Raw genomic sequence first — 71,430 nt, forward strand, 5'->3', positions numbered from 1 at the left:
GCCCCGCCCCAGACACGGCCCCGCCCTCCAACCCGCCCCAGGCACGGCCCCGCCCTCCGCCCCGCCCCAGGCACGGCCCCCGCCCTGCCCAGCCCCGCCCTGCTCGGGCATGGCCCCGCCCCCGCCCCCGCCCCCCGCCCGGCTCAGGCAAGGCCCCGCTCCGTGCGCCCTCCACTACGCGACCTCCTCCCAGTGAGCCGCGCTCCGCCCCGTGTCTCGCCCCGCCCCTCTCGGACACTGCCCCCGTCTCTCAGGCACTGGCCCGCCTCTCGCCCCGCCCCCTCCACCCCGGGCGCCCTCCCCTACGCTACTTCAGTCCCGAGGGCCGCGTTCCGTCTCGCTCGGCCCCTGTCAGGCTCCGCCCCGTGCCTCGCCCCGCCCCTCAGCCCTGCCCCGCCCCGTGCGTCCTTCCCCGCGGGTTCAGCCCGGAGTGCGGCGCTCGCCGGGTCCCTTCCCCCCCCTCCCGCGCCCTCCCGCCCCGGTGCGCTGTGGCCCCGCATCGGGCTGGAGCGGACCCCGGGCTCTCGGACGCAGGTCCTGATGGCCGCGCCCGTTACTCAGCAGGTCAGCGGCGGCGCCGCCCCGTCCCCGAGCCCGGCGCTGGCCGGCCCTGAGAGCGGGCAGCCCCTGGCGCCCTCCGTGGCCGAGTTGCCGGTGCTGGACGCCACGGGGAAGAGGCTGCCCTTCGGCGCACTGTTCCGGGAGCGACGCGCCGTGGTGGTCTTCGTGCGGGTGAGCGCGGCGCCCAAGAGGGGGTGGCTTCCGCAGGTCCTGGCGCCGGCGAACGGGCCGGCCGGGCCTGGCCTTCCGGTGTCCGCCGCTCCGCAGCGAGGCCGCTTCCCAGCCAGCGGCGGCGTAGCGAGGACATCCTGCCCCCCTCGGGCGCTGCATTTCCTACGGGCCCTCCCGGCCGCGGCGCCGCCTGGCTAACTCGCCCTGTTGCTGTGTTGGGTTTCAGCATTTCCTGTGTTACATCTGCAAAGAATACGTGGAGGACCTGGCTAAAGTCCCCGAGCGACTCCTACAAGTAAGTTTTCCCACAGTGGGTGGCAGAGTGTCCTGCCTCAGGACAGAGTGAGTGGCGCCTGTCGTTTGTAACCGCCGGCGTGAAGTGTGGAGGGTGCATGACCTGCATCCCCAAATCTTCCATTTCCTCCCATTTCTCCAACCCCTCAAAAAGGGAGGAAAGAAGTTAGAGATGTTTTGTCCTAATTTATTGCCACTTGCTTGTAAACAGTGCTACCTAGTAATTACCTAGTAATGTGCCTAGTAAATGTTGAGTGATAATGCTCCAAATCAAGTGCTGGAAATTGGTTGTTTGTTTGTTTTTTGTTTTTTGTTTTTGGTACTGAGGATTGAACCCAGGGGTGCTTAACCATTGAGCCTCATCCTCAGCCTTTTTTTTTTTTTTTTTGTATTTTATTTAGAGGCAGGGTTTCGCGGAGTTGTTAAGTGCCTCGCTAAATTGCTGAGGCTGGCTTTGAACTCATTATCCTCCTGCCTCTGCCTCCTAAACCACTGAGATTACAGGCATGTGCCACTGCGACCAGCTGGAAATTGATATTGTTGTCCCTTTATTTGTGTTACGCCGCCAAATAGTTGTTACTTGTAGGAAAATTGTAATGTATCTTTTTTTTTAAGAGGGAGAGAGAATTTTTTAATATTTATTTTTTAGTTTTTGGTGGGCACAACATCTTTATTTTATTTTTATGTGGTGCTGAGGATCAAACCCAGCGCCCTGCGCATGCCAGGCGAACCACATCCCCAGTACCTGTAATGTATCTTACAGATGCCAATTTGTATTTGTTAATAGACTGCAAGTTTCACTACTCTGTTTTTCTTCAGGTATTACATAGGTTTGGTCCCAGGTAAGCTTTTTAAGTGAAGATATTAGATAGGCTTTGTAAAACTAAGGTCCTGTTTTCAGTAGACCTTATCTATTGGAATGAAAAAATAAAATAAAATTGCCTCATTAAATAAGCCTGCTTGTGTGTTGTGGTTTTTAATTTTTTAATTATCTTTGTTTTTGCAGTACTTGGGATTAATCTACATCCCCATTGTATCTAGTGGCTTGGGAGGCAGGAGGATCACAAGTTCAAAGCCAGCCTCTGCAATTTAGTGAGGCCCTGAGCAACTCAGCAAATTTTTAGACTAGTATTCTTAAGTTTCCCAGGCTGTCCTCAAAATTACAGTCCTTCTGCTTCCGCTACCTGAGTAGCTGGGATTATAGGCATGTGTCACCCATGCCTGAGGAATACATCATTTTGAAATTTTTTTTTAATTTTTCCTCTGCATGCCCTTTTATTCTTTCTCTCCCTCTCCCTCTCCCTCTCCCTCTCTCTCTCTCTCTCTCTCTCTCTCTCTCTCTCTCTCTCTCTCTCTCTCTGTGTGTGTGTGTGTGTGTGTTTCCCAAGAGCTGGGGATCCAACCCAGGCCTCACCCATGCTAGTCAGTACTCTGCCACTGAGCCACATCCCCAACTCACCTTTGTCCTTTTTTTAATTGGATACTTTGTTTTCTTGCTATTTAATTGTTTGAGCTTCTTATATTTTTTGGATTTGGGTTCCCTATCAGATACAGAGTTTATTGTTTCTCCCAAACTGTGGGCTTTCTCTTCACTCTAATTATTTCCTTTGCTGTGCAGAAGCTTTATAATACAACCATGCCTATGTTTGCTTTGTTGCTTGTGTTTTGGGGTCATATCCAAGAAATCATTGCCCAATCTAATGTCATTGAGCTTTTCCCTGTTTTCTTCTAATACTTTTACAACTTTAGTCTTCCATTTAAGTCTTGGAATTTTTACTTAGCAAAAGAATCATCTAAGTTCATCAGACATTTTAGAACAAGTTTCTTTATGTTGCACACAATCTTGCTGTTCCATTCTTCTAGAAGCCTATAGGTGGCATTAGAATGAAACAAAAGAGTGGGATTAGGGGAAGACTAGGAAACAATTCTGTTAACATGCACATTTTTTTTTTCTCCTAAAGGAAGCAAATGTCACCCTTATAGTGATTGGACAGTCATCCTACCATCATATTGAGGTAAATATCTACCAAATTGGGGAACTCAGAGATTAAATTTGTTTCAGGATTAAGTGCTATACATCTGTACCTAGTGGCTTAGGAGGCAGGAGGATCATAAGTTCAAAGCCAGCCTCTGCAATTTAATGAGGCTCTGAGCAACTCAGCAAAACCCTGTCTCTAAATAAAATATTTAAAAGGGCTGAGGCTATGACTCAGTTAAGCACTCCTGGGTTTAGTCCCCAGTACCAAATAAAATAAAGTTTCAGGTGTAAAAATTATGTTAATAGAACAGTGAGTATAGGCTAAATTGGCTGAAGTTAGATTATCATTACTTTTTTCTCATTTGTTCTTATAAAAACTCCAACTATTCTCTCTTCAGCCTTTCTGCAAACTGACTGGGTATTCCCATGAAATCTATGTTGATCCTGAGAGAGAAATTTATAAAAGACTGGGAATGAAAAGAGGTGAAGAAATTGCCTCCTCAGGTAAGACAGCATGTTTCAAATAGAATAAGGCAGTGGTGTGTTTTCACATCTGTGTATATGTGCATAGGGAAGCAAATGGTAAATTCCTAAGTCAGGCGACTGCTTATGATTCTGGTAAATGATCCAGCTATCCCACACTGAAAGACTTGTTCTCTGAACGTAATGATGTTTTAGTATTCTGTTGCTATGACAAAATTCCTGAGATAATCAACTTATCAGGAAGAATGGTCTGCATTGGCTCGTGGTTTCAGAGGTTTTAGTCCGTGCTTGGTTGGCTACATTGCTTTTGGACCTGTGTTGAGGTGGCACATCATGGCAGGGAGCATGCACTGGAGGAAACCTCTTCATCTCATGGCAGCCAGGAAGCAAAAAGAGAGGAAAGGGCCAGGATCCCCATGTCCCTTCAAGGGCACCGCCCTTCCCCTTGCTGATGATCTAACTTCCTTCCATGAAGACCCACCTTCTACTTTCTACCACCTCCCAACACCACAGGCTGGCAACCAAGCCTTCAGTACATAGGCCTTGGGGATCCCTTACAAACCCTGGCAAATGGCATGGAAGGATGTTGGCAATGTACTTTTGAAAGAAAAGGCAATTGCAGAACAGTATTTTCAATATGACTGCATTTTTGTAAAAGCAAAAATAATTTTCACAAACAAAGATTTGGGTATGAAAGCATGCGTGTGTATGTGTATGTGATGAAAAAGGTTATAAGAAAGATTACAGCATTTTTGCCCCAAAAATGGAAGTGAAAAAATTGACTTTTTAAAAAATATTTTTTAGTTGTAGATAGACATAATACCTTTATTTATTTTTATGTGGTGCTGAGGATTGAATCCAGTGCCTCACAAGTGCTAGGCGAGCGCTCTACCCCTGAGCCCCAGCCCAGAGAAAATTGACTTTTGTAATTTTTACAAGTGTGTTTTACTTTTGCAATTAAAAGAAAAACAGCATGAAGCTTACATATTTTCATATCTCAGCACCACGCCTGGGACACTGCATGTCTTTGAACTGAAGAGAACCTGCGGATCCTTTGAGACCCAGCACAGAGAGGTTCTTCATAGCTCTCCAGGTGGAGGAATTGCTTTCTTGGGTGCGATAGCCCCTGTCTCCACAGCTGCTCTTACTGCGCTGAGGAGCCAGGTGGCACTGTGCAGCTAGTTGAAGATTGTCATAGCTCCACATTCCCCACCTGACCACGATTCCTGGTGATTAATGGAGCTTAGTAATTGCAGTCAAACCCAGTGTGTGTGCTTTGGATAGGAATAACTCAGTTTCTGAAATGCAGAATAAGGCAACTCAGACTCATGTGCCACAAATACTATTTTGAGCTCTTGTCTCTGACACCCACTGTGGTAGATGCTCCCTAGAGAACAGAAATGAATGAGCCCTGCCTTCCAGAGATTTCCATACTGCATAAGGGCTTGTGGTAGAGAAGTGTGTGCTGGGTGCCCGCCTCAGCATCACGAGAGGAAAGGGATCTGGACGGCTTCTCCCAGGAGGGACGTCTCAGTGCCCCCTGAAGGAGCTGGCTGGTAGAGGGAGGGCGAGCAGGGTGCTCAGGACACAGATACATGTGCAGGTACACAGAGGCAGGACTGGAGAAGTGCAGGTCCCTGCCTCTGGCTGGACTCTCAGAGCCAGCTGGGGAATTGGTGTGAGCCAAGAGGTGGGTCGGGCTGATGCACAGTGATGTGGAATGACATTCCAAGGATTGTGGATCTGTTCTGAAAGTACTGGGGGAGTTGATCAAGTGTCGAAACAGCAAAGTGAGACAGACACATCCCAGTGTGGAGGAGGAACTGGAACCAGCCCAACCAGATCCAGTGATGTCAGTGAGAAGGTTCTAGTAATTAACTAGAGAGAAATGGGAGGCCTCCAGAGGAGATGGAGAGGCGTGATGGACCTGGGAGCCATTCATGAGATAGAATTGCCCTGATCCCTTTGCTGATATTTTAATTTCATTTTTTATTTTTTCTTAATTTTATTTATGTATTTGTTTGTTTGTTTGTTTGTTTATTTATTTAGTAAGTACTGGGGATTGAACCCAGAGGCCCTAAACTACTGAGCCACATCCCCATACCTTATTTATATTTTATTACAGACAGGGTCTCACTGAGTTGCTTAGGACCTCACTAAGTTGCTGAGGCTCACAATCCTCCTGTCTTAAGCCTCCCGAGCCACTATTTTGTATTTTTATTTCTACTTGTGGTACTGGGGACTAGCCCAGGGGCACTCTATCACTGAGCTATGTCCCTAGCCCTTTTCTGTATTTTATTTTGAGACAGGGTCTCCTAAGCCCAGGCTGGCCTTGAATTTTTGATCCTTCTGCCTCAGCCTCCCCAGTAGCTGGAATTACAGGTGTGCACCACCATACCCAGCTCACTAGTGATTTTAAAGAAAGCAGCCTAAGCTGGGCGTGGCGGTGCACACCTGTGGTCCCAGTCGCTGAGGAAGCTGAGGCAGGAGAGTCAAAGTTTGAGACTGGGGCTGGGGATGTGGCTCAAGCGGTAGCGTGCTCACCTGGCATGCGTGCGGCCCAGGTTCGATCCTCAGCACCACATACAAACAAAGATGTTGTGTCCGACGAAAATTAGAAAATAAATATTAAAAAAATTCTCTCTAAAAAAAAAAGTTTGAGACTAGTCTCAGCAACTTGAGGAGATCCTATCTCAAAATAAAAAATTTAAAAGGTCTGGGGATAGAGAACCCCTGGGTTCAACCCCCAGTGCTGTAAAAACAAGAGGAGGACAGAAGTAAGAAGGGAAAAAACACAGACTTTATTAAAACTGATGATGAGCTAGCTTAAGCTTGAGCGCTTGATCTGACCTTCCCCCTGCCTCTACCTCCCTCCCTCTGTCCTGCCCCCACCCCCAGCCCTGCAGTGGAGGAGATGGCAGCAGATCTGCCGGAAAGGGCAGACTGTGGACCTTTCCTCCTGGCACACTATTTTCATGTGCTGTGACGGAGTCTCAGCATGTGTAAGGTCTGCTTATCATTTAGCACTTTAGATATAAACTGTGAGTTTCACTTTAGTAGCACCTCATCCATTGCCACAATAAAGGTATGGAGTTGCAAAGAAAATAGGTGAATTCTAAACCAAATGCATGCTTCTAATTATGAGAAGGTATGTTCAAATCTTTTAATGTGCTTTAACTTAAATATACTTCATATAATATGTATAGGTATAAAGCTTACACTGTAAATATTATATAAACCACTATATTATAGATTTTATGAAATTATATAATATGCATTTGGGGGGTACTAGGGTTCAAATCTAAGGGTTCCCTACCACTGATCTACAGCCTTTTTGGGGGGAGCTGGGTCTTGCTAAATTAGTTGCCCACACTGGCCTTGAATTTGGCCATTCTCCTGCCTCAGCCTGGGGAGCTACTGGGATTGCAGGGGTGCACCACTGTGCCTGGCACATATTTTGATTTATAGTTTTAAAGTACTATCTTGACAAACAGAAAATATTAGATTTTCACAAAATACTTTTTTAAAAGCTTGAACCTGTATAAAGTATAAAGCATAAATATCAGAATTGTCCTCAGAGTAGTCTTATTTGAAAATTAAGGCACTTAAAATACATTATACAGTTATAATTTAGAGTTAACAGTACCCACTTTATAAAGACAAAGAATAAGAAAATAAGACCATTAAATTGTTTTAAATGTCAAAAAAAACAAGAGTTTTACACATAAGAACTAAATTCAAACTAGCAAAATTAGATCATGCCTAATGGGAACGATGGCTCAGCTCTAGGCTTTGGCATCTCCTTTAATTGAATTTCTATCGATATGAGATCATCTGGACTTCTGAACATTTATTTTAGACATAGAATCCTGTAAAACAAATTTGATGTTTGCCTCACGTCTCTGAGTCAGCGCGCCTGTTCTTGTTTCGTGGTAAGATGATGTCACAGTCACAGTGTAAACATGGAAGAAATCAAAGAGCTGGAAGAAGCCGGGAAATAATATGAATCTGGAACTATCAGGAAGCAGTGGGTCCAGAGCTGCATGATCAGTGTGATATCATTCTCATATATTCTGGTTTTCATCCACAGTTCCTGGCTCATAACTTATGACCTTAAGGCAGGTCATAAGACCCAAAACTGTACTCTAACCTCCCCAACCGTGCTGTGTTGGAGCTGGCCGTAAAGAAGTTCTCTTTTCCACCTGACCTGATAGTGATCATGAGGCCCCATTTGGGAAGGGGTCCTGCCCGGAAGGGAGGCTGCACAGAGCCTGGGAAGAATCTGGACACTCGTGCTGCCCCCCGCGCCCCCCCCCCCAGCACCGTACCCAGCCCTCTACAGAGTTGCCCGTACTTCAGGCACGTCTATGCAGTGAAGTCTCCATTAAAAACTCAGGGGAGCTTCACGTGGCCACACACGTGCAGGTTTCTAGAGGGTAGTGCAGAGGCCCAGGAGGCTCTGTGCACCCTCCCCTGTCTGTGTCCCCTGTGGCATCTTTTATGGTAAACTGGCAAGAGTCAGGACGCATCCCGAGTTCCGTGAGCCGCGCAAGCTCACTGAAGGAACCTGCGGAGGGCCCAGGGGAACCTTGGTTTGTAGCCAGGCAGTCACAGCGCAGGGCAAACGGTCGGGGACTGACTGGCATCTGAATTGGCGCCTGTCTCGGGAACTGCACCCTCGGCCTGGGGACCTGATGCTGTCTCCTTCGGACAGTGTCAGGGTTGCATTGCATTGGAGGACACCCCCGTCGTTGGTGCAGGATGGCTCCCCTGGCGTGTGGGAGAAGCTCTGCCAGCGTGCAGCAGAAGTGGTCTGAGCTGTGAGAGGCCAGAGCAGAGCTGAGGTCAAGTCTGAGTTCGTTTTCCTACTCAGTTGTCAGTGAAGAGCTAAAGGCCAGACGTAAAAGAGACACCAGGAAAATCAGTTATGGGAGTAGTACAGGGGCTCTGTGGGGAGAGGGACGTCAGTGGGAGCAGAAGCAGACCCCCGACGGGGGAGGAAGAGCGGAGGGCAGCTGCCTCTCTCGGCCTGACGCTGCAGGCTGTCCCCTGTTTGAACTCTGAGGCGGGGCATTCCCATCCAGGCCTACTCTGAGGAGAGCAGCCCTGGGGCCAGCCCTTCCCAGCTCCTGCTCTGTCCTTGCCCCCTAGCCTCACCCCAGGGAGGGGACATGGAAGCCGCCTTTGGGCTTCTCAGGAGCTCGGGCCCCAGGCGAGCTTCTCACTCACGGGTTAGAACAGAGTCCCACACCGCCTGCACCCAGCTGTGAGGACGCTGGGCAGTGTAGGGCTACGGCCCAGTGAGAGGAACGGCTCTTTGACCGACATTTAACCACCAGGCCACAGTGTGCCCAGAACAGGGCCGGAGCAGCCACTTGTGGGTGAGACTGAAGAGCAGAGTGGGAGTCCGGGGGCAGTCTGCCCGCTGAAAACTCCTCCCTGTTGCCTGCTGGGGTCAGACACTGCTCCAGGCTCTCCCCTGAGTGCAGTCCAGCCTGAAGCTGACAGGCTTCTGTGGCAGAAAGTGACCTGGGTCTGTCTGTCATCACTTTTTGAGAGCAGACGTTCTCACCAAGGACATTATCCCCCTGCTAAGGGGGCATTTGGCGTTTTCTGGAGACACAGTCGGTTGTTGCAGCTTGGCAAACAGTGCCAAGAGTGCGCTGGGTGTTGAAAGCCAAGGTGCTGCTGAGCACCCGACCCCACGCGGACAAAGGATCATCTGGGCCAGAATGTCAATACTGAAACCGTTCTTTGAAGAAAAGGAAAAAGGACAAATGAGATACGAAGTGAAATGTGACATAAGAAAGCGAATGTCTTGTAGAAATGCCAGCATCGTCTCCTTAACATTTAATGGCGTGTGTAATGACCGCATCTAAAGACACTCTTAATGTTCCAGGACAGAGCCCCCACGTCAAGTCAAATCTGCTCTCAGGAAGCCTTCAGAGCCTGTGGCGGGCAGTGACTGGCCCTCTTTTTGACTTCCAAGGAGACCCAGCCCAGCAAGGCGGGACCCTCATTTTAGGTCCAGGTGAGCATGAAAGCCCAGATCCAGCTGTGTGCACTTCCTGTGCCTCTTATATGTCCCAAGGCCACCTGTTTTCTCTGTAAAGCAGACAGCATATAAAAGTGGGCACCTGGACCTCACTCAGGATGCCGTACTCTCACAGGGCATCTTTTGTTTTCAGAGGCTTCTGTTCTTTGGCATCTGTGTGTTTGATGAGTGTGCCTGTCATTCCACACCCCAGGGACTGCAGGGCTCGGGACAGGGGAAGCCAGCTGTGAGATGCTGATTTGTTTATGGCTATTTCACGCTTTAAAAAGCTCAGCAGAGGCCAGGAGTGTAGCTCAGTGAGAGCATGTGCTTAGCTTGTGTTCAGCACCCACCACAAAAGAAAAGAAATAGCTCATTGGAAGTGAATGTTTCTGAACAGGAGGAAATCCTTAACACTTTCTGTCGGTGAAAAACTCTGTCTAGTCATTTATAGCTAACGAAACTGCAGAATTTGCAGTGTTCGAAAGCAAATCTGTGCAGGGCGCTCATTTAGTAAGAGCTACCGTAAGCCGGGCACGGTGGCACCTGGTGTGCACGCCTAATAATCCCAGCGGCCTGGGAGGCTGAGCAGGAGAATCACAAGTTCAAAGTCAGCCTTAGCAACTTAGGAAGGCCCTAAGCAACTTAGTGAGGCCCTAAGCAACTTAGTGAGACCCTGTCTCAAAATAAACGGGGCTGGGGATGTGGCTCAGTGGTTAATTGCCCCTGGGTTCAATCCCTAGTACCATAAATAGATAAATAACATAGCCTTCATAAGTCACAGACTTTTAATGACTTTATTTTTTAAAATACTTTTTAGTTGTCAATGGACCTTTATTTTATTTATTTATATGCGGTGCTGAGTTTTGAGTCCAAGAATCAAAGTGAACAGAACCTAGACTATAACTCGCAGCTTACTTGAGCAGATAATAAGGATTGTGGACCTCTGAGTGTATTGTAACACAAAGTTTTTTTTTTTTTGGTACCAGGGATTGAATCCAGGAGCACTTTACCACTGAGCCACATCCTTAGCCCCTTTATTTTTTATTCTGTAGCCCCTTTATTTTTTATTCTAAGACAGGGTCTTGTTAAGTTGCTTAGGACCTCCTTAAGTTGCTGAGCTGGCTTTGAACTTAAGATCCTCCTGCCTTAGCCTCCCGAGTTGATGGGATGTCAGGCGAGTACCAATGCACCCAGCTTGTAACAGATGGCCTTATGCCTTATTTTAAAACCTGTTTTGGGCTTTGTTTATAAAACAGATAGCCTATTAATCATTATTTGGGCATGGATTTTTAGAAGTGATTTGTTTCATTATTACATATATTTAAGAAACAGATGTGATTTCCAGCTTGGTATCTATGTTCATTATTCTGCCTGTGTGACAGGACATTTTATTTAATTATATTCAATAAAACCTAATAGGTTATAATTAAAGAATCTTTCTCCTTGGATCTCATAAAACCACTCTTATTTAACCATAATTCTTGTACTGCTTTATTGCTATAATTAAAAAGTATTATGGCATTGTACAGAGAATATAATGTACTCTAGGTGATTAATTTTCCCCTTTGGACTAATTAAAAGTTGAAGCCCTTTCTTGATTCTAGTAAGAAATAAAATAAATAATAGTTAACATTCAAACCTCAGCTTTTGTTCTTATTTTCTTCTAGGTAACAACATCCATTTTATGCACCGTGATAGGAATAGGTTGGATCACAAACCCATAAACTCTGTCTTACAGCTTGTAGGAGTTCCGCATGTGAACTTCACAAGCAGACCTTCCGTCATCCACGTGTGACTTGCCAGTGGTCCTTGGGAACCTGACCTTCATGCCAGCATGCAGCACCTTGTGCTTTCTGGGGCTGGCCCCTCCCAGCCTCTGAGGGAGGATGAGAGCAGATTCCTTCCAGTTGGATCCAGGTTGAGGCTTCAGTTGTCAAAAATGTGATACATATTTTAAATTTTGTAGCTTTTTATAGCTTTTTAAAAAATAACAGAGTTAGTCTACTTTGGGCTGTGGAGAGCAGCTCAGCAGCAGAGCACTTGCTTCCCAGGAAAAAGGCCCAGGGTTTACCCAGCACTGCAAAAATAAAAATAAAAATACACACATACATACTTGTAGGTATACAGGAGAAAACTTTAAAAGTTATAGAACTCTCTGCACAAGGCCCTGGGTTTAATCCCCGGCACCACACACACACACACACACACACACACACACCCAAAAATCATAAATTTAGGAACACATTTGCTAAAATTAAATAACGTAGTCAGCTGTTCAATAAAAGATGGTTTCAGCAATTTAAACATATAAAGGAAATGGAAAACAACTCGACCATTTTATTCAATGAAAAAAGCAGGATATCAAATTCTGTAAGAGATATAACCACTTTTTTATATGTATATGTTTATATTTTGGTATGCTTAGGGGAAAAAAAAAACAGAGGAGAATTGCCAGTATTGTAAGATTACAGTTATTTTTGTTTTCTTTTTCAAACTTTATTTTCCAACTGTTCTCTAAAGAGCATGATTGACCTTTTTCTTTTCCTTCTCTTTTTTCCTTTTTTTTTTTTTTTTCTTATTTTTTTGACTAGGCAAAGATCTTTAAACACCAGAGGACAAATACCTCCTCAGAGGTGCAGATTACCTAGGCTGAGGCCTGCTAGCTTCCATCCTGTTAGAGCTCTGCCCGGGCACAGACCTCGCCCCTGACACCCAGCCACACCAGCTGCCTGTTGCACTAGGGTTTCTTGGTAGGAAGAAAGAAGTGAAGGAGAAAAATATTTTAGGGTCTTTGGGTTTTTTGTTTGTTCGTTTTTAACATGGAGCTGGGGATCAAGCGCAGGGCCTCGCACATGAGAGGCAAGTGCTCTGCCACTGAGCTATATGCCCGCAGCCCATTTAAGATATTTAATTCATGTATTTAAAATATGGTCAGGGCTAGTGACATAGCTCTGTGGTAGGGCACTGGCCTTGCAGGCATGAGGCTCTGGGTTCAATCCCTGGGACTACACTAAAACACATACATAGAGAGATATATATACACACACATATATTATATGTATTATATACATGTGTTTATATATATGTAAAAGTATGCTTTTTGAAATTTTAAGAATGTGTGAATTTTTAAAACTTTATAACAAATGTACACCATGGTTTGGTTGTACATTCCTAGACAACTACTATTTCTCACCCCCAGATTGCTCTTATTTAGAGAACTATGTCATCTTTTATTTTTCTAGAATCTTAATATTTTTTGGGGGAAGCAACCGAGAAATACTGATGAAAAATAGTTACATAAAAATATTGGTAATTAGCAAGTATAATACTGCTTTGAACTTATAATACTTTTATATCTCATGAAATTACAAAAAAATTTATATTTAATGAACCCAAACATTTGTATTTTCACATCTGTATACTTGAGCGGTCATGTTTTAATCAATTAAAATGAAGTTTCTCATAAAATTTAAAATTAGACTTTTTCATGCTATCTTTAATACTAAAGAGTGGTAATTCGGAGCCCTTTGTCAATATCAAACATAAAAATGCTTGGTCAAAAGCTTACAGGAAAATCTATGTAGTCATACATGTACACCACATCTTTCTAAGGTAAATAAGTATCCTTTATGTGGCTTCAGGCAGGTAGTTACATTAATAGAGTTCAGGGGTAAATTGCCCACCCAAATAAATGTGTTTTATGTAAAATCACCACTGGGTGTGGTGCCATGTTCACATATACTTGGGAGTTTGAGGCATGAGGACCACTTGAGCCCAGGAGGTGGAGACCAGCCTAAGCAACAGAGCAACTCTCCACCTCTTAAAAATGTGTGTGTGTGTGTGTGCACGCACACACATACATATGTTTATGTTAACAAAACTACATATAACACATGCTGTGAACTATATAAGCATCCCCCACATCTAGTCATAATACTGGACTCAAAATTCTGAACAACGTCCCTGTGATATGTGCATAGATATACTGGATAAGAGGATAATACCATAACATTTTGTGGTGTTGATTCTTTGCCAGGTCAAATCCAGGTGTTTTGTGTACATTGGGTAGGATTGGTATGATTTTATTATCATCACTATTCCCATTTTACAAAGAAACATCTTTTTTTAAGTTGAGCTTACAATAAAGTGAGGAAGCTTCCATCGAGACCAAAAACATTCTCAGAAATGAGACTGATGACCACATTTGACACCGTGGACTGCCCTGAGGAGCTGGGATTCGTCCAAGAAACTGAGCAGGCTGTTCCTTGGCCTTCTCCAATGCCTGGTACAGCAGAGTTAAAACTATGACTCCTGATTCAAGGACAGCCTACAACTGTGCCTGAGACCTGAGACAAGGGCTGCAGCCTTGTAAGAATACCATCAAATCCATCCCTAGGCCAAGGAACCCAGTGAGGAAATTTGTTGTAAAGAATCTATGATGAACTTCTAGGGAAATAAGACTCAGTCAAATGAGAGTGTAAGTTTAATTTTTAAAAATCGTGATGCCTGTAATTCCAGCTAACTTTGGAGGCTGAAGCTGAGAGTCGATAAGCCCACAAATTTGAGAGCAGCCCTGGGCAACAACCATTGAGACCTCCATCTCAGAAAGCAAAACAAAACAAAAGAATTGGTCTGGGGTGTAGCTCAGTGTCAGAGCAGATGCAGGTCTGAGGCCCTAGTTCTGTCCCCAGAGCTGAAAAAAACAGTGTTCCAGAAGATAATTTAAGACACAGCTGCGAACAGTACTCATCATCCTCTAAAGGATGACTTTCATTTAAAGTGTTAAGATAATTGCATTCACTTTTCAACTTTCACTTCCTCATGCACGTATATAAAATGAAGTAGTGCTGTTCATGTGGTGGCCCTGTTAGCAGAAACACTGGGAACAGTTCAGGGATGCCAGGCTTAGATTGTATTATCAGATGCTTTAAATAGATAATCAGATAAATTAATTCCTAACAGACGACCACAGTGGCTTGTTTTTCCATCTAGTTTTCAGAGTCTAAACAAAACCCTTGCAAATTCATACTTTCAAAGGCAAAATATCTGACAGAGGAATGCTGCTCTAAATTCTTAACAATTCAACACGGAAAAATACAGGATTTGCTTTTGTGGTGATGAATACAAATTTGAATTAATGCATTTTTTAAAAAAATATATAATGGCGGCTGAGGATGTGGCTCAAGCGGTAGTGCACCGCACTGCGTGCAGCCTGGGTTCAATCCTCAGCACCACATACAAACAAAGATGTTGTGTCCGTCGATAACTAAAAATAAATATTTAAAATATATATAATGTTAATACTTAAACCTGTGGAACAGAAATGTACTTGGATTTTCTTTAATTTATTTAGTGGTACTGGGAATTGAACCACTGAGCTATATCCCAGTCCTTTTTTCTTAAATATTTTATTTTTTAGTTATAGATAGACACAATGTCTTTATTTTACTTTATGTGGTACTAAGAATCGAACCCAGTGTCTCACGAATGCTAGGCATTGCTCTACCTCTGAGCCACGGTGCTAGCCCCTATATCCCAGTCCTTTTTGTTTGTTTTTTTATTTTAAGACAGGGTCTCAATAAATTGCCGAGGCTGGCCTTATACTTGCCATCCTCCTGCATCAGTTTCCCAGATTGCTGGGATTATAGGTGTGACCACTACACCAGATGTACTTGGAGTTTGTTGTGGTACACACATAATTCATAATTATGTCTCAATAAGGTATCAATCAACAGAGATCATAGTTGTTAAAGTTTACCAATTAGAATATAATGGACAGGGCTGGGGATGTGGCTCAAGCAGTAGCGCGCTCGCCTGGCATGCCTGCGGCCCGGGTTCGATCCTCAGCACCACATACCAACAAAGATGTTGTGTCCGCCGAGAACTAAAAAATAAATATTAAAAATTCTCTCTCTCTCTCTCTCTCTCTCTCTCTCTTTCTCTCTCTCCTCTCTCACTCTCTCTTTAAAAAAAATAAAAATAAAAAAAATAAAATATAATGGACAGCAGCTCGGGAGGATGAGGCAGGATGATCATGAGTTCAAACCAGCCTCAACAAAAGTGAGGCGCTAAGCAACTCAGTGAGACCCTGTTTCTAAATAGAATACAAAAATAAGGCTGCGATGTGACTCGGTTGGTTGAGTGCCCCTGAGTTCAATCCCCAGTACCTAAAAAAATAAGTAAATAAAAATTTTAAAAAATAAATATAAATATATAAAATGGACCTGAGTGCTGTGTCGCACAACTGTAATCTCAGCAGCTTGAGAGGCTGAGACAGAAGGATCACGAGTTCAAAGCCAGCCTCAGCAAAAAGTGAGGCACTAAGCAAGTCAGTGAGACCCTGTCTCTAAATAAAATACAAAATAGGGCTGGGCACATGACCCAGGTTGAGTGTCCCTGGGTTCAATCTCAGTACCCCCGCAAAAAAAAAGGTATATAATGGAGATAAAAATAAATATAAAATTTGCCTTTCACCATGATTCTGTGGTGCAGTTGTGTGGTATAAAGCACACACACCTGGTGAGCATCCCACCAGCCATCTCCAGGTCTTGGTCCCCATCCTGTGCCGAGACTGTCCTCATGAAGCAATAGCTGCTCATTGAAAGCTAAAATAGAACATAAGATTGTTTTTAAAATTCTGTAGCTCAACATGTTCTCTGATTTTAATTGGGTAAATGTAAATTCTGCACCCGCAAGGAATGAAATGGAAAAATAAGAGTAAACCAGCCTGTGATTTCGCAGCATCTAAATTGGGTGGAACGTTCAGGAGAATTACATAAATGGAGAATGTATTTGACAAGTATCATTTTGTAAAAATCAGGGCTAAAGAAAGGTACTCTGAATAGAGGCAAATGACAGTGTTTGGAAATGTCAGAGCTGAGTCACGCTTTTAGTGCGAAGAGAATGGATCTGAAGGTGTCCTCAATTTAACATAATCTGTGGGAGTTTTCCAGGTACTTCCTTCAGTACTTGTAGAGAGAGAATATTCTCAATTTGAAACATGGTCCAGAGAAAAGCCAAATGAAAAGGTCAGCTGTTTCAAGTCATTTGACTGTAAAATGCAACTTTGGAGGTTGCAGGCAATTTAATTTATTTAAGAATTAAAAATGAAGGGTGGGGGCCTGGGTTTTGTAGCTCAGTGGTAGAGAGCGCTTGCCTAGCATGTGTGAGGCCCTGGGCTTGATTCTCAGCACCACATAAAAATAATAAAATAAAGGTCCATCAACATCTAAACAAATAACTTAAGAAAAAAAAAAAAGAAGTGTGGGGATGTGGCGCAGTGGTGACAGCTTGCCTAGCACACATGAGGTCCTGGGTTCGATCCCCAGCACTGCAAAAATAATAAAACCATATGAAAATAGTTTTCAGAAGAGTACCAATAACAGTGGCATTAGTGAGCTAAGTAGACTAGAGAATATAGATATGTGCTTGGCATAATTATTCTGTTGGTTGTATTTACAGTTCAGATACTCAATATAAAGATTATTTATAGGCTGGAGCTGGGGCTCAGTGGTAGAGTGCTCGCCTGCAATATACTAGGTCCTGGGTTCGATCCTCAGCATCACATAAAAATAAATAAATAAAGGTATTGTGTCCAACTACAACTAAAAAAAAAATAAAGTTTGTAGATAGAATGATTTTGTTACTCCCAACATGAAAACAATTGTCAGTCAATAAATATTTCAAGAAATTATATAATCTTATTTTTGTGGTGTCAGTTTTAACTCTTGAATGTTCTGGTTTGCCTCACAGATTACATGGTCACTTCATTGCTCATCCTCATTGATGGATGAAGCAAAGGAAAGTCATGAAGCATAAATGATAGAACCACACACAGTGAGCTTGATTAATGAACAAGCGTAATTTGAAAACTCTCGTTTCTTCTCCAGCACAGGTGAAACATTAACAAAAATTAACCATGTATTGTCCCCTACAGGAAATCTCAACAAACTTTAGAGATTTGAGTTCATACAGACCATGATATGTTGTCACAATATAACTATATTAAAATCCATAAAACATCACACTTGAGGGCTGGGGATGTGGCTCAAGCGGTAGCGCGCTCGCCTGGTATGCGTGCGGCCCTGGTTCGATCCTCAGCACCACATACCAACAAAGATGTTGTGTCTTCCGAGAACTAGAAATAAATATTGAAAATTCTCTCTCTCTCTCTCTCTCCTCTCTCACTCTCTCTTTAAAAAAAAAAAAAAAAAACATCACACTTGAAACCCTTCATAGCCACCTATTTAATTTCAACTTTATTTTGAGGTGCTGAGCATATTCCAAACAACCTTACACCAATAAATTGAAAATAATAAGCCTAGGTTTTCAATTCTGCAAGTATTTCAACAAAATTGACACAGGTGCATTAAAATAGATTGGAATAGAGCACAGTGGTGCATGTCTGTAATTCCAGTGACTCAGGAGGCTGAGGCAGGAGAATCAAAAGTTCAAGGCCAGCCTGGGAAACTTAGCAAGATCCTGCCTCAAAAAATAAAAAGGTCCATATGCAGCAAAATAAAACTAAGCCCCTGTCTCTCACCATGCATAAAACTCAACTCAAAGTGGATCAAGGATCTGGGAATTACCAGAGACCTGCACCTAATAGAGGAAAAAGTAGGCCCAAATCTTCATCATGTTGGATTAGGCCCCAACTTCCTTAACAAGACTCCTAAAGCACAAGAAATAAAATCAAGAATTAATAAATGGGATGGATTCAAACTAAAAAGCTTCTTAACAAAAGAAACAATCAGCTGAAGAGAGAACCTACAGTATGGGAGCAAATTTTTACCACACGCACATCAGATGGAGCACTAACTTCCAGGATATATAAAGAACTCAAGGGCTGGGGATGTGGCTCAAGCGGTAGCGCGCTCGCCTGGCATGCGTGCGGCCCGGGTTCGACCCTCAGCACCACATACCAACAAAGATGTTGTGTCCGCCGAAAACTAAAAAATAAATATTAAAATATCTCTCTCTCTCTCTCTCTCTCTCTCTCTCTCTCTCTCACTCTCTCTTTAAAAAAAAAAAAAGAACTCAAAAAACTTAACACCAAAAAAAAAAAAAAAAAAAAAAACCACCAGTAAATGAGCTAAGGAGCTGAACAGACACTTCTCAGAAGATATACATGCAATCAACAAATACATGAAAAAGTGTTCAACATCTCTAGTAATCAGAAAAATTCAAATCAAAACTACTCTAAGATTTCATTTCATGCCAGTCAGAATGGCAGTCATCAAGAGTACACGCAACAATGGGGCTGGGATTGTAGCTCAAGGGTAGAGTGCTTGCCTGCCTGTGTGAGGCCCTGGGTTCGATTCTAGCACTACATACAAATAAATAAAATAAAGGTCCATTGACAACTAAAATACATACATACATATATACATGAATACATTTTAAAAGAAAGAGGGCTGGGGTTGTGGCTCAGTGGTAGAGTGCTCGCCTAGCATACATGGGGCACTGGCTTTGATCCTCAGCAACAGATAAAAATGAAATAAAGATATTGTGTCCACCTAAAACTAACTAAATATTTTTTAAAAAGAATGCAAACAACAATAAGTGTTTGTGAGGATGTGGGGAAAAGGCCCACTCATACATTGCTGATGGGACTGCAAATTGGTGCAACCACTCTGGAAAGCAGTATGGAAATTCCTTAGAAAACTTGGAATGGAACCACCATTTAACCCAGCTATCCCACTCCTCAGTCTATACCCAAAGGACTTAAAATCAGCTTACTATAGTTGATGTTACTATATTAACATCAATGTTTATAGCAGCTCAATTCACAATAACTAAACTGTGGAAGCAACCTAGGTGCCTTTCAATAGAGGAATAGATAAAGAAACTGTGATACACATATGGAATATTATTCAGCATTAAAAGATAATAAAATTATGGCATTTACAGGTAAGTGGAGAGAGTTGGAGAATATTATGCTAAGCGAAGTAAGCCAATCCCCCAAAACCAAAGGCTGAATGTTCTCTCTGATAAGTGGATGCTGATCCATAATTGCGGGGGGTGGGGCATGGGAAAATGGAGGAACTTTGGCAAAGGGGAGGGTGGGGAGGGGGGCAGAATGGGGGCAGGAAAGATGGTGGAGTGCGATGGACATTATTACCCTAGATACATGTATGGCTGTATATATGGTACGATGTTAAGTCGTGTACAGAAAAATGAAATGTTGTGCTGCAATTGTGTACGATGAATCAAAATGCATTCTGCTGTCATATATACTTAATTAAAATAAATATATAAATTTATTTAAAAACAAAAAGGGCTGTGGATGTAGCTCAGTGGTAAATATCCCTAGGTTCAATCCCCAGTACCAAATAAATAAATTAATTAAATAGGTTAGAAATCATAATCTAGAGTTTATATTTATCATTATATTAATATTACTAAGTTTACTATTGTTTATATATTATGCTCTATATTTAACTATGTTTATATATTATATTCTATATTTAAGTTTTTATGGGTGTTCCATATCTGGGATAATGGGACAAAATGGGGTAAAATTAACTTTCAGAAGAGTTAAGAAATGGAATACCTATAAAATGTATAAACATTTCAAAAAATGAATCAGCTCTGAAAATCTTAGCACAAAAAAACCCCCCAGATCCCAGGGTTTTACAAGTAAACTCCACCAAATTTTCAAGGAATAAATACTTCCAACTTCTACAAGCTTTCCAAAAATAGAAAATGAGGCATTATTTACCTTGTTACATGAATCAGGATAAAGTAGTATAAGGAAAACTGTAAATTAGATTCTGCCATGATTACATGCAAAATTCTTAAATATTAGCAAACAAATTCAAAAAATATATAAAATATTAATTTACCATTACAATGTAGGGTTCACCCCTGAAATAAAAATTTCAAAGAAACAGAAAAATCATACAGTAAAAATTATCTGTTTATAGTTTTTTGTCTGTTTTTTGTTTTGGTTTGGCTTTTTGGTACCTGGGATTGAACTGAGGGGCACTTTGCCCCTGAGACACATCCCCAGCCTGATTTATTTTTTATTTTGAGACTGAGTCTCACTGAATTGCCTAGGGTCTCACTAAGTTGCTGAGGCTGGCTTTGAACTCATAATCCTCCTGCCTCAGCTTCCTGAGCTGCTGGGATTACAGATGTGCACTACCACACCCGGTTCGTGTAAGGATTTAGAAAGTATATTGCACAGGAATTCCTACATGTGTGTTATAGTTTGAAGGGAATTATAGGCAACAAATGAAGGGTGATTCCTTTGGGGATGAAGGTGGAGGTGATGGGGTGGCACACACCCAGAGGCTGTGACTGACTTGGCAACATTTCATTAAGTGAGGGGGGTATGTGGGCATCTGTAAGTTCATCGTCGCACATTTCTATTTTTAAATGGTGCATTTTGAAAATTAAGCCAGGCTCAGTGGCCCACACCTGTAATGCTAGCAGCTCAGGAGGCTGAAGCAGGAGGATCACAAGTTCAAACCAGCCTCAACAATTTAGTGAGACCCTAAGCAATTTAGTGAGATCCTGTCTCAAAATTAAAAAATAAAAAGGGCTGGGGAGGTGGCTCAGTGATTAAGTGCCCTGGGTTCAATCCCCAGTAACAAAAAAGAAGTGTATGTACATATATGTCCACATGTGCTTGTGTCTGCATACACATGTGTCCATGCCCTAGTGTGTGTTCGCACTGTGGGGGTGGCTTGCACTTCACCTGATTGCACAGGAATTGCCCTTGCAGTCTAAAGGCTGAAAGGTTGGGCAGCAGCAGTTCCATATTTTTACATAGTGAAGGGAAAAGTGTCTGAGGAATACACGGCTTTACTGAGCTGTGGTCGCGGTCCCCACCTAGAATAGCAGGTGGCAGCCTTCTTGCTGGGGACCTCTGCGTGATGTCTGCTCCCTGGTGCGTGCTGTGGTCTGATGATCAAGGACAGGAATGGTCCTAGCACCTGGTGTGCCTTAGGTCTCATGGGACAGTTAAAGAACAGATTCAGCTGAAGGTCTGCCTCTTGAATCATTCTGAACATATTTGGCAAGAACTGGAGGAACATCAAAGGAACTAGCAAAACAGGGCAGCCAACAGCCCTTTGCAAGATGCAGTCAATCCCTCAGTAGTTTGAAGAAGGTCACAGAGGAGCGTGGTCATTTGAAGTGCTCAAAGGTTTCCTTATGAATTGCTAAAAGCAGCTCAAGACCACAAGTGTAATTAGCCTTATTTAACGAGATGCGGTATTTGATCAAAGCTCTTGTGGAAGTAAAACTTGTCTCTAGAAAACCATTCTAAACATCATGCCAGTCTTCCTGCAACCCCGTTTTTAAAAGTAGGTAAGCAGTCAGAATCTTTTCAAAGTTTCTTTGGAAATCATGGGAGCACCCGGTCACTTAGCTTCACCTAGGTGCAGCCAGCCTACAGTCGCTGAAATCTCCAGACTGGTCTGTAAGGACTTCAGCTGCCACCTGAGTGTGTGTAAATGAGAGCAGCTTCAGATTTCCAAGCAACACACATCCGCATGGTAGAAGACAGATAGTCCTCCTCCTTTCTGCTTAAACCACTAGGCTTTCCACTCCATTTTTCTAGACTAAATGCCCAGATTTTGATATCTGGTTGTTCGTGTCCCTATTGGCAAGGATGAGAGTCTCCTGTGAATTAATTCTGTTTGCTATACCTATCTGTAATTCTTTTACACATACCTACGTTGGGGGGAGACTGGGACAGGGAGAGATGATCTATGTATGTTCTGTCCTTAAGAAAATTAAATATAGCCCCAGAGAGCTTCCTGTAGAGAGACCTGTGACCAGAGATACACAACTCAAGCATTTTTATATTACTTTCAAAAGAAAGAAAAATGTCTCCACTTCTGTAATGTTGAGAAATGAAACATTCTAATATTAATTTATAATCCATAAAATGCAAGGTAATCATGTATCCCTATTAAAGATTATAAAAATAATTCTGTTTTCACATTTTCATAAGTCATTTTATTTTCAGATAGAAAAATAGACCACATACAGGGAGTGTGTACACACACACATACATACCTACACTAGACCGACCACACAGAAGGAATGTGTATACACACATATGCATATAAGTGCTTGTAGGTGCATAAGCTATATCTGTAAATGGAAAAACTGCAAACTGCTTACCTATAAGGAAGGCACCGGGTGGTTTGGGGACACCAAACAGATGAGATTCTTTTTTTTTTTCCTGGTATCAGGGATTGAACCCAGGGGCACTCAACCACTGAGCCTTATTTTTTGTATTTTATTTAGAGACAGGGTCTCACTGAGTTGCTTAACACCTTGTTTTTGTTGAGGCTGGCTTTGAACTTATGATCCTCCTGCCTCAGCCTCCCAAGCCTCTGGAAAAATATAGTTACTTTAAAAAGTAATAAAAATCCTAAATTATCATTGCACAACAATCTTCCCTACATTATTTGGTACTAATTGTTTATAGGAGATTCAACTAAGGTGGGCATGGTGGCACACACCTGTAATCCCAGCTGCACAGGAGGCAGAGACAGGAGGATGGCAAGTTGGAGACCAGCCTGGGCAATGTATCGACACCCTGTCTCAAAACCATAAAATAGAGATGCAGTTCTGGGTTCAATCCCCAGTATTGCCAAAAAGAGAGGAAGCATGGAAGAAAGCTTTAAAGAAAGAAAGATTTAATTAAAAAGGGAGCCAAAAAGAATAGCAACCTTGTGTGTTTGTGATGCAGTCTCTCCAGACCAGCTTTATTCTCTATTGCCCACAAACAAAGGAAAATATGCTCAATCGCATTGACTTGGAAGATGTCAGTTAAAACATTGAGATGCCACTCCCCCACACCAGAGTGGTCCAAGGAGGGGCTGGGGGAGAAGCACTCCCAGGGGCCAGTACCTGCAGGATCCTGGAAAAAGGGGCGGAGGAAGAGCACCAGGGCCACCTACAGAAGCCACAGTGTGTGAAAGAGCATGGTCCTGCTGGGGACGCTGACTGGTGGGGAGGTGACTGAAGCCACCAAGCAGATGAAGGGTTCTCAGGAGGAGCTGCTGGTGGATAGACCAGAGCCCCAGGACGCTTCCTGAACACCATGACCCTGAGAGGAACCAGAGTGTCAGGAAAGGACAGGAGGGTGAACCTGGGTCAGGGGCTGGGAGCAGCTGTGGTAGAGCTGGGCTTAGCACGCCTAGGCCTGGATTCCAAGGCCAGCATCAAAGCAAACCTCCAAACACCAGGAACCTCTTGGACCAGAAAGTAAGAAAGCACTGCAAAGATACAATGGGGACGTGTCAAGAGGAGACAAAAGCTGTGTGAACTGGCACCCACTTTGCCAATCTGGAGCAATTTGAGCATCGAATAAATAACAACAGTAAGGGATCACAGCCTATCATATAAAACAAGAATCCAGGCAGGTGCAGTGGCACACACCTGTAATCCCAGCAGCTCTGGAGGCCAAGGCAGGAGGATCTCAAATTCAAGGCCAGCCTCAGCAATTTAGCAAGGTCCTAAGAAATTTATTGAGACCCTTGTTGCAAAATAAAATATAAAGAGAGCTGGGGATGTGGCTCAGTGGGTAAGAACCCCTGGTACAAAAAAAAGAGCCATAATCCATTCATCCATCCTCCCAATACATACCTGACTATATCCATACATTCAGAAAGAGAGAGGGCTGGGGGTGTGGCTCAGCGATAGAGCATTAACCTAGCATGTGCGAGGCCCTGGATTCGATTCTCAGCACCACATAAAAATAAATAAATTAATTAATTAATTAATTAATTAAAGGTATAGTGCCCAACTACAACTAAAAATAAATAAATAAATGTATGAATTGCCAAGATCATTGTAATATCATGTGTAGCTAATAAAAAAGTAAAATAAATAAATATTTTTTAAAAAGAGAGAGAGAGGCTCTTCTTTCTAAAAAATGACAATTAATAAATGTACAACGATTAGGAAATTCTACGACTATTACAGCATCATCCCAACAACCAATCCAGAATCATCACTGAGTCGTAAATCAAAGTCCAGAAGCCTGTGGTTTTAAAGTCTCTCCCCACAAATGATTCATTTCAAAGGAAAAGTGATAGCTTTACAGATACACATGAATAAGCCCAGAGGTCAAGGTTCATAAATGGCCCAGGACAGGACAAACTGTCCAAGGGCCTTCTCATCCTGTCTAAGAAGGCCACCCCCAGAGAACTGCAGAGATGACCCCTGGGGCCGTCCTTAGGAAGCTTAGGATTGCTTCCTCAGTCAGTGTGTGTGTGCATTGGGGGGGGGGGGCTGTAAAGGACATTTTTAGGACAACGGTGAAAGGAGAAGATGGATCACATCACTTTAATGATTGTAACGTTCAGTTTTCTGATTTTGACGAGTGCTGTATGGCTAGATGAGAGACGGTCCCTGTTCTTAGGAGAAGCAGGTCTTGGTGTCTCCAGCAACTGCCAGGTGGTGCACAGCTCCATCCACTTTCCCAGGGGCTTGAAAATTTCCAAACAGCAACAACCAACAGCAACGGAAAGCAAATGTTGCCCTCATACAAACGGGTACCATGGCAGAAGAGAAAGCAAGAGAGACTGTGCCTAAACTGGGTGGGGTATCTTCATTGATAAAATAATGAAATTAGACCTGTCATCTTGAAAGTTCGCTGGGGGAGCTGGGCTTGGTGGTACACGCCTGTAATCCCAGCCGCTGGGCTCAGGAGGCAGAGGCAGGAGGATCACGGGTTTACAGAGCCAGCCTCAGCAACTTAACAAGGCTGTAAGCAACCTAGTGAGGCCCTGTCTCTAAATAAAAAATAGAAAGGGCTGGGGATGTGACTCAGTGGGTAAGCACCCTTGAGTTCAATCCCCCCACCACCAAAAAACAGAAAAAAAAATCACTGGAGGGCAGGGTGGAGCCAAAGAACAGCCAAGTGTTTTTTTTCAATTCTGCACTCTGATATTTCTAAATATATTTTAATATTATCTCAGCAGCTAGATTTAGACACAAGCATAGTTTTTGTTTTTTCATAGTTCTGAGGATCAAATCTTGGACCTCTCACATGCTATGCGAATCTCTGAAGTTTTGGTATTCTGGGGTTTTTTTGGTGTGTGTCTTTATTTTTTAATTTTTTTTTTCTAGTTGTAGATGGATACAATACTTTTATTTTATTCATTTATTTTTAACTCCTTTTTTAGTTATAGATGAACATAATATTTTTGTTTATTTTTATGTGGTACTGAGGATCAAACCCAGTGCCTCACACATGCTAGGACAGCGTTCTACCACTGAGCTACAACCCAGCCCAAACTCTGAAGTTTTGGGGTTTTTAAAAATTTTTTGTTGGGCTGGGGATGTGGCTCAAGCGGTAGCGCGCTCGCCTGGCATGCGTGCGGCCCGGGTTCGATCCTCAGCACCACATACCAACAAAGATGTTGTGTCCGCCGAGAACTAAAAATAAATATTAAAAAAATTCTCTCTCTCTCTCCTCTCTCTCCTCTCTCACTCTCTCTTAAAAAAAAAAAAAAAAAAATTTTTGTTGTGGTCAATGGACCTTTTTTTATTTATGTATTTATATGCGGTGCTGAGAATGGAACCCAGTGCCTCACACATACCAGGCAAGCACTATAGCACTGAGCTGCAACCCCAGCCCCCAGGTTTTCTTTTTGTTTTTGTTACTGGGGATTGAACCCTGGGGCTGAGTTACAATGAGCTACATCCCCAGCCCTTTTTATTTTTTATTCTGAAACAGGTCCTCCCTAAGTCGCTGAGGCTGGTTTTGAACTTGGGATCCTCCTGCCTTAGCCTCCCAAGTAGCCGGGATTACAGACTAGTGTCACCCAGCTAGTTCTTTAAACACAATATTCAATAGCTCACAAACTAAGTTAATATATTAAATATGAGGATGTACTTGCTTTTCTTTAGATAAATATTGTTAAAGGACAACTCACTTTTCTGACAGTTTTTTTTTTTTAAAGAGAGAGGAAAGGGGGAGGGAGAGAGAGAGAGAGAGAGAGAGAGAGAATTTATTTATTTATTTATTTTAGCTCTCGCGGACACAACATCTTTGTTGGTATGTGGTGCTGAGGATCGAACCCGGGCCGCACACATGACAGGCGAGCGCGCTACCGCTTGAGCCACATCCCCAGCCCTTTCTGACAGTTTCTAGAAGCAGATTGCCTATACTGCGGGCTATCTTAGCCTTCTGTTTTTTGACTCTACATAGCCCCTAACTTTGGGTAAAATAATTCACTGCTCAGTCGAAGTTGCACTTATATGTATGAATTGTCAAGATCATTGTACTGTCGTGTGTAGCTAATAAAAAAATAAAAAAGAAAAAAAAGTGAAGAGAGGAAATTAAAAGAGAATCAGCCTGATGCACATCTGTGCTCTGCCTGTGTCCTGCTGTCTCTTCCTGGGAAGAACAATGGCTGGAAGTGGAGAACCAGGAGGGCCCAGGAGGAGCCAGGGGGGGCCCTCATATTTGGAAAGGGTGATAAGAGAGCAGCACAGGGCAAGCACTCCCCTAGCATGCACTGGGCACTCAGATCCATCCCCAGCTCTGCAGAACAAGAAAAAAAAAATGAACCCCATGTACGTGAATGGGTAGCTAGCTCTCTTCCAAAGCCAGAAAAGTCTTTGCAAGGAATTTTCTCGCCAGCCACAACAGGAGATAAGAAAAAAAATGCTATTGCCTTCTATAACTACAGAAGATAATCGAAATCAATGCTTTTCATTTCCTTCTGTGTGGATAAGAGGAGAATTAGACAAGGGTGTCTTTCTTGTCCTGCTACAATTGGTAAAAAAAAAAAAAAGTTGTGCAGTGAGGGTAAAGGAGGCTGTTAGCTACCTCGAATTCCCTGATTGTCTCAGCTGATTGTGACTGTGAACATGCTCCTGGGCCACTCCCTGCCCCTAGGGAGGAGGCCTGCTGGGGTTGACCTGGCAGCTGGGCAGAGAGCTTGGATCTGTAGCGAACTTTGCAGGGTCCAAGAGAGAAGAGCCAAGTTCTGTCTGAATGACAGAACCAAGGCTCCAGCCAGAAGAGCTGGTCCAACTGGGTCAGGGTTAGAAAGCCAGAGGTGATTTCAGAAGCCAAGATGTGGTGCCAAAGCAGTGTGTGAGACAGAAAAGCAAACAAGAGTAAGGTGTGGGGCTGGGGCTGGGGCTCAGTGTAGAGCACCTGCCTCCTACGCCTGAGGCCCTGGGTTTGATACTCAGCACCACATAAAAATAAAAAAAGATACTGTGTCCACCTACAACTAAAAAAAAATATATAGTAAGGTGTGTTAGCTCTCCATTGCTGTGACAAAATAATACCTGAGATAATCGACTTACAAGGAGGACAGGATTAGTTTTGGCTCCTGGACAGCCGATGGCCAATTAGCTCTGTCATTTTGGGGGCTCTGGCAAGATAGCACATCATGGTGAGAAGAACATGGTGGGTACGCTACTCACTTCATGGTGGCCAAGATGCAGAAAGAGGAAGAGACAGGGGTCCCAGTATCCCCCTCAAGAGCACACCCCCCGTGGCCTAACTTCCTCCCACCCGGCCCCACCTCTCTTTAATTTCTTTTTAGGTTAATGTATTTTAATATAGCAAACTTACAGAAACAGCACAAAAGACAGACAACATTAAAAACACTGCTTACATGTAGGGCAACTCAGATTAACTATAGGGAATGGATGGACCATACAGCATAAAAGTGCTACAAACACCATTGAGTTGCTGCCAGTAAGACATTTACTTGTTTTTTAAAAATCCAAATGCTGTCATTGTCCAGAAAAAACTTTATATATTTGTGTGAGTGTGTGTGTGTGTGTGTGTGTGTGTGTGTGTGTGCTGGGAATTGAAGCCAGGGGAACTTTACCACTGAGCCACATCTCCAGCCCTTTTTAATTTGTATTGTGAGACAGGGTTTCACTTAGTTGCTTAGAGCCTCTCTAAGTTGCTGAGTCTGGCTTTGAACTCGTGATCCTCCTGCCTCAGCCTCCCCAGTGGCTAGGATTATAGGCATGGGTCCCTGGGCTCTGCTACCTGCATTTATAGTAAAAATTCACAAACAAATGAAAAAAGTGAAACTGCCAATACCTGATTTCTGTTCCCTAGTTTTCCACTTGCAATTATATGCTTAGGTACCTTTTGACCCCATGGAAAAAAAAATATCTAACATTCAGAACCACCCGTAACAGGAAGGGACGGAATGTTTCCCTCCCAGTGGGTTCTGCAGCCGTGTTGCCGGGTGTCTTTGGCTTAATTGCTACTCGTCTGCTTGGGTAGTTCACAGGTTGGCGTCTTCAGAAAGCCCAACCAGGCGGCCTCACTGCACCGACAGCTGCCTCTGGAAGTGCAGATCTGAGATCCGGAGCAATTTCTCTCTCCAGGAGCTGCAAGGGGAGTTGCAGATCCGGGGTTCAGTGGAGGCCGGGGAGTGTGACTCAGTCGCATGTAAGGTTGGCCTCCCACAGTTTCCCTTCAGGGTCTGGACCAGGCTGTAATGGTGACGTTTCTCCGCCCCTCCAGGAGGGGGCACACTCTTGTGAGAGGCTTTTCTCGGGTGGTTTCCTGGGCGCTTCACCACCGATGGACTTGCAGGCATGGGCCACGTAGGAGCCGCACCTGAAAGCCCTCCTAGCTGGCCTCTTCTCCTTCCACTGAAGCTGGTTAGCTAGAAGTGGCACTGGCTTCAGGGAGTGACAGCAGTGTGGCGGCAGCTGGGAACACAGTTCCAGGCCCCACCTCTTAAAGGTTCCCACAGTGCCACAGGCTGGCGACCAGACCTTTGGGGACACGTGACTTTTGGGGACATTTAGGGTGCAGACCAAGGGAGGGGAGGAGGATGCAGGAGAGTGGCCACAAGGGATGGTCTGACACAGGAACTGTGGTCCATTTCTCTTGCATGGCAAAATACCTGAGGCTCAATACTTTATAAAGAGGAGTACTTAGAAAGTACTACAATCATCGTAGCAGGTAATATGCAGTACACATTTACTGGACAGTTTAAAAGCATTACAATTTTATTAGTTCATAGTTTTAGAGATTAAAGAACATGAACTAATATCTACTCAACTCTGGTGGGGACCTCATGGTGGATGGCATTACAGTGGTAGCATCAAGTGTGAGAGTGGCAAGTGGTTCATGCAGAGGAGAGCTTCAGAGGAGGTGCCAGGCTCCCTTATAATAACCTATCTCTTGGAAAATAATCCAGTTCAGGACATCCCTTCCAAGGGCCCTTCCAGGGTTGTAGTCCCATGACCTAATCACTTCTAATCACTTTCAATGAAGTGATTAGACCTCACCACACCCACAGAGACAACAAGCCTCCAACATAGGAACCTTTGGGAGACACATTCAAACCATATCCAAACCATAGTAGGTGGTATTTTAAAAAGGCTCAATGATTCATATCTTGTTTGAGGCTGAAATTACATCGAGGTATATAACTTGAAAACTCATTGAATTAGTGCCAACTAAGTTAGTCAGCTTTCTGCTGCTGTAACAAAATACCTGAGAAAACTTAAAAAGAGTAAAGGTTTATTTTAGCTCAAGGTTTCTGAGGCTTCAGTTCATACTTGGCCCATTGCTTTTGGACCAGTGGTGAGGCAACACATCATGGAGGATATCGTGGTGGAGTAAAGCTGCTCTCCTCAGGGTAGCTGGGGAGTGAAAGAGAGAAAGAGAGAGCCCTGAATCTCCAATCCCCTTCCAGGGCAGGCCCTCAATGACCTAAAAGTCCCCGTAGGCCCCACCTCTGAGTTTCCACCACCACCTAATAGCACCAAGCTGGAGACCAAGCTTTTAACTTGTGGGCCTTGGGGATGTGCAAGATCCAAACTGCAGCACTTGCAATATTTGTTTTTATTACAGTGTTAATTATACCTTGGTGTTTTTGTTTTGGTATGTGTGTGCGTGCGCATGGGTGTGCGTGTTTTAAAGCTCATTCCAGGTAGACACAGCAGGAAATTTCTGTTTCTGGAAGCATAATCTTATGTACCCTTGAGGTAGCACACTCCTGGGTTCAGTCCCCACTAACACACACACACACACACACACACACACAAATTTGCATTTTTTAAAAATGGATATAGACTGCACCCTGTTGTGATGGGAGTAGAATGCAAGACCAATACCCACGTCTGGGTGTAGATCAGTGGAAGAGCACTGCCCAGTGTGCATCAGGCCCTGGGTTCATCCCTAGCACTGCAAATAACACACAAAATCAGAAGCTTCCCTGTGTACCAGCAATGTCCTGTTAGAACCTGTCTTGGGGGAAAAAATGTCTATTTACAATTGCAGCCAGAATTATGCAATGTGTCATAATAAATCTAGGATGGTTTATTTACTGAAGGACATAAAGAGGACTTAAGTGGAAAGATATTCCTTTGGCTTTAAAGAAACTCAGTATTTAAACTGGGGGTGGTGGGGCAGGCCTGTAAGCCCACTGACTCTGGAGGCTGATGCAGGAGGAGTGCAAGTCCAAGGCCAGCCTTAGCAATTTAGTGAGAGCCTGCCGAAAAATAAAAATAAAAAGGGCCTGGCATTAGTTCAGTGGTAGACAACCCCTATTCAATACCCAGGTTCCCCACACACAAAGAAATAAATTCAATATTTAAAAATATCCTACTAGGGCTGGGGCTGGGGCTCAGTGGTAGCGCACTTGCCTGGCATGTGTGAGGCACTGGGTTTGATTCTCAGCACCACATATAAATAAATAAAATAAAGGTCTATCAACAACTAAAAAATATTTTTAAAAAAGCATTTCTTTAAAAAAATATATCCTACTAAAGAAATTCAAGATTGTGAATATACTAACTAGTCTAGAAAATTTAAGGCTACCCCAAGCAAAATCACAGTAAGGATTTTAAAGTACATAAGAACATAGAAAAAAAACCTTGATTATGAGTTTTCAAAAAGACCAATATAGAGGGCTGGGGATGTGGCTCAAGCGGTAGCGCACTCGCCTGGCATGCGTGCGGCCCGGGTTCTATCCTCAGCACCACATACAAACAAAGATGTTGTGTCCGCCAAAAACTAAAAAATAAATATTGAAAAAAAAAAGACCAATATAGAAGCACAATAGAAAAAGTGACCATTATTTGGATCCAACAATTGTTGACACTTCACCACAGTTGGACCATAGGTAGGTAGATAAAGCCACAGGAGGTGGCCCTCACCTGTAATCCTAGCTAGCTGGTGCCTAAAGCAGGAGGATCATAAGTTCCAGATCAGCCTGGACAATTTAAAAAGCCCCTGTCTCAAAACAAAATTTAAGAAGGGCTGGGATGTAGTTCAGTAGTAGGGCATGTGTGAGACCCTGCGAGGTCCTGGGTCCAACCCCTTCATGTGGCTGGGGGTGTGGTTTAGTGGTAACGTGCCCCTAGGTTCAATCCCCAGCACAAAACAAATAAATAAATAAAAAGGGCTGGGGATGTGGCTGGGTGGTAAAGCCCCCCAGTACCAATAAGTAAGTGAGTAAATAAATAAGAGTGCTAGGCCCTGATACTTTATGCACGTGTACGATCCAAGATAGTCGGGCTGCTATAATAAACACTCTACACAGGGTGGCTTCAACATTTGACTATTTATTTACATTTGCTCTCCAGGCAGCTCTGAGGCTGGGGAACCAGATCAAGGTGGCAGCTGACCAGGTTCCTGGGGGGTTCTCTTCCTGGCTTGGCATGTGCCCTCTGGCTTCCTCTTCTCCTGAGGGCACCAATCTCACAGGGGCACGGACTCTTACCCTAATTATCTCCACGGGCTCCATCTCCAGGGGCTGTCACAGTGAGGGTTAGGCCTTCCACACAGGGACACAGGGAGGACACAGTCCAGTCCACTAAGGTCGTTGACCTATACACTGACATTATCACCATCATGCCCCAAGCATTTGACAACAGTCCCCTAACACCACCAAACACTGGTCCACATCCAAACCTTTCCAGTGGTGTGCCCCTGTGTGCTCAGGATGGAACCCAGGGCCTCAGGCATGCTAAGCATTTGCTCTAGCAGGGCCACACCCGCAGCCCTGGGCTTGTCCTTCATAGCTGGTCTGCTCAGACCTGGGCCCAGGTGCTGGTTTGGATGGTGGGCCCCGAAGGCTCTTTTAATCTACCACAAGGTCTCCCTGCCCACTGGCCTCATTCCCCCCCCCCCCATGATGTTTACTTGTTGAGGAGACCGAGTTTGTAGAAACTTCCACATGCAAGATTTGTCAGATTGTCTCCTTAGAAGTCATGTAAAGTGTTCCTCTACCCTTTATCTTTCCTGTAAACCAAGCTCAGTTAGACCTGGGGGAAACATGTTTGGTCTGAATACTTCAGAGGATATCCTAGGTTCATCAGAGCGCATACCTCACTGTGACATATTCCATAAAACTTTTGTGAATCGACCTGAATAGAGTAACAGGACAAAGAATAAACAGGTGCCATCCACAGTGTGAGAAAAGCTCCTGAGAATCTAAAAGAAACAGAAACAATCAAATAGAAACACAGACCAAAGGCACTCCCAGAAACAATAAAGCAAACATGTAATGAGAACTTTATAATATGCTCAGCCTCCCTAGAGATCAGGGAAAGGCCATAAAAATAACAGATATAATTTTTTTATTCTAAAACTTAAAATATTGGTTAATGTGTGGGTCCCAAGCAACATGAAGATATGTATGTCTCTCTAGTGATTTTGAGGGTATAACCTTAAATATTATTGCTGTTAATTAAAATTTAAAGTGATTATCTTTTGATCTAACAATTTCATCTCCTGTGGCAGTGTGTATTGTGGTATCTGTGGCAGCATTGTTTATTGTATAATAGTGCCTCCCCCACCTCCCTCCATGTATAGCCTAGTGTCCATTCATAGGGAAATTAATTATGGGAAGTGCACAAGGTAAAATTATGCAGACATTAGAATGTTGGAAGTTGGACATAGGTGTTGAGAGCCACATTTTAGTTGGAATGACGCCTGGCATTTTGCTAGAGGGAATGGTTGAAAGGTGACCCTGCTCCAGGAATAGGGCCGCTCAGGGATTAGGGCAGATCCTGCTGGGAATAGGGCGGCTCCTGCTGCCTAGGCGCCCTCTACTTTGGAGTTCCAGTTGAGGAGAATTGGCGCTTGAAGCTGGGTGGAGGGAGTGTATTTCCAGGAAGTGTGTGTAGAGTGCCGGTGAGAGTTGGGGAATAAAGAGTTGCTGTTTGAACCTACAAGGCTTTGTGGCGGCTCCGTTATTTGTGCCCAGCCAGACTGCTGCACATAGGATGATTTTCAAAATGTAGTATTAACAATGCTGGAAATGCAAAAGATGCCATATGTGGGAGTAAGCTTTCCACCACTGTAACAAACACCTGAGATAATTAACTTATGATGAGAAAAGGTTTCCTTGAGCTCACAGTCCATGGTTCTGGTCCATGGTCCATTGGACCTGCCGTTGTGGGCCTATACTGGTGCACCAAGGTGGGAGTACCATTCCTCTTGTGGCCAAGACACCCCTTCCAGGGAACCCCCAATGGCCTAACTTTCTCCCAGGAGGCTCCACCTTAAAGTTCCACCCCCTCCCAAGAGCACCAGAGTCTGAAGGCCAAGCCTTTAACACCAGGGCCTTCAGGGGACATTTCAGATCTAAACTACAGCACCACACAAAGTGAGAAAAGCAGTTCACAGAATAAAATGCACAATATGAACTAGTTTATTTTTTGAAAAGCCATGTTTTTAGGTGGGTGTGGTGGTGCCTGTGATTCTAGCTACTCAGGAGGCTGAGACAGGAGGATTACAAATTTAAGACCAGCCTGGGAAACTAAGTGTCCTGTCTCAAAATAAAATGAAAAGGGCTGGGGTATACCTCAGTGGTAGAGTTCTTGCCATATGAAGCCCCTGGTTTGAACCCCAGCACTGCAAAAAAAAAAAAAAAAAAAAAAAAAAAAAAAGTCTTCATTAGGGTCGGTCTGACATCCAAAGAAATCAACCCGACATTCTGACATTTATGCAGGTTTAGAGGTCACTTCCTTTCAGAAGGCCAGCTAGGAGCCCTTTGTGTTGGTCTCACCTGTGAAGATGGTGCCTGTCCCTCCACACTTTGGAGTCACAAGGATTCCAAATCACACTCACTAGGTAGCTGAGATAACAACCTTGACCTGTCAAATGAGGGTCCCTCAACCTATAAAATGAGAATATCACCTAATAGAGAATTTGCATGAAACTCACAAGGCCCAGCATGTGGTTGAAGCTGAACAAATATTCCTTCCTTCCCTCCCTTTCCAGTGCTCAGAGACTTTCAGCCTCTGGGACAGGAACATGGAGACTTCAGATAAATGCTTGGACTACAGTATCCAATGAAAGAAAACCAAATCTTGTGTGCATGTGGTCCTGGGGACTGAATCCCAGCGCATGCCAGGTAGGCACTCTTGCGCTGAGCTCAGCCCCAGCCCCAAAGTCTTCTTAGATATGCTAGTGAAGATGTTCTGCTCCCTTTCCCCTGTGCCTGCCTCTGGACCCATCCACCTTACACAAATTATTCATCTTTACATAACTAAAGTGTAACTCACCGATTCTGAAATTTAGACTAGTATTTGAAATCATCTATCAACCACTTTCTACTAATTTTAATGTTTGATTTCAAATTTTCTGAACATGCCTGTAATCCCAGAGGCTTGGGAGGCTGAGGCAGGAGGATTGTGAGTTCAAAGCCAGTGTCAGCAATTTAGTGAGGCACTTATCAACTCATCAAGACCCTGTCACTAATAAAATACTTAAAATAGGGCTGGGGATGTGGCTAAGTGGTTAAGCATCCCTGGGTTCAACTCCTAGTAACAAAAAAATAAAAAAATTCTGAATTTGGTTTACCTGAAATAAACATAAAGAAGGATGCTCCATAATTGCTCTCAGAGTGAACGTACCTAGAAAAGATGGGAATTTTTGTATTGTTGGTGTAGTGCTGGGATAGGGTTATTTGAAAGAACTCCCCTTCCCCCTCCCCCTCACCCCCCCCCTCCTCCTCTTGCTTTTCAGGGTGCTGGTTGCCCATACTGTTGTGTTGAGAATCTGAGAAGCACAACCAGATGCCAGTTCTCTAAGCTCAGACAACTCCTGGAAAGAGGACTCCTGGAGAGAGACTGGGAGAGGGCATTAGGGCCTCCTCTGGGCCTGGCATCTGTGTCCCCTGGTGCTCACTGTGAAAGGGCAGCCTTGGACCACATATTGTCCTGGGTGCTTTCAGGCTCTAAAATTCTATTACTACAGTACAAACTCAAATTTCCTGTGATCAAATTCTCAGCCTAGAGGTCAATTTATTGAAGAGGGGAGTTAAATTGTTCCAAGAAGTCTTCACACACAAAATAGTTAAGAAATAGCACTTTTTCTGACAGAATCTAAACATGACCTAAGAACAAATATAAAGAGGACTTAAAACTTTCATAAATAGCTGGCCTGGTGGCCCATGCCTGTAATCCCAGCTGCTTGGGAGGCTGAGGCAGGAGGATTGTAAGTTCAATTCAGCCTCAGCAATTTAGTGAGACCCTGTCTCAAAATAAAAAATAAAAAGGGCTGCGGATGTGGCTCAGTGGTAAATTGCCCCTGGGTTCAATTCCTGGTACCAAAACAAAACGTTTTTTAAAAAAATATTTTTAAAAATAGTTAAAAAGATGGACACAATATCTTTGTTTATCTTTATGTGGTGCCCAGGGCCTCACAGGTGCTAGGCAAGCGCTCTACCACTGAGCCACAATCCTAGCCCCAAATACACCTAGCATTGGACTTGTATTCCTAGAATATACGGCTGCATAATCACAAAATGTAATTGATATATCTTGTTTATCCACTATGACCAGTACTGGGGATGTAATACCCAGGGGCTCCTACATGCTGGAGAGTGCTTACTACTAAGCTAGACCCCAGCACCTAATATTCCTTGTTTTTGGATGATACTTATTATATGGAAAAAACATAAAATTATATATTTGCAAAATGTGAAAATATTTACATGATATAACTAAATTAATGACTTTTTCCTTTTTTTAAAAATCACATGCATTCTGTCTAGCCCAAACACTGAAAGTGAGAGAAAATGAACTGGCATTAAGTGAACCTGTTAGCCCTCGGTGTTAGCTTGACATTTAGGTAAGCCACTCTCAAAAACCAGATCACTGTGGGATGCTGTATTTCCACAACTCTAGGGAGCCATCGGGATAACTCCCAGGTATTATCTATTCAAACCAAGACTTATTCTTTGAAAATTTCTGGTTGTCTGGGACACTTGGCCTTTTCTACCACCGAGTCCTAGAACAGTATGAAAGGTCTCCAAAATAGAGGCCCGTGACCCCAAGGTTTCAGCCCACCAAGGTCCACAGGCCCCTTAGGCAAACCGCTTAGGCCATTTTAGATCTAAGGCCTTCAGTATTTCCTTCTGGGAAACAGGGGAAGAAAGCACCGGAGCATTAAGCTTGCTTAAGAAACACAAATTAAGCAGTCGTGATCTCTAGTTCCAGGCCGCGGAAACCCGTCGCTCAGTCCCCTCCTTCCTTATTTAGCAGGACTTTAGGGAGAATCCACAACAATAGAAGTCAAGTAGCCCCTCCCCGAGGCACTGGGGAAATCTACATTTCTGAAAGGCTTCCTGGGAGCACGCACTGAAAACCTTATTCTCTTCCAAAGTCAGGCAGTAATCGCTGAGCTGCCGGAAAAGCTGTTAAAATGCGGGTGAAAAATAGGAACAGCTTGTGGATGTAGAACTTGGGGCCGCGGATTCTAGAAAGATTGCCTTCCAAAGTCTCGCCCTGTTGGACGCTGTCGCGGACATTCGTTTTAAGGCCCTCCAAAATGAGAACCGCGGTTAAGTTCCAAGGAGCAGCCAGTGTTTTGACCCAGAAGGAAAAGAAGGGGATGCGACCCTACAGTTTGCAAGAAAAAAGTTGAAGAACTGAGTTTGCAACTTGCTGCAATGCTTCACAGTATAACCGGGCCTGTGGACACCTCGGACGTCCACAGCAACCGTGTAGAAAACCACCGAGTTAAGGCGGTCCCGGGTCCCGGGATGAGGCGCTGGAGGTGCAAACCCTGAGGTGCGTCGTGTTCCCACCCGGTTCCGTCAGCTCCGCGGCCCCCGGGGGTCTTTTGAACGCTGGGCGTACGCAGGTCCACAGCACCGGGCTGGTTGAAGTGGTTAAGTTCTGAGATGGACTCCACCTTAAGACCTCTCAACTGCGGACAGTTGGGGCAGTCCACACTCTTCCCTCCGGCAGCCATGGCAAGAGCCTCTTTCGCTTGGCGCGAATTACAAGGAAAACCAAGAAATATTTCAAACACATACATGCCAAAGCCCTGGCGTGAGTCACCAGGGCAGGGCTGCGCAGGGCTTGGGGACTCACAGCAGGAAGCCGGGAGCCGGGATGCGGGCACCCGCAGGACACGGAGACAAAAGTTGGTGGGCAGCCCGAGGGGTCGTGGGCACACCTTCTCTCTGATTGGTGAAACCGCTCAGACTTTTCTTTATGGCGTCACCGGGTACCTGCCTGTAGAAAGGCCCCGTCTCCGTGACGTCACGCCGCACTGGCCAATGAGAGGTCTCGGTTGCGGGCCCCGAGGAGGGTTGTGGGCCCTTTTTTGTGAATGAAGCTGCACGGAGCAGCCCTCCTGGGGTCCCCGGGAGCCGCGGCCCGCTGTGCTCGGGCGCCTCGGCAGCAGGGTCCGCGGCCGCGGTGGGCGCGCGGTGACCCGGGCAGCCCCAGCCGCCGGCGGCAGCGCGGTCGCCTCGGTGCGCCCGCGGGCTGCGGACACCGGGGGGCGGGCGGGGGCCGGCGGCCGAGGCGCTGCGGGAGGGCTGCGGCGCGGGTCCCGCGGCGGCCGCGGGGAGCGCGCGCTGGTTGCTGGGCGGCCGCCTCTCGCGGGCTCGGCCGGCGCTCCGCGTCCCCGCTGCGCGCCCGCCCCTCGAGCGCCCGCTCCGGGCCGGCGGGGGCCTCGGCAGCGCGCGCGCGCGCGGGGCCATGGTCGTGGCCCCCTGACGGGCCGCGGCCGCCTCCATGAAGCGAAAGAGCGAGCGGCGGCCAAGCTGGGCCGCCGCGCCCCCCTGTTCGCGGCGCTGCTCGTCGACCTCGCCGAGCGTGAAGAAGAGCCGGAGCTCCACGTCGCAGGACCTGCACCGCCTAGACCTCCAGGATGACCTGTACCTGGACATCACTGGTGAGCCGGTGCGCGAGCGCGTGGCGGGCCCCCGCAGCTTCCCGGCCCTCCCGCGCCGGCTGCGGGGGCGCCTCCACCAGGCGCTGTCGGAGCCGCGGCCGCCACACCCCCTTCGGGTCCAGTCTCCGGGGAGCGCCCCACCACCCCGAGTTTCCAGCTGCGTGTGCCGCGGGCTGTAACTTGATCCGCTTCGCACCCTCCTCCTCCTGCACGAGGGACCGAGGGTCACCTTTCCAATTTGCGGGCGTCAGCTCGGCGCCTGTACCGTGCAGTGCTGCCCTCGGGCTTTTCCTGACTTCTTGCTGATCCCGCGTCCCGGGCTGCGAGAGCAGTCTGAACTCGCTGACCAGCCCGAGGACTCCTGGCGCCGGGCTGCCTCCGCCAGCAATGGCCGGGAGCTGGGCAGCGTCCCCGCCAGGCACGCCAGCAGCGTCCCTGCCCCGTCCGCGCTCCCTCCCCCAGCGCGCACTCGAGCGCTCCTCACACCTCCCAGGGGTGTCGGCCCCGCGCTGCTGGGCCTCCAGGAGGAAGGTGTCACGTTGATGCTTTTGAGCCAGTCAGCAGGCTGAATGCCCAAGTTGTCGCGCCGGAGAAATCGCAGCCAGCCCCAGCAGGTAGAAGAGCAGCCTTCGTGGAGGTTGCATGTTCTGGTTCTGCAGTTGTGGAGGACTAAATGAAGTCAACCCGGCAGCTCTTAGGTTTGCCAGGACTGACCCCAAGCCTGCCAAGCATTCCGTGCGGTGCCGGGTTCTGAAATGCTGTGGCGGCCGCGCAGCTGTGCCGAGGGAATTCTCTAGGCTTGTTTTCTGCGGCTCGGACGGTGCCAGCCTCGGCGTGCGGGTTTCTATAAACTTTCCCGCCCTTAGCCTTTGATAAACCAGGTGGGTGGGGGTGGTGATAACATGAATTTAGGAAGTATTTAGACGTTCACAGATATTTAATTGAAAGTGTATTCTAGTAGGTGGACAGTCTGGAAACTAAGATCCATTTTAAACAAAGCTGAGAGTAGAGGGGCGAGTTTTTCAGCGTTTGGTGGAAATGAGGAAGGAAGAGGAAGGGAGTTACCCTACTTTACTTGTTCTGAACTGGCACCTGCCCGGGTCCTTGGTATAAGGGTGCACTGCAGTTCTGAAGCCAGCTCGCCCAGGCTGAGAGACCAGGTCTCCTTGGTGTGCACTCCTGGAGCCAGGGACGTTTTTTTTAGCATTCCTCCGCCTTTTGTTATCTATACCTCTTAAAAGGATCTTCCTTTGATGGCCTTGTTGTTTACTTTTAGGGCAAACTATGCATTTATATGGCACAGAACACTTAATTCTAAAGGTGCTCAGGAGAATATAGAGAAAAGTTGGCCTCACATCAGGGGGTCGGATGTCCTCTAAAAGCAACTAATGTTGCTAGTTTCTTGTGAATCTTTCCAAAAATAGACCAGACAGGCATACATATGTGTATATTCTGTACCTTACCCACGCAGCAGAGACTACAATGTGTTCTGCACATTGCTCTCTTGCACGGTATTTCTTAGCTGAACAATAGTTTTGCATTGGTGCATACAAAGCTGCCTCATTCGATTTTAATTGCTTTTTAGGTCAAAGTGTATATGGTTTTAAAGAATAAAACTATAAAAAGTGTATGAACTTAAATGCATATGTAGATTTAAATGACTTATAACATATTTCCACAGTACCCTGTTGATGAACGTTTTGGTGGTTTTCAATCAGAAAGTGTTTTTTGTTTGTTTGTTTGTTTGTTTGTTTTTTGTCTTGCTTGCTATTTGTTGTGCTGGGGATCTGACCCAGAGCCTGCATGTTCTAGGCAAGTTCTCCAACGCCCATTTACATCCCAGCAAAAACATTTTTGACAGCAAAGTCATTGGAGTAAATCTTCCTCCTTCGGAGATAAGATGTGGAGTGGGTAGCTGTTGTGAAGCAGTGGTTGAGGAGTTAACTTCAGAAAATGTCAGCAAGTGGAGTAGTGAGGTGACTTTGTACATTATAAAAAATGAAAACACTGTCAGATTACAAGCCCTGATAATGGAAGGGTGGAACTCCAATGTAAGATAGCTGTTGAGGAGTCAAGGTCAACTGTTCCTGGAATGTCAGCAGGTGTCCTTCAGTGATGATCCTGGCGTCTTAGAAAATCAACAGTGTGATATACAAGACAAATTATGGTCACTTTGGGTGCTGAGTTCAGATTGATCTTTTACTTTAATTCACATTCACACTTCTAAAAAGCCAGGCATTATCAAATGAGATAGGTAAACCTTGTTCCCCTCCCCTGGTCATTTCCCCCTTCAGTTTTCTGTGCATACAGAAAATCCTAATGAACCTCTAAGAACAGTTCTTTTTTTTTTTTTTTTAATATTTTTTAGGGGCTGGGGATGTGGCTCAGCCGTAGAGACCGCTCACCTAGGACGTGCGAGACCCTGGGTTCGATCCTCAGCACCACATAAAAATAAATAAAATAAAGGTATTGAGGAAAAAAAAATCTTTTTTTAAAAAAATATATTTATTTTTTAGTTTTCAGCGGACACAACATTTTTTTTGTATGTGGTGCTGAGGATCGAACCCGGGCCGCACGCATGCCAGGCGAGCACGCTACCGCTTGAGCCACATCCCCAGCCCAAAAAAAATCTTTAAAAAATATTTTTTAGTTGTAGAAGGACTAAAATAAATGCCTTTATTTTATTTTATTTATTTATGTGGTGCTGAGGATTGAACTCAGTGCCTCACACATGCTAAATGAGCGCTCTACCACTGAGCCACAACCTCAGCCCACAGTTCTTTCTCTTTTTTAAAATTTTTTTCTTTAGTTGTAATTGGCCACAATTCCTTTATTTTATTCATTTGTTTCTATGTGGTGCTGAGGTTTATTCAGTGGTGATAGATGGGATTGAGGTATTGCATGTCGCTATTGCAGATGGCTTCAGTAGCATCCGTGTACCTTTCTGCCTACATTTGTCACAGTATTTGTAAGTTTCTAAAATTTAGTGAGCTTTTGGGCTGTTATGAATAATGCTGCTACGAACATTCATTTACAAGGTTTTTTTTCGGGGAGGGGATACTGGGGATCGGACTCTGGGGCACTGACCACTGAGCCACATTTCCAGCCCTGTTTTGTAGTTTATTTAGAGACAGGGTCTCACTGAGTTGCTTAATGCCTCCCCGTTGCTGAGGCTGGCTTTGAACTTGCTATCCTCCTACCTTAGCCTCCTAAACTACTGGGATTACAGGCGTGGGCCTTCGTGTCTGGCCATGTACAAGTTTTTGCATGGGCATGTTTTCAGTTCCCTTGGGTATTTACCGAGGAGTGTAGTTCTTGGGTCATGTGGTAACTCCATGTTTTACATTTTTGTTTTGTTTTGGTATTGGTAGTTGAACCCAGGGACATTGAGATACATCCCCATCCCCGCTTATTTATTCATTCATTTATTTTTGGTACTAAGGATTAAACCCAGCCACATCCCGGCCCTTTTTTCTGTTTTATTTAGAGCCAGTGTCTCACCAAGTTGCTTAGGGCCTCTCTGAATTGCTAAGGCTGGCCTTGGATTTGTGACCACCCTCCCTCACCTTCCCTAGCAGCTGGATTACAGAGTAGCTGATATCACACCTGTGCAGGGGCTTTGAGGAACTGCCAGACTGACTCTTCCACAGTAGCAGCGCCACCGCATTCCCACCAGCATGCACCAATTATGCCATCCTTGCCAACACTTGTTATTGGGTGGCAAAGATTGTTTCACAGTGGAGTTTGTTATAAAAAAAAAAAGTGTGGGGGGAGTTTGTTATAAAAGAAAGTTTGTTACCACATATTGAACCCAGGGACACTTAACCACGGAGCCAGTCACCAGCCCTTTTTGTTTTTTATTTTGAGATAGGGTTCATTAAGTTGCCTAGGACCTTGCTGAATTCCTGAGGCTGGCCTTGAACTTGGTATCCTTGCAGCTGCTGGGATTACCGGCATACACCACCACACATGTCATTACTTGACATTTTTATGGCAGTGTATGTAATGTGTAAATTGAAGTCCTGTGGATCCCAGAGTATTTCATGAGTTATCTGATCACTGTTGTTTGGTATCTCACCAGCCACATTACTGTACCAGGAACAGACTATAATAGGGATTTAATTCCCACTTTGACTTGATTATCCTCTCATCTCGCCACTCCTTGCCTTGTGCAGTGACTTTTTTTTTTTTAAGCTACATCTCTGGGCAGTCCTAGTACACCATGAGAACCACATGATGAAGACAGTGTAAACTGAATGCATTAATACTGTAGGGACATGATGTAAGACTTTAGGATAAGCTGGTATTCATCAAGGAAGCCTGGGGCAAAGGAAGGAGGAGGAGAGTTTTTACTTGGATTTGAAACTTGGTAACTCAAGATGGGAGAAAAACTAAAGGAAAAATGTTGGACTTTGTCAGGTATTTAATTTTCATATGACTTTCTTTGATGTCAAGGACTGAATCTTTTTTTATCCTTTATTTTATTTATATATTTATTTGTTGTAGTTGGACACAATACCTTTATTCCATTCACTTATTTTTATGTGGTGCTGAGGATCGAACCCAGGGCCCCGCACATGCTAGGCAAGCGCTCTACCACTGAGCCACAACCCCAGCCCCTTTTTTATCCTTTAAATAGGGTCCTCCATTAAATGACAGCACACGTCCTCTTTTACTCTTTATTAATAAGAGGAAAAATATTTTAAAGACCCTTAATACGACTGCATAATGTCTATTTTGGACATTTGTAGGACTTAATAGTTGGTGTAGACTTTGATTTATTTAACTGTTTTATTTTTAAAATTTGTGTGGAGCCAGTCCTACTTACCTGGGGGAGGCTGAGGCAGGAGGATTGCGAAGTTCCAATTCAGCCTCAGTAATTTAGTGAGACCCTCTTTCAAAAAAAAAAATAAAAGAACTGGGGCTGGGGTTGTAGCTCAGTGGTATAGAGTGCTTGCCTTGCATGTGTGAGTCACTGGGTTCGATCCTCAGCACCACATAAAAATAGATAAATAAAGGTGTTGTGTTCACCTATAACATGTATGTGTGTGTGTGTGTGTGTGTGTGTGTGTGTGTAAATAAAAGGACTGTGGATGTCGTTCAGTTGTGGAAACCCTGGGTTCAATCCCCAGTACCACACATGTGCAAATTGGATTATTATTAATCAAATTGGATTAATAAATTAAATTGGTAATAACTATTGGCTAAAAGGTTCTACATAGTTTGTTGTAAATTTGTTTTAAAGGTTTTCCAGTGTCTGCTATAATTGAACCTTTAAAGAATTTCTATATTACTTACCAGCAAATAATTGTATTGGAGAAAACTCTAGTCGAGGTCAGGATTTTTATTTTTTCTAGTGCTTACCATCAAACTGAGGGTGTTCTGCGTTCCGCCACTGAGGTACATCCCCAGCCCCTAGGAGGAGGAGGAGGAGGATGAGGAGGAGGATTTTTTGGTACCAGGGATTGAACCCAGAGGTGCTTAACCCCACTGATCAGCATTTCCCAAGTTTTGCAACAGGATCTCATTTAGTTGCTTAGGACCTTGCCAAGTTGCTGAGCCTGGTTTCAAACTTGGATCCTTTTGCCTCAGCCTCCTGAGATTGCTGGGATTACAGGTGTGTGCCACCACACTGGGCTAGGATTCTCATTTTAAAGCACTGATTAATAGTGGTGTGCTGGGTACTCAGCAAATGAAATGAAACAGGTAACAGCAATGTTCTCTTTCTTTCTAGGATCTTTAAAATTCATAACAGACATCATCAGGGGTCATTTTTTAATCTAAGACGTGCTTATTGAATGTGTACTATGTAAAATACTCATGCATGTTTGCAGTGATAGAGAAGGAGTGCTGTTACACGGAATCAAGAAGGAAATCAACTGATTTTTAGTCAAGAGTTTCCTGTTAGGGCTGTGGCTGTGGCTCGGTGGTAGAGTGCTCATCTGACGTGGGTGATGCACGGGTTCAATCCTCAGCACCACATAAAAACTACAACTAAAAAAAAATTACATCTACAACTAAAAAAAAAAAATGTTTTTTTAAAGTTTCACGTTGTAGATTACTGAGTTTCAGGACCCGAAGCTCATCAGTGTTAAAAGTCTTCTTGTGTATGATTTGTCTCTATATTTACTCTTAGTGTAGGTCATGTGAATTTGTTGTCTTGGTTTATATGCTTGCTTAATTCTTCAGCATCTTCACTTCTGATGGTTCATGTCAGTATCCTGTTTTAAATATTATTCTTTGGGTATTCCAGTACCCAGAGAGGCAAAAATTTAAGTTTCAAATGTTAGTCCTTAAAGGGACATGAAGGGTAGTTGGGCGATGGAGGAAAGTAGAATACATTGTATTGCAGAGAGGTTCCAATGCCAGGCAGTCCCCAGTAGGCGCAGATGTAGCTGCTTTGTGCTTTTGATTGGGGACACATTTCCCCCCTGTCCTCTGGGGTTAGGGAGAGCTGGTCTGAGACCACACAGTGGATTTTTTTTTTTTTTTTTGGTGGTGCTGAGGATTGAACCCAGGGCCTTGTGCATGCAAGGCAAGCACTATGCCAATTGAGCCACATCTCCAACCACACAGTGGATTTTAGGAGGCAAAGAGGACAGGATATTTCTTGGAAAATTCTGAGATTGTCTCTGGGTATCTATATTTACAGAAAAGATTTTTTTTTTTTAATCCAGGGGTCTTTACCACTGAGTACGTCCCCAGCTACCCTTTTTATTTTGAAGTAGGGTCTTGCTAAATTGCCTCAGAGTCACTGGGATTACAGGCATGTGTCACTCTGCTTAGTGGACAGGTGTTTTGTGTGTGGTTTTAAAGGTTTCAGAAGATCCTCTAGAGGTGATGCAGTTGTTTGCTCTTTCTCCTGAGGATGCCAAGGGCCAGAGAAGTGATTTGGCCAAATTGATGACCTTTTTTTCCTAATATTTATTTATTTATTTTTATTTCTAGTTGGACACAATACCTTTATTTATTTACTTTTATGTGGTGCTGAGGATTGAACCCAGGGCCTCGAATGTGTTAGGTGAGCCCTCTACCGCGTTAGGTGAGCCCTCTACCGCTGAGCCACAACCCCCCCCCCCCCCCGCCCCAAATTGATGACTTCCTTTTTGGCAAAGCCAAAACTACCTGGTTTTATTTTTTTTCCAGCAGATGAAGCTGCTTCACAGAGTTGTAGGTGCTGACCATCTGCTGGTTAGTCCTGTCTCTGCTCCCTGGACAAGTAGACCTCCTATAGCAGGTGATTCTCAAATAGCATCCCTCATGTTAAATGTAGAGCCATGAAGAATTGCCTAGTGAATTTGAACAAACAAAGCCAATACATAATTCAGGTCCTCTGGAGATCATGCTGTTTTCCAAATGGACCATCATTGCAGCCCAAATTTTCCAGATGCATCATCCATTCAGCAAATGCATAATGAAATATTACTCTCCATGCTAAAAATAGAGGACTGCTGGGGATAGTCTTGCTCTCCTGAGGTTTGCTTTCTGTGTTAATTGAGAACCTAGAATCTGGATTATCGGAGGGAGAACTAGAGAATGGAGGGATCATAATTTGGTTAAAATCTTTGAGTCAGAAAATCATTGATGGAAAAGTTTTTTTTTTTTTTTTTTTTTTTTGGTGGTGCGGAGGATGAAACCCAGGGTCTCATACATGCCAGGCAAGCACTCCACTGGGTCACTGTACCACTGTGCTGCATCCCCAGCCCTTGGTATTGTTCGGTTTGGGGACAGGGTCTTGCTATCTTCCTGAGGTTAGCCTTGAACTTGGACTCTCTTGCCCCGTGGTGTCCCTCTGGGTGGAAGGTGAAGCAGTGGATTCCTCCAGGGGACTACACCAGTGGGGAGGACAGGGAGAGGCTGGCCTGCCCCGGAGCTTGATTGCAGGTGGTCCTTGGAACCTTTGGCACCTCACAGATGAGCCCTGAGAATCAAGTGAGGGGGAAGCGGCTGCATTCCTGGCCCGGTGCCCAGGAGTTGGTGGCGAGACTGCAGGGGTGACAGGGTGGCAGAGGTGGCAGGTCTCCCTAAGGTGTGATGGGAGCCTAAGGTGGGCTCCAGCTCCGCCTGGGGAGGTTGGCCTTCTTTAAAAGCTGTGTGAGGGGAAGGACAAACCAAGGCTGTGACTTCAAGCTTGGGCCAATGCCATGCCTGTGGCACCAGAGGGTTTGCAGGCTGCCTTGCACCCGCCAAGCAGCAGCTGGGTTTAGGGGATGGCAAGCGCAGGTGGGAGGTCATCAAAACCAGTCCTCACTGAGGGCAGGCATGTCGCAGAGTGGGGACAGGATGCCCGTGTCCTAGCACACCTGATTTAAAATAGCATTTCCTTCCCAGGCGATTATCCCAAGATCTGATAGAGCGGTGTGTAACCCTGGTACCTTTGTACTGGGCCTTTGTACTTTGTTTTTGGAAGGCTGCTGCCTTGACCTCTCTGTGCTGGTGTGTAGCACAGACTGGAGCTGTTGGGAAGGGTGGGGAGTCAGATGTAGGTAAGAAATGGTGTCTTTGAGTCTAGTTTTTATTGCACTGGAAAAATTAGTTTTAGTAGTTAGCTTTTTTTTTTTTTCCCTTATAATGATCTATAAGTTGAAATGAAAAGCACGGAGAGACTGTTTATCTGAACATCTGCCAGCCACTTCTCACTTGGGAGGGGCCCCTGTAAGAGTGAGGTGAGTAGGTGCAGGGATCCTTGTGGACAAAAGTGGAGGATTAGGGCTGGGGATGTTGCTCAGAGGAACAGCAGGTGCCCAGCATGAGCAAGGCCCTGGGCTGAATTCCCCAGCCAAGCCAAAGAACAACAACAACAACAATTAAAAAAAAAAAAAAAAAAAAAAAAAAAAAAGGAAAAGAAAGAAAAAGTGAAGAAATTGTATTAATGTCAGAGAATTTGGTTCCACAGAGCTAACCGATCTTCAGCACTGTTTCTTTACATTATTCACTGGTTTTTCCAAAGTTAGTCATTGAACTTCTAGTTTTATAGGAAGCACTGACTTTCACTACTAGGCAGGGATTACCCTAGAAAACATTCCTAAAACAAAATTGATCTTAACTTTCCCAAGCTCAAGGATATGGAGCTGGAATGTGCACATCTCATCTGGACTCTGGTTTTATGCCCTCTGTCTCTCTTTCTTCTGTAGCTTTGCACGGATACTGCTCCAACAGAGGTATTCAGATCCTTGACCACTTTGCAGTTCTTTCTGATGATTTTAAAAGGTAGAATTTGATCTGTTAGTTGGGATTCTCGGTTCTGTCTGTCCCGTTTGCTTGTCTTCAGTTGGGTCTTAGATGAGCAGATCTGGCTTTTTCCAACTATGGAGGACCTTTGATATGTTTATGAACTGGAGTTGAAATTTGTCTTTCTATGAAAAGTATTGTTTTTTATAGATAAGACAGGAAGTAGTTCCTGTGGTATTTTGCTGGGTTAATTAGGAATCACAAGTTTTGGGTGCTGGATATTTTTGGTATACACTAAACTTCGTCTTTAATTGAACCAATTTGTAGTCTTTCGCCGAAAGAATACTGACAATGAGTTGTTATATAACAGCTATTTTTTAATTTATTCCTGTTTATTAGCTCTTTCTAGGCATTTTTGTGCTGAATAGACAAGTTTATATCTTATTTATACTGAGTATCAGGAGTATCAGGTTTCTACAGACTCAGTCTGAAGCACAGTTAGATTTAATCAAATCTATTTTGGTAATGCTCATCATGCTTCAGATGGGCATCTAATTCTAAGTCCTAACTGAGTCTACACCCAAGGGTCCCAGACGCTCACCTGGGATGAGTCTTAAGACCTGGTGTCTGGGACTCGATCTGGGCTGGAGGAGCCTGGCGCAGGGGAGATGAAGAGCGGTGGAGTTCTTGGTGTTGGTCCTGCTAGCCCAGAAAAGTCTAGGTTTTAAGTCAGACGTTAGCTTGGCTGTGCTTGCAGCTGATAACTGGGTAAGGCCCGGGGTGGGTACCCAGGGTATAGACTCTTACATCACTGAGTTAGATCTATCTAAGTTCTGCAGTTCACATTGCGGGGCACATTGCTTATAACCATTCACTATACACATTCACTGATTAATATACTCCACAGTCTGTAACATTTCTGGTGTTCATATCAGTGAGGCAAGAGGGAAATTTCTCTGTTGTTGTTTTTGTGGTGCTGGGGATTGAACCCAGGGCCTTGTGCATGTGAGGCAAGCTCTCTATTAACTGAGCTACATCCCCAGCCTGCATGAGGGACATTTCATGAAATGCTACCTTGAACTTGGGGAACAGGGAAGGGCTTATGTCTTTTCTTTTTTACAGAGTGGGGGTGGCTGAGGATCAAACCTAGGGCCTTGAGCATGCCATCAGGCACTCTACCACTGAGCTCCATCCTCAGCCTCTATATTATTTTATTTAAAATTTTTAGAAAATTGATTCACTTTGATTTTCAAATTCCTCAAGTAAAATCAGTTAGCAAAAGAACAAATTTGAATGGGTCCACCTATTTTTTTAAATTTAAAATATATCAATCTTTATTCTCCTTAAGTTGGTTTTTGTTTTTTGTTTTTTGTTTTTGTTGTTTTTTTTTTTTTTTTTTTTTGTAGTTCTAGATGGACAGAAGTCCTTTATTTTATTTATTTTTATGTGGTGCTAAGGATCAAACTCAGGGCCTCACACATGCTAGCCAAGCACTCTGCCTCTGAGCTACAGCCCCAGCTCTCAAGCCTTCTTCTCTAGATCTTCAACCCAGCTCCCTTCATTCCTTTTTTTTTTTTTTTTTTGGTACTGGGGCTTGAACTCAGGGGCACTCAACATTAAGCCACATCCTCAGCCCTATTTTGTATTTTATTTAGAGGCAGGTCTCACTGAATTGCTTAGCACCTCACTTTTGCTGAGGCTGGCTTTGAGCTCGTGATCCTCCTGCCTCAGCCTCCTGAGCCTCTGGGATCACAGGCGTGTGTTGGCTGATATTCTTTCTATTCCAGGGAGCAGTTTTCTTAGTGCTTTAGGCTCCAGTCAGTTCAAAGATTTTGGTTCTATTGTCTTTAAGTCTGAAAAGCTGAGGAGTGAGCTGGGTAAATTAATTCTCGCTCCAGATCACGCACCGACTTCTCAGGCGGTTCACTTCTATACCTTTAAAGTGTGGTTGGCAGTGTACTTTTCACAAGAGAGAAACATCTTGTTCCTGATGTCAGTGATAGTTGTTGTTCCCTCAAGTTCTCATTTGAAAGTAAAATTACTTTCTTGGCACTGCTGTGCAGTTGATGGCATTGATCTTTTTATACCCAATCCATAATGATCTATATCATCACGCCTTCTGAATTCTGCAGAGCCCTCTATTTTAGGACCATCTTAGCTGAATCATTCTCTGTATTTTGTTCATCTGTACTCATTTGTATGAATTGTGCTGTGGAATTAATGGACCCATTCAACAAGTGTTTATTGAGCCACTACTTTGAGCAAGGAATTGGGCCAAATGTTTTTGAAGAAGCCCAGAGAGGAAGGAAAGTTACCACAGCGGGTTCCTTTCCCCTGAAGCCTGGGGAGGTACAGGCTGCATCAGCATCCAATGGAGACAGGTAACGAAGAGAGGTGTGGTTGGTCGTTTTTGCTCTCTTCTTCCAGGCATCAGTTTGAGAGAACCTTGTGTTGGAAACGTCATTTATCATTCTTTACAAAGTGAATTATTTTTGCCAGGGTCTGGTGAAAATGATCTGTCTTGTGTGTGTTTGCGTGCAAACATTTTTAAAAAATTTTTATTTGTTCTTTAATACCTGACAGTAGAGTATGTTTTGGCATATTTGTATAAACACGGAGTATATCTTATTCTAATTAGGATCCCATATGTGTGCACATTTTAACCTTTAAAAAAAATGAGGGAAAAGCTAGGTTTTTATTAACAAGCGGGCATGTCAACATAGCTAAGAATTTACTGAAAACGCTATGTCTACTGAGACAGAAAAAGTGAAAGGTCTCCATTTCAATTAATTCTGTGTCTCTGACTTGAATCTGAATCTTAAATGATCCCAAAGGATATAATTTAAAATAACATTTCTTGTTTATTCTTGGTAAGAAGTAATTACAGTGCTTTTTCTTTTCTTTTTTAGTACAGTACATCTTTTAAACAGAATATTGCTTCTTAAATTGAAGGCAGTGTAGATTAAGATTGCTCAGTATTTCAGGGACTAGATGTGGTATGTTTGACTTGAACTGAATGCTTTCTGGTTTTCACCTTCTTTTGTGGGTGCCGAGAAAGAACTGCTTTGACATGAGTGTATAACAGGATTCAAATTATGGTCTTGACTTTTTGGGAGCTGTTCGGCAAATTGCTCTTGGAATTCATTATTATAATACTGTCATTAGGTAGCTCGTTGAAAGCAGCCTGTATGTGAAGCCGAAGCATCTTAGCATTCATGTCTTTCCCTTTTGACAGTGGAGTGTCAAAAAAGCTTTGAGTTTAGCTACCAAAACACAAGGCGGCTGGGATTTTGACTCCACTGTTAATAGGTTCTAATTTTAAACTATTGTGACTGAGAGGGCTTAAAGCACAGATTCAATGGAGGCACATCTGCGTGCATTTTATGGTCTCCTGCAAGCAGTGGCTGCTGCACAAGCTGCAGAGGAGGTGGCAGACACAGGGCCCATCTCTTAGTGGCACCAGTGCAGGGGTGGGTGACTCGAGGGTGCTCTGGTGCTGGCAGGGTCGCACGGAGGAGCTCACTTGTAAGTGTCACAGATCCTCAAAGAGTGATGCCTGTGTGGGTCTCCAGGAAGGAGTTTGAACTTGTATGTGCGCGTGCGCGCTTGTGCATGTGCGTGTGCACACTGGGACTGAACCCAGGGGTGCCGAACCACTGAGCCACATCCCCAGCTGTCAGGATCTTGCTAAATTGCTCAGGGCCCCACTAAGTTGCTGAGACTGGCTTTGAGGGACACCGCCCCCCTCCCCCACCCACATTGTGCTGGCATCAGACCCAGGGCCCCCTGCGCTTGGCCTCTGCTTCTCCTCTCTGCAGCGCTCTTGCCCCTGTGTGGTGGCAGTTGGTAGGTGGTTGGTGGCTGCTGGATTGCGGATGGCCTCTCTTGAGAGCCTCCTTGTGCTTCTCCAGAACAGCTCCTAGGTGCTCCTATTCTGTCATGAGCAAGAATTGCAATGTGACATTTAATCTGAATTAAAAAACAACTTTGCCTTAAAACGGAAAAAAAAAATCAATGAAATCTCTCTCACCAAAGAGGTGAAGAAAATGAAGATATTCCTTAAAGTATCTTTTATTTACTTGGGCATAATCTGGTTGTTTTATCAAATAAACTTTTAGAGTTTAAACTGACAACCATTTCCAGCCACGGTGCTGCTGGAATGTCTTTTCTGTCTGTCTCTGTCTCTTTCCTTCTGTTGGGGACTGAGCCCAGGGCCTCTTGCATGCTCATAAACATGTGCTCTACCACTGAGCTGTCTTACAACCCCTGAGGAATTTTGTTCTTTTCTTTTTTTGGAAATGGGGAATAAACCCATGGCTTTGCATATTCAAGGCAAGTGCTTTGCAGCTGAGCTACATCCAGCCCAGGAATTTTGTTCTTAATGAAACAGGTTTGATCACTTCCAAAATAAACATGAGATATTCTGAAGGCTAACCAATACAGTTTTTTTTTTTTTTTTAACTCTAAGCTTTGGAATAAAAATGATTTCAGGGGCTGGAGGTGTAACTTAGTGGTAGAGCGCTTGTCTAGCATGTGTGCGACTCTGGGTTCAATCCTCAACACCAAAAAAACAAAAGATTTCAGAGAAACAAGTATTATTTAGCATAGGGATTTTTTTCTTTTTAAATGGAGCGCCTTCTGCCCTGATCCGTCATTTTTGCACAGTGGCTATGGGAAGTCTCTGTCATTCCAACTTTGGCATATGTGCTGGGAAGCGGGCACGCAACATGTTTTGTCCGTAATTTTTTTTAATAATGTGAGTTTTCTGTGTACATCCTTTAACATAACCTAGGTGGTCTGCTGTGTTAGGGTCACACTGTGTTTGAACTATCCTACTAAAAATAAACAGGCTTATGTGAACTGCAGCCATGGTTTTATCTAGCAGGTGCTGCTCTGGTACCTGGAATTGGATCCCACGGGGACAACCTGGTAGTCCATGCAGAACTCACGCTTGAGTTTTTTACCCCAGCGGCTGGGTCATGGCTGCAGGCCTGCTGGGGAGGGCAAGTGAGGACCTTTACGAGGGCTGGAGGGAAACGGTCTCTGTGGGCCAGAGGAAGTCTGAAAAAAGTTTTGGAGCAATTTGAAATTTTGCTCAAGTGGGGAGGGGCTATGGGTGGGCTTTTTACAGGGCCTGCTGCAGCTGGTTCTGTCTCTGCCATTTCTTTTCTAGTGCAGAGTGTTGACATTGTGAGTTCTTAGCTAGTTCTCACCCGTTACCCTCAGTCGAGTGGGTCATTGTCTCTGTGTTGTGCCCTGGTAGGATTGTATGTGTGTGCATGCACACGTGCGCGCACACACACACACTCACACTCACACTCGTGCTGGGGATTGAACCTAGGGCCTGGAGTGTGCTGCACAGGCACTGTGCCACTGAGCTATACCCCAGCCTTGGGGTCGATGACACTGTGCCACTGAGCTATACCCCAGCCTTGGGGGCGATGACACTGTGCCACTGAGCTATACCCCAGCCTTGGGGGCGATGACACTGTGCCACTGAGCTATACCCCAGCCTTGGGGGCGATGACAGTTCTGACAGCTGGTGCTGAGCAAAGGCAGTTGCAGGGCCATTTGTTAGAGCCCGTGCGGGAACACTGGGTGGGAAGGTGAGAGTTAAGAGTTTGGCAGCTGATTTTTTAAAAAAATCACCTCCATTTTTCCTGTACCTTCCCTTTTTCTTTCTTTTGGTGCCAGGGATTGACCTCAGGGGCACTCGACCACTGAGCCCCATACCCAGCCCTAATTTGTGTTTTATTTAGAGACAGGGTCTCACTGAGTTGCTTAGGGCCTCACTGTTGCTGAGGCTGGCTTTGAACTCTGATCCTCCTGCCTCAGCCTCCCGAGCTGCTGGGGTTACAGGCGTGCCCGACCATGCCTGGCTATGCCTTTATTTCTGTGTGGTGCTGAGGATCGAACCCAGTGCCTCACACTTGCTAGGTGAGTGCTCCAGCACTGAGCCGCAGCCCCGGCAGCTTGGAGGTTAGTTTCTATGAAAGGCTTTGTGAACATCACCGTAGCTGGGGGGGTTGATGAGCAGTCGCGTGATTAGCACCCCAAAGAACTGTGGGCAGTGCCACCCTGACTTGGGGTGAATGTGAAGTGCTAGAAGGGAGGCGGGTAGTGGCAGGTGCAAAGTGCCCACAGTGGGTCTCCAGGAAGCCCTTGGGACCTGTGCATGCGGCGCTCAGGAACCCCGCCTGCGTGGTCATCCTCAAGTGTTCAATTTCTGACGAGGCTCAGTGACAAGCCATAGGCACCCTTGGAGGAGTTTCAAGGCATTTCCACCCTCTGGCGTAGCTGTGCAGGGGTTTATCCCCCGTGTGCTGTGCCCGCGTGACACTGCACGTTGTCCCCAGCTGCAGCGTGGCCAGTCTATGCCCTTAGACCTGTGGTCATGCCCCACGTCCCTCTGGCCTCGATGGCCGGGTTGCAGTTTTCCTTTGGAAAGAGTAATTTAGTCTGCTGTTCTGAGCGCAGGGGACGAACATGCTGTCTTGCTGACCAGGTGAAAGGGGGACTTCAGCAGCACCGGTGCTGTCACCTGCGAGGTTCCGTCAGGGAAGCCTTGACTTTGGAAGATTTAGAAATAGGTGTGTGTGTGTGTGTGTGTGTGTAACTCCGTCCTCCTGCCTCTGCCTCCTTGGTGGCTGGGATTGTCAGCCACAGCCACTGGGTGGGGCTGGGGGCTGGGGGGTGGGTGCCTTCTTGCTTCACACCCTGGCGGAGGGGGCCACACTCAGGACAGCCAGCGCGCTTACCCAGATCTCTTTTTTTTTGCTCTTATAATGTCATTAGTGCCATTGTGGGGACCCTACCCTTGAGCTGTGAGAACATATCTAAGGGCCCACCTCCAAACCATGACCCTACAAGTTTGGAGGAGAAGCTTCCAGCATATGAATGTTGGGACACGTCCATTCCATGGTATCAGGAGTGCATGTGTCCAGGGCCCTCTTACCAATTAAAGCACGTTATCCCCACAGTTCTGCGCCTGCTTTACTGGGGGCTCGGGGTACAGAACTGGAACAAAGGGAGATGGACGGTGGGTTCTGGCTTTTCTAGGTGAGATGTGGTTTCAGTGTCTCTCTGACCCTCAGGCCAGTGTCAAGTTGTGTACAGTTTCTGTGGTGGAGGTGGTGGTGGTGACGACTGTAGTATGGGGAGTTGATGTTCCCCATGTTGGGTAAGCACTGCACACTAACTACATCCCCACCTCTGAGTGCATCCATACCCCAGTCCTTTTTCTTTTTAAGAGACAGGGTCTCACTAAGTTGCTTAGAGCCTCACTAAATGGCGGAGGCTGGCTTTGAATTTGCAATCCTCCTGCCTTACCCTCCCTAGCTGCTGGGATGACAGGTATGTGCCCAGGTTTTGTTTTTTTTTTTTTTAAATCTTTTGAGACAGGGTCCAGTTTAACTGCCCAGGCTGACCTCCAGCTTGTGTGGTCCTCCTGTCTCTGCCCCCCCAGCTGTTTGGGATTAAAGCACCTGACCTGGAGAGATGCTCATTATTAAAATCAATAGACAGAACCACAGGAGGTTGATCAGTGATCCTACTAGCTAGGTTGTCAACCCTATCAGTTTGGTTTAGATTTGGTTAATCTATGGTAACAAGAATCCCCGCAGCCAGGGTGGTGGTGCTAATCCCATGGCTTGGGAGGCTGAGGCAGGGGAATAGAGAGTTCAAAGCCAGTCTCAACGATGGTGAGGTGCTAAGCAACTCAGTGAGACCCTGTCTCTAAATAAAAGACAAAATAGGGCTGGGGATGTGGCTCAGTGGTTGAGTGCCCCTGAGTTCAATCCCCAGTACCCCCCCCCCAATAAAAGAATCCCCCCAGGTCTGAGCAGCGGAGTTCCCTTCACAGGTGCTGTGGTCGGCACGGGGTTCTGCCTGTTGGGTTTGCGGGGGCCTGGGGTGATGAGAGCCTCTGATGTTGTTCTCCCAGCCAGAGGAGAAGGCTGTGGAGGGGTTGATGAGCAGCTCAGTGCTTTCCCCTCCTCTTGCTCCCTGGCCAGGATCAGTCAGAGGTCCACCCTGCAGTGCAGGGGCTGGAGTGTGCCTGTCGGGCAGGGAGCCAGCGGTAGTTGGTGAGCAGCGCTGATGGCAGCCCATGGGCCTTTCAGATGACCCAGCGCAGGCTTGGACACACAGACTCTGCCCTGGAGAGGTCGGCCGTACGGGGGGGACGGCACGAGACTCCCTGGCCCCTGCATACATGGCAGCGAGATCTTTCTTGGCAATGAGATGTGTAGTGTAAACACGGAGGCTTCTGTCAGTGGATGCAGGGTTCTGTCTTGTACAGATGGATAAAACCTGAGAAAAATGTCTGTAAATTCATTTGCATCAAACTGGGCAGAGAAGTTCAGTGGTCCTGGACACCTCCCCTAATAGGGCCTCTGGCTGTCAACAGGGGGTCTGTTTAGAGAGCCTCCTGCTCATCGAATCCCTTTGTGTCCCGCATAAGGTTCCTTTTCATGATTTTTTACACTTGACATTTTAGATAGTTCAGTCCTGTGGTTCTGAGAGCAACAAGTATTAAGTGAACAGCCTCCCGCTGGCCCTTCCTGGTCTTGTCCACTCCCCCACTTTAGTTCCTCAAGCGTCCCTCCAGAGGTCTCCAAAGAGTTCATCTGCAAAAACAGATTCTTTTGAAACTGTTCTTTTAACAATTTTTTTAAAATTTTGGAATAATTATAGATTTTACAGAAGAGGTGCAGTAATAATACAGAAAAGAACTGACCGTAGTTACCCCTCCTGTTATTTTATTTTAAAATTACTTTTTAATTGCTATTTATATTCAGTGCTGGGGGTTGAACCCAGGGCCTTTTGTGTGCTGGGCAAGGGTTTTACCATTGAGCTACACCCCCGGCCCAGATTTCATTGATTCTAAAATGCAATAGAATATGTTACTGTTATTTTAAGGACTTCCTAAGAAAGAAATACACTGCCAGTTATAATTACAAGTCACTGATTTATGAGATATGGCATAGTTTCAGATATGTTTAAATGTGGAAAAAATGTACATTTTGGAATTGATGGAATATATCTTAGAGAGCTTTCTACTTGATTTCATTGAGAGTTTCCTCATTTTTTTTTTTTTTTTTACAGCTACATAGAATTTCATTTTATAGTATATATGAGATCTTAATCAAGCCTTTGCAGATTCTCATTTAGATTGTCTTTGGTTTTTAGTTAGAGCATTACTTTACAGCATTATGTCTACTAATCCGTCTGTGTCATTCCAGTGTGTATGGTTGTGTAGGGAGGATGCTTTTTCAAAAGGCAGTCACCGAATAGGAGGTATGCACGTGTATATTTGTAATTTTGATGGAGGGTATGCCAGTTTACAATCCCACTAGCAATGCATAACAGCACTATTTCTCTCTATCTTTACCAACAGCGTGGGCTGCCAAACTGAGGTTTTTAACAGTCCATAGATAGAAAATCATTCTGCCAAGGTTAAGATTCTGAAATTGGCTATAAACATCCTTTTTCTAGTGGACTATTGGCCATTTCCAAACTTTCTTTTTCTTTTCTGTGCTTGGGATTGAACCCTGGGCCTCCCATTTAAATGACAAAAGCATTTTTTTTTCCTATTCATTGCTGGCATTGTGATTTGCTTATACTTGTTGTGGTGATATGCTGTCGCCACAAAGTTGACAACTATGTCTGGTAATCCTTTTTCCTATGGCTTCTGTTTTTTTTTAAAACAGGAATCAATCTTTTTTTTTTTTTTTAGTTGTTAATGGACCTTTATTTTTTTTCTTTATTGATTTGTGGTGCTGAGAATCGAACCCAGTGCCTCACACATGCTAGGAAGGCGCTCTGCTGCTGAGCCACAAACCTAGCCCTATTTTTAAAAAAACAGGAATTTTTTTTTTTTTAATATTAATGGCTTCTGGATTTTAAGTCATCGTTGAACTCAACAAAATTATTAGGGAATTGTGCATTTTCTTCCATTTTTCCTGTCCCAGCCAATCATCTTTTAAAGACTTAAGTAAGAACAGTAAATCCTACAGTCTCCACCCAATGGACATTTCTATTGCTCCTCACTCCTCGTTCTTTGTGTGGGTCCAGATGTCCATCTGGGATCTCCCAGATGTTTTCAACTTTCCAGTGTCTAAAATGCCTTTATTATGCCCCCCCCAGCCCCCCCCCCCTTTTTTTTGGTTACCAGGGATTAAACCAAGGGGTACTTAACCACTCAGCCATAACTCCAGCCCCTTTTTATATTTTATTTAGACAGGCCCTCGCTTTGTTGCTGAGGCTGGCTTTGAACTCATGATCCTCCTGCCTCAGCCTCCTGAGCCGCTGGGGTGCACAACCCGAACCCGGCCTGCCTTTTCCTTTAGAAAGATTTCCGCGTGGTGTGGAATTCCAGTTCATTTTCCTGTTTCTTTCAGTGCTTTAGAGATGTGGCTGTACTGTCACACTCGCATGGGTCCCCACGAGAAATCTGACCCCCTTCTCTTTGTTTTCTTGCTGTGTTTTTTGTTTGTTTTTGGTTTTGGGTGGTGCTGGGGGTTGAACCCCGGGCCTTGGGCATGTGAGGCCAGCACTCTGCCCACTGAGCCACACCCCAGCCCTGTTCTCTTGCGAGGTAACATGTACTTTTTCTTTGGCTGACTTTAGCCTTTTTATCACTGGGTTTGAGCAGCTGGATTCCCGGGTGCCAAGGCGTCGTTTTCTTATTCCTGTGCTCGGGTTTCCTTGGATCTGTGATTTAGAGAGTTTGGGGACTTCTTCGGTCACTTCCCTAATCTGTGCTGCCTTCCTTGATGCCGAGTCTGCCCTCTGTCCTGGGCCGGGTGAAGCTGCCCTGAGGTTCTCTGCGTTCTTCTCCGTGTCTCTCCTCTTTGTGGGGGGTCTCTTGCTGTGCCCGCGGTGTCCCACGCCGTGTCCCACGCCGTGTCCTGCCCATCACCCGCCCTTCCACTGTATTTTCCCTCTAGTGTGCGGGTTTCCATCTTCATAGAAGCAGAGTTTGGGCCTTTTTAAACCTTCAGTGTCTCTTGCTGTTATTTTTGCGTCGACGTGTAATTCACATACTATGCAATTTAAAGTGTGTGTTTGGTTGGTTGATTTTTTTAGTAGCATATTTTATATTGTGTTAAATATTTTTGACAGTTTTCACAGAACTATGTGCCTGTCACCACAATGTAATTTTAGATTTAAACACCACCAGCACCAGCACCTTGAACCCACAGCAGGAATTCTAAGTTCCCTGGCTCCATCGCAGCCTTAGGCAACAACCCACCTCTCTGACCCCATGGATCTCCTATCTTGGGTAGTTGACGTAAGTGGGAGCATACTGTTTGTGACTTTTTTTTTTTTTAAGAATAATAAAATATAAACTTTATTTTTGTGTGTCTCTCTTTTGACCTGACATGGGTCTTTATTTTTTGTTGTTATTTCTTTGCTCTTTTTTAAAAATTTTTTTTATTAGTTGCTCAAAACATTACAGTGATCTTGACATATCATACACTTGATTCAAAAGGGGGTATGAATTCTTATTTTTCCCACGTGTACAGATTGCAGGATCAGGTTGGTTGTACAGCCACATTTATACATAGGGCCATACTAGTGTCTGTTGTATTCTGCTGCCTTCCTATCCCCTTCCTATCCACCCTCCCCTCCCATCACCTCTTTCTACCCAATCTACTGTGACACAGATTTCTCTCTTTTTTTTTCCTCCCCCCTCACATCTTATATGTAATTTTGCATAACAATGAGGGTCTCCTACCATCTTCCTGCAATTCTCCTTCTCTCTCCCATTCCCTCTCACCTCTTGTCCCTGTTTAATGGTAATCTTCTCATGCTCTTCCTCCCCGCTCTGTTTTGAGTCGTCCCTCTTATATCAAAGAAGACATTCTGCATTTGTTTTTTAGGGATGGCTAGCTTCACTTAGCATAATCTGCTCTAATGCCATCCATTTCCCTGCAAATGCTATGATTTTTTAATTTTTTAGTGCTGAGTAATACTCCATTGTGTATAAATGCCACATTTTTTTTTTATCCATTCATCTATTGAAGGGCATCTAGGTTGGTTCCACAGTCTAGCTATTGTGAATTGTGCTGCTATTAACATCGATGTAGCTGTGTCCCTGTTGTATGCTCTTTTAAGGTCTTTAGGGAATAGACCGAGAAGGGGAATAGCTGGGTCAAATGGTGGTTCCATTCCCATCTTTCCCAGGAATCTCCATACTGCTTTCCAAATTGGCCGCACCAATTTGCAGTCCCACCAGCAATGTACAAGTGTACCCTTTTCTCCACATCCTCGCCAGCACTTGTTGTTGTTTGACTTTATAATGGCTGCCAATCTTACTGGAGTGAGATGGTATCTTAGGGTGGTTTTGATTTGCATTTCTCTGACTGCTAGAGATGGTGAGCATTTTTTCATGTACTTGTTGATTGATTGTATGTCCTCCTCTGAGAAGTGTCTGTTCAGGTCCTTGGCCCATTTGTTGATTGGGTTATTTGTTATCTTATTGTCTAATTTTTTGAGTTCTTTGTATACTCTGGAGATTAGGGCTCTATCTGAAGTGTGAGGAGTAAAAATTTGTTCCCAGGATGTAGGCTCCCTATTTACCTCTCTTATTGTTTCTCTTGCTGAGAAAAAACTTTTTAGTTTGAATACGTCCCATTTGTTGATTCTTGATGTTTGTGACTTTTTTGTGAGAGGCTTCTTTCATGGTGTGTGATATTTATGGGGTTTAACCATATCCCAGCATGTGGCTGGTGTTTTTTATGGCTAAATAGTATTCCACGGCCTGGCTCTGTCTTAGGCGGTTTCTCCGTCAGCTGCTGGGCACTTGGATTCTTCCTGTGTTCTAAAGCAGTGGGTCCACCTCCTGGAGAGCAGAGCAGTGAGGACAGTTGCAGCAGTAAAGAGCACAGGGGGATGATTCCCCAAGCGGGGACCCCCGAGGGGATGCATCACCTGCAGGGCGGGCACATCCCGAGCTGCAGGGGGCAGGTCATCGCCTTCACAGGCCACCTCTTAATGACGGTGGCTAGGAAGGCTCCCGGCCAGGCGCGGGGTGGGTCAGAATGGCTCGCTGCTGGCCTCTCCCCAAGGTCCTTGAAACAGAAAACAACTCCCGGCACTCCCGGGTGGCAGCTTTTCTGTAAGCTTAGGTGACTGTCACCAGCCATCTACACTATGAACATGCACAGGACACATCTCTGCCTGTCCCCAGTGTCACGATTCACTGAAAGACAAGAAATTCACGGGCTCCACTACTGTCATCAGTTGCAGTTCACTGAGTGCCTGTGGCCACCTCGGAGCCGTGGTCACCTCAGAGCGTGGGCCGGGCCATCCTACGTTCCTTGATTCCAGCGCAATCTGCATTTCCACATCCACCACTCAGTCACACGGCTACCGCACACAGTGACAGGTGTGTGTGTCCCCATAGGTCACAGAAAGACTGAGGGAGGGTCAGGCCTCAGGTGACAGGATGCTGTGCCTGGAGCACAGGCAGGAGCAGGTGAAGGGCAGGGTCCCGTGGTGGTCAGAGCGTCATGGCCATGGGCAGTGGAAAGCCCTGGCACTGGGGCACACTGGGGGTATGTCCAGCGGAGGTGGAGGTGCTGTGTCCAGGCTTGGGGGCTCTCCCGTGGTCGTGAAGGCGGGGTTTCGACTGAGGAGGGTAAGCTCCGTGCCTGGAGAGGGGTGACCCCTGGCCAGGCACTGCTGTTTCGTTTAATAAAAGGTGGGACAAATAAGTCATTCATGAGGTTGTGTCCTTAGGTTGTGCCGTCTCCTTGTCCAGCCAAGGGGTGGAGGCATTCCGCCTTGGCACCTGCACTTGACATGAGTCACTCGTGCCCAGCTGGACTGACTCACAGGGCGCCGTGGCGATGCGTAGCCTCCCAGCAGCTGGGGAGGCTGAGGCAGGAGGATCACAAGTTCAAAGCCAGCCTCAGCAACTTGGCAAGACCCTGTTTCAAAATAGAGTGTTGGGGATTGGCCCAGTGTTAAGCACCCCCAGGTTCAACCTGCAGTTACCCTAAAACCCAAAAAAACAAAATGGGGTAACTAGGGGTAGCAGCCTGAGAGCTGCTGTTCTGTATCTGGGGGAGTGACCCAGAGCAGGGCACGGCCTCTGTCCACTGTGGCTGTCCCCAGCAGTACCTGCCGGGTGACTGACGCTGCCACTTTAGCTTGTTATGAATAATGCTGCTGTGGACCTACCTACAGGTCTTTAGTGGACACAGATTCTCATCCACGTGTCATACTGAACGTGGGAGTGTAATTACAATAATATTAGTATCTTTTCTCTGCTAATTCTAACGCATGTGTTAGTTCTGGGTCTAGTTCAGTGGATCAAACTCTTCATGAGTCATGCTTTTCTGCTTCACATGCCTGGCAGTTTTTTTTTTTTTTTTTTTTTTTTTTTTTGGTACTAAGGATTGAGCCCAGGGGCACTTAACCACAGAGCCACATCCCCAGCCCCTATTTTATATTTTATTTAGAGAAAGGGTCTTGCTGAGTTGCTTAGCTGGAAAATATATATATATATATATATATATATATATATATATATATTATATATATGTACATATTTGCATGTGTGTGTGTGTGTGTGTGTGTGTGTATATATTTTGGTGGTGCTGGGGATTGAACCCAGGGCCTTGTGCATGCAAGGCAAGCACTCTGCTAACTGAGCCGGTGGAAAACATTTTAAGTGTATTTTTAAGAAATATTTTTTAGTTGTATTTGGACATGACATCTTTATTTTATTTATTCATTTATTTTTTATGTGGTGCTGAGGATCGAACCCAGGGCCTTGCATGTGCAGGCGAGCGCTCTACCGCTGAGCCCCAGCCCCAGCCCCTTTAAATGTATTTTTAAAGAATCGTTCTTCACAGTCATGTGGCCGTTTAGTTTGACGTGAGTCCCACTGGCTTGCGATGGTACTCCTGGTTTGTCTGTGTCTTCTGTCTGAGATTCACCCCCCTATGAGTCAAGGGGCCACTTTGATCCGCGTCTTCAGAGGGCGGCCTAATGGCATGTACTTACTGGCTGGCTCTCTGGGTCGGTCTGTCATCCTGGTCACATTTGCATTTCTGAGTGTCTGGTCTGCTGTGGGTACCTCTCCTGCTGTGTGTGGTACCAGGTACCAGGGACACTGCAGTTTATGACTTTCTTGGGCTGCAGCAGGGGCTCCTGAGTGCCAGGCAGGAGGGTTCTGCCCCCCCCCTCCAGGCTCCCTGGCCTCTTCATGTCACCTGGTGTGTGGCTGGTGGGGGCTTTTTTCTCAGCTGCTGCTGCTTTTGCAGGGAACCAGGGTCTGATGTAAAGAAGCGCTTGACCACTGAGCTCCCCCAGCTCCCCAGGGGTTCTTGTTGTTTTATTCTTGCTTCTGTTTCTAGACAGACTTGGGGGTCAGCGTGCCCGTTCCATAATGCACAAACAAGAGCCTGGTAGTTACTTGCATAATCATGTGAACTCAGGGAGGAAAACATCTTCACGGTGACACTGAGTCTAGTGACACCAAATCCGCTACACACAGCGAGGTCTCTTCTTGTCTGGTCACATTGCCTGTTGAACTCCGTCCTAGCCACTTGGTCTTGGTCAGCACTGTTTTCGGTGGGATCACCCCCCCATTTTACTTCACAGATTAAGCATTTTCTGCACAGTGAGCTGGACTCTTTAGGAAAGCATTTCATCTTCAGCTCCCAGCTCCCCATACCAGCGCTCCCCGCAGGGGCTGTTCAGTGTGGAGAAGTGAGTGACTGAGGAGCCGTGGTGGGCCGGGGGCGCCCTCCATGCCAGGCCCCCCTCCATGCCACACCTACAGATCTTAGATGATCACCCGGGGGCTTCGCGTTTTGTTTATTAAAGTTTAGGGATTGGTTGTCTTGGTGACTTTAGGTATTTTATCTTAAGACAGGCCTAATGTAGGGTCCTTAATCTTATTTAACAGAGCTGTGTTTTTGAAGTGTGCAAGGCTAGCAGGACTCATGGAGGTCATATTTCAGTGAATAGACTTCTTCCTTTGAAAAGTGAAGAGGAATTTGCTTGGGAAGTAAAATAACCTTTTAAAATCTTAGTTTTATGTTGCTGAAAGAAATTAAAGACAAATAAATGGATTGGAAATTTAATATAGTCAAAATGTCTCTACTACCCAGAGTGACCTACAGATTGAATGTGGTCCTTGTCAAAATCCTGATGACATATTTTGCTGAAACAGAAAAATCCACTTAAATTTCATATTTATGTGGCACTGTTCACAATAGCCAAGGTATGGAATCAGCCCAGATGCTGAACAGATAGATGGCTAGATAAAGAAAATATGGTAGATATACACAGTGGAGTATTATTCAACCATAAAGAAGAAGGAAACCCTGTCATTTACAGCAAAGTGGATCGAACCAGAGAACGTTATGTTAAGTGCAATAAGCCAGACACAGAAGGACAAGCACTGTGTGTTCTCCCTCCTCTGTGGAAGTAAAAAAAAAAAAAAAAAAAAGGTGGAATTGAATGTAGAGAAATGATGACTAGAGATTAGCAAGGGTGTGTGGGGGAGGGGGAACCAAAGCCAGATCCGGTCAGTGTGTGCTGTAACCCGTCAGTGTGTAGGATTAATGTGTGTTAATAAAGATACTCAATTGATATGGACTCTTTTTTTTTTTTTTTTTTTTTTTGGCGGTGGTGCTGGGGATTGAACCCAGGGCCTTCTGCATGCGGGGCAAACACTCTGCCGGCTAAGCTATAGCCCCAGCCCGGATATAAAATCTTAAAGGACACTAAACAGCCGGAAATATTGTGAAAGCAAAAATAAATAAATAAATAAGCTGGAGGCTTCATTTCCTAATTTCAAAACAAATTACAGAGCTGCAGTCCTCAGATCAGTGTGACCTCAGTATGAGGCAGACATACAGACCAAGGGCAGAGAGCAAAGCTCAGAAATAGACCCTCATGACAATGGCCCAGCCATCTTTCAGTTGTCAGTGGACTCTATTGATTTACATGCGGTGTTGAGAATCCAGCCCCGTGCCTCACACATGCCAGGCAAGTGCTCTGCCACTGACCCCAGCCCCAGCCCTGGCCCAGCCATCTTTGAGGAGGATGCCAAGTCTGTACAGTGGGGGGAAGAGCTTCTCCAGCCAACGGGGCTGGAAGAACTGGAGATGGCCCCATACAAGACTGAAGTCAGAGCCTTACCTTATGAGCATGTGAATAGGCGTTTTTTCCAAAGAAGGAATACAAAGGGCCAATAGGCCGATGAGGAGGTGATCAATATCACATCACGGGGAATGTGGGAGGTGCAAATCATACCCCCACCCGCTGGGATGGCCACTCTCCAAAACCTCAGGAGCTAAGTGTCGGTGAGGATATGGAGGAGGAGGACCCTGGCACACTGTGGGTGAGAGTGTAAAGTGGTGCGGTTACTACGGAAAACAGTGTGGAGGAGTCTCAGAAAATTTAAAAGTCTAATTAGTACATGCGCCAGCAATTACACATCTGAATGTATATTGAAACAGGATCTCAAAGATTCTCATACCCACATCCTCTACAGCATTCTTTGCACAATAGCTAAGAGGTGGGAGCAAATATAAGTGTCCATCAAGAGATGAATGGATTAAAAATATATTAAAAAAGGATGTGTGTATAAATGGAATATTATTCAGCCTTAAAGAAGGAAATCTGCCAAGCACTGTGGTGTAGGCCTGTCATCCCAGGAACTTGGAAGCCTGGGGCAGGAGGATCACAAGTTTGAGGCCAGCCTCAGTGATTTAGTGAGGCCCTACGCAGCTTACTGAAATACTGTCTCTCAATAAAAAGGGCTGGGGCTGTTGCTCAGTGGTGAAGCTTTCCTGGGTTCAGTCCCTGCTCCCTCAAAAAAAAGGAAATCCTATCCTATTGTAGAACACGGTTGAACCTTGAGGACAGGTTAAATGAAGAACCCAGTTAGGATGAGACAGTTGGGCTGGGGCTGGGGCTTAGCAGCAGAGCGCTTGCCCTTCCCATGGGAGGCACCAGGTTCCATCCTCAGCACCACATAAAAATGAATAAACAAAATAAAGATGTTGTGTCCATGTATGACTAATTTATATTTTTTTAAAAAGATGAGACAATAACTTCATAATCCTGTTTACATGAAGTTTCTAAATAGAAATCCCAGAAAGAGCAAAGGAAGGTTGCCTGGGGTTGAAGGAGAAGTGGGGACTTCCTGATGGAGAATGTAGTTTGGCTTAGTGAGACGGGAACGTTGTAGAGACGTGTTGTACAGCACGGTGCATCGTGTACGGCATGGGTGAAGAAAGCCAGGTTTCACAGGCATTTCTCTTTGCAGACTGATTCTTTTCTTTGCGGGGCTGGGGTTGGAACCCAGAGCCTGGGCTTGTTGGCCAGCACTGCGCCCTGGAGCCCCGGCCCCAGCCTCAAACAGAACATTTGGAATCCGAATTACTTTTGGAGGTCGAGGATGTGTGGGTCCGCGTGGACGGGATGCCTGCAGGATCAGGTTTAACAGAGAGAAAATGTGCTTAGCCAGGCGTAAACTTTACTGGGAGTTTTTAGTACTTTTATGATTTTTTTCAATAGAAAGATGAACCCTGCTTCCAGGCATTGTTTTTCTGTTATAATTCTCCAAATAATAGTGACAGTGTAAGACTACTCCATAGTTAGGAGCTGAATTTCACTGTTGTGAAATAGATACTAAATATCATTCAGACTTGACATTAATATTCCTGGGTTTTCAATGACTTCTCTGAAACTGCCTTTTTCATGTAAGAAAAGCAATATTTAAAAACCTTCAACTTTAAAGTACATTTTTTAGTACATTTTCCATTCTAAGACTAACTCAGAATTTTTATCTCAGCTTGGGAAACTGAGCAAGGGCTTTTTCCCTTCGGTCCAAGCGCACACATCACTTTTGGCGACCTTGGCTGCTGGCCGCAGCCCCGAGGTCCACTGTGGAAACCTGTTGTGCTCAAAAATGGCCTGAGTACAGGCCACGTACAGGCCACGGCCTCTGCCCAGCGCCTGCGGGCAGGGACTGGGGGGCTTCCTGTGCGCCTCCCCATTCTGCTCCCTGCCTGATCTCTGCTGCCTGGCTCCACTCCAGGGTCCCCCAGGAGTGTCCCCCACAGCCCCACAGGAGGCACAGCTCTGGGCAAAGCTCACAGGAAGCGTGTGTGTGTGTGTGGGGGGGGGGTTTGGAGGGTTGCTCTGTCCTGGGAGGGGGGGACCTTGCAGGCTGTCCCAGGGGAAATAGGGGGTGCAGGAGGTCACATCCTGAGCGGCTCCTTACTGTTCCATGGGTCTTCCTTGAAGGGACTCGGTGACGGGGTGACTCGGTGACAGGATGACTCGGTGGGACCTGCTGATGGTTGGAATGCCCTGGGCCTTTACTGGTACCCAGGCTCCTAACTAAGAAGTCACATCGGTTGTGGACTCTCAGCTTCCTTCTGACACACTGGTACAAGATGAGTGACCACCTGCAGGTTCCTGATTCCTCCTTGGTGTTCCTCTCCCCTCTGTGACGAGGAGTGGCAGGGAGATGACATGGTCACATGCCTGGGCCAGGATGTGCTCAGGAGTGTTTCCTTTTCAGCAGCCGCATCTGCCCTTCCTCTGGTGGCCGAGAGCCTGCTGTGTGCCAGGCAGGCATGTCTGTGACGCTGGGTGCCGTGAGGCCTGGTGCTCCCATGGAGACTCCTGGGACACGGGCCAGAGCAGGAGGGGAGCCTGGGCTCCTCACCGTGCCCCGCTGGGACAGAGTCCTGGGGTCTCAACTGTGGATGAAGAACTTGGGACTGTGTTCTCCAGGCCTGTGGTGTCCCGTGGAGCACACTGAGCATGTGTGGCTGGGCTCCGCGCTGACACGCCACCCCTGCAGGAGGTGCTGCTGGCCGGCCATGTCTGGGGGTGGAAGGACCAGCCCTTGGGGGCCACGTGGTGTGTTGTGGCTGTGTTCTCCCTATTAATCCAGTTTACTTTTTGAATCGTGGTTTACAGATAGAAGGAAGGCATGTCATCCAATTAAAAGGTCACTTAGGGCTGGGCTGGGGCTAGCCCGCTAGCCTCGCACGTGTGAGGCACGGGGTTCCATCCTCATCACCACATAAAACAATATAGGCTTGCTGTCCACCCACAATACAAAGAAGCTTTCAAAATTCTTTAAAAAAAAGTCACTTAGACACCATTGCTGTGAGTTTTTCTTATTTCTGAAAACAGTTTTATAGACTAAGGAAGGATAAAAAATGTTAATTATTTCAAGAATTGTTTATTTTTCTCCCAGCCCTACCACCTTTTCTTGTAGGTCTCCCCGCACCCCCCCCCCCCCCAGCTTCAATGTTATTTATTATTCATGGTCTATTGTAGGTAATTCTTTCTTTTCTTCTTTTGGTACCAGACACTGAGCCCTGGGGTGCCTACCCACTGAGCTGCATCCCCAGCCCTTCTTATTTTTTATTTGGAGGCAGGGTCTCACTCAGTTGCTGAGGCTGGCCTCACATGCAGTCCTTCTGCCCGGGCCTCCTGCAGCAGGCCCCAGGTGTGGCAGTCCCCTTCTGTGGGAATGTTCTGTTCTCTTTAGTGGCCAGCTCCTGCCTGGGGATTGAAGACTTTCAAGCGTGGTTTACGTGTGGTGTAGTTACCTATGGGATCCCAGTTCACGTGGTAGCAGGTGTGTGCACTGTGAAGCAGGGCTCAGAGTCCCTCTGTGTCCCTTTCCGCGGCCCCCGTCCCCCTCCCCAGCAGTGACTCATTTCCATCCCTAAAGGCCAGCCTCTCCTGCCCTCGGGCTCCTCTGTGTGGGCACCACTGCTCAGCAGTGTTGAGAGATGCCCCTTGTCCTCTTGGTACTGCTGGGTGGTGTCCCCTTCTCTTCCAGGTGGTCTTTGGAATTGCGTCCAGTTTGGGGCTACAGATGTTTGTGTACCAGTTGTTTCACAGACATGTTTTAACTTCCCTTGGGTCTACCTGGGAGGCAGGGTGGCTGGGTCACAGGAACCTGTGTGTCACGGGAAGAGGCCACCGAATTTCTTGTTTGTTTGTTTATTCATGGTGCTGGGGTTGACCCCAGGCCTGGGCAGCGAGGTCGCATTTCTAGTTCCCGAATACACAGGGCTCTCCCTCTGCTCCCAGGCTGGTCTTGAAGCCGTGCACCCAGTGATCCCCCTGAGGAGCTGGGACTGCAGGCACATGCCATCCCACCGGACTCCACTTCTGATTTTTTAAAAATATCTTTTTAGTTGTAAATGGATGGAACCCAGGGTCTCTCCAGGTGAATTGGCTGCTCCAAGTAACCACACAGAGACAGAGAACACCTTTTTCTTGGGGTCCTGAGACGGCTCCCCTGACCCAGCTCCCACAGGGGTCAAGGCAGGCAAGAAAGAGAGGGAGGAGCACCTCAGACAGGCAAGAGGTCCTGGTGTCGGGGTTGAGTCCAGCTCCTGACGTCTGCTGTCAGGAGGCCGACTGGCACCTAGGGAGGCCATGCCCACCCCAAGTGCTAGGAGAGGACCAAAGGCTGAGCCAGCCAGAGGGACACCGCGCACAGCTGCCCAGTCCACTCTGCTCAGTCGGCTCAGTCCTCTCTGCGCTCAGGGTGCTCACAGCTCCCACGTGGCCCAGGCCCACGTCTCCACGGTCCCCTCGCTCACAGCTTAGGGCGCTCAGCTCCTTCGTGGCCGCTCCCGACACACAATTTTTATTTTTATATATATATTATTTTTACGTGGTGCTGAGGATCAATCCAGGGCCTCACACGTGCGAGGCGAGTGCTCTACCAACTGAGCCACACCCCAGGCTCCATTTCTGCCTGTCATTGTCCACACAGTGTACATGTTTGTGCGCACAGTGTGACATCCCAGTTCAGATGGGTATCGTGTCATGAGTGGATGGGGTCACTGCGATAGCAGGTGTCATGGCAGACGTCATTTCTGCGTGTTGGCTTCCACTAGCTCCTCTGCAGTATTGATAGGTTGCTGTCCACCATGCCCACCCCTGCGCTGCTGGGCGGCCTAGCTGCTCTTTTGTGGAGCAGCACCTGCGCTTGCTAAGCCTCCTCTCCATGATCTCTCCAGCACCTTTCCTTTCTGTGCCTGATCAATTTCACTTCTCACGTTGTCACCAGTTCCATCCATGTTGCTGTAGGGGACAGAATCTCCCTCTTTTTTATGGCTGAGTAATACTCTGTGGTGTGCAGGTACCACCTTCAGTGGACACCTAGGTTGCTTCTGTATCTTGGCTGCTGGGTCACACAGTAGTTCTGTTTCCCTTTTTTTTTTTTTTTAGGCACTTCCCTACTGTTTCTTGTCATGGCTTTGCTAGTTGACACCCCACAGTGGTACAGAAGGGCCCCCCTTCCCATTTCAGTTTTAGGTCCCCCTTAGCAGTGCAGGGACATCCTCATCGCCCTGCGTCCTCCCCAGCCATTGGTGTGTGCTCCGATTCTAGCCATTCTGGTGGGTGGGGAGGGCCCTCTCCTTGTTTTTAGTTTGCCTTTTCCTGATGGGGAAGTTTTTTTCATGAGCTCCTAGGCTGTTCTGCATCATCTTTCCTGAAACACCTTCACATCCTTTGGCCTGGTTTCCTGTTAAGAATATTTAATATAAACATGTGGATCCACTCTTTGCCATTTAAAAAAAAAAGTCATGATCACGCTTTTTAAGTTTCCTTTAGTTTTTCTCAAGAAAAATCATTTGTTAATCGACTAGTGGCCTAGAATTGGGACGTGTCCCGCTGCAGGTGAGTTACCTGAAGGCCTGTCGCGCTGTCTTCACTGCCGAGAAGGCTGAGGCCGCGGGCAACGCCATCCACCTTTGCAACGCTTTCATAGAAAAACTGGAATCAAAGTTCTGGGCTGACGATGTGGGAAGAGCATCCTGCTGAAGTGGCTGCTTCATTTCTCACGTGACTGCGGAGTCAGGAGTCTGACTGCACCATGGTGATGGTGGCCACCCGATGCTCCTGGCGGAGTGAGTGAAGCCGGGTCTGATCTCACTGTTCCCCTTATGTGAACGCACATGAGTCTCTCGGTCACGCTCTGCTCCTAAGGACTTTGTTTTTGGTACCAGGGATTGAACCCAGGGTGCCCTACCACTCAGCCCCATCCCCAGCCCTTTTAATTTTTATTTTGAGGCACAGTCTTGCTAAGTTGCTGAGGCTGGCCTTGAGCTTGCGATCCTCCCGCCTCAGTTTCCTGAGTGGATGGGATCACAGGCGTGCGCCACCACACGCAGCGGATTTGTTTGATGGGTAACAGTAACCTGCAAAGCCAGTCTTAGTCACACGGCTGTCACTTACTAAATGTTCATCAGCAGGCAGGTACAAAACAGCTAATTGTCTAGCTTAGCTCGCCTCTTTTCCTGGCCTTGTGGCCGCTCCTCTTGAGAAAGCTGACCCTGAACTTCAGGTCCAGGTCCTGGGCCTGCAGCGGGTGGAGCAGTCACAGAGCTCTCAACCAGTCACTGGAGGGGGACAACCAGACTTGGGTCTCAGGTCTGCCCCCTGAATGAGTCTCAGCAGATGTGTGTGCATGCCCGTGTGCTGTTGGGGACGGAGCACTGCTGGGGACAGAGCACAGGACCCGGGCACACTGGGCAAGCGCCCTGCCACGATTGCTCACTGCGCTGCCCGGGTTGGACTCAGTCCTGCCTGAGACAT

At 45.6% G+C, this 71,430-nt stretch overlaps 1 protein-coding gene across 3 annotated transcripts; it reads left to right on the top strand.

Moving 5' to 3' along the window:
* Positions 1-412: 412 nt before the first annotated feature.
* On the top strand, positions 413-11,625 carry PRXL2C (peroxiredoxin like 2C). 3 transcript variants are annotated; one of them, XM_081262796.1, is made up of 6 exons: positions 421-732; positions 959-1,027; positions 2,988-3,041; positions 3,403-3,508; positions 9,387-9,518; positions 11,192-11,606. In XM_081262796.1, the coding sequence occupies exons 1-6, from the start codon at positions 541-543 to the stop codon at positions 11,317-11,319; spliced, it is 681 nt and encodes a 226-aa protein (XP_081118922.1). In that variant the 5' UTR covers positions 421-540; the 3' UTR covers positions 11,320-11,606. The 3 variants fall into 3 exon arrangements, with proteins under 3 accessions (XP_081118923.1, XP_081118924.1, XP_081118922.1); XM_081262797.1 differs by lacking the exon at positions 2,988-3,041 and having other exon boundaries at positions 413-732; positions 11,192-11,625; XM_081262798.1 differs by lacking the exon at positions 9,387-9,518 and having other exon boundaries at positions 420-732; positions 11,192-11,607.
* The last annotated feature ends 59,805 nt before the right edge of the window (positions 11,626-71,430 follow it).

The sequence above is a fragment of the Spermophilus citellus genome, assembly GCF_964194105.1.
Source record: "Spermophilus citellus genome assembly, chromosome: 12".
NCBI lineage: Eukaryota > Metazoa > Chordata > Mammalia > Rodentia > Sciuridae > Spermophilus > Spermophilus citellus.

What these genes read in the sequence shown, in the direction of transcription:
- PRXL2C (XM_081262796.1), top strand. Translation starts at nt 541, where the DNA reads ATGGCCGCGCCCGTTACTCAGCAGGTCAGCGGCGGCGCCGCCCCGTCC. An exon ending in CCGTGGTGGTCTTCGTGCGG is followed by an intron (nt 733 to 958) that starts GTGAGCGCGGCG and finishes GTTGGGTTTCAG; the next exon opens with CATTTCCTGTGTTACATCTG. An exon ending in CATCCTACCATCATATTGAG is followed by an intron (nt 3,042 to 3,402) that starts GTAAATATCTAC and finishes TTCTCTCTTCAG; the next exon opens with CCTTTCTGCAAACTGACTGG.